This window comes from Myxine glutinosa, chromosome 5 (genome assembly GCF_964187855.1).
Source record: "Myxine glutinosa chromosome 5, kmMyxGlut1.1, whole genome shotgun sequence".
Taxonomy (NCBI): domain Eukaryota; kingdom Metazoa; phylum Chordata; class Myxini; order Myxiniformes; family Myxinidae; genus Myxine; species Myxine glutinosa.
In genome coordinates, this window is record NC_136265.1 from 200,023,148 (window position 1) to 200,084,095 (window position 60,948).

General features: G+C 45.4%; 3 protein-coding genes across 3 annotated transcripts in view; all 3 read left to right on the forward strand.

Annotated features, from left to right (window-relative positions):
- AHSA1 (activator of HSP90 ATPase activity 1) overlaps window positions 1–12,796 on the forward strand; it is a 42,255-nt gene extending 29,459 nt beyond the window's left edge. The window contains exons 5-9 of the mRNA XM_068115084.2: window positions 6,448–6,542; window positions 7,045–7,170; window positions 10,513–10,614; window positions 11,430–11,481; window positions 11,586–12,796. Of these exons, the coding sequence (XP_067971185.1) occupies window positions 6,448–6,542; window positions 7,045–7,170; window positions 10,513–10,614; window positions 11,430–11,481; window positions 11,586–11,758 (548 nt within the window). The 3' untranslated portion in view covers window positions 11,759–12,796. The remainder of the gene's footprint in view (window positions 1–6,447; window positions 6,543–7,044; window positions 7,171–10,512; window positions 10,615–11,429; window positions 11,482–11,585) is intronic.
- A 16,002-nt stretch (window positions 12,797–28,798) lies between these two features.
- On the forward strand, window positions 28,799–30,375 carry LOC144892450 (uncharacterized). The gene is made up of 2 exons (XM_078779354.1): window positions 28,799–28,833; window positions 29,080–30,375. The coding sequence occupies exons 1-2, from the start codon at window positions 28,822–28,824 to the stop codon at window positions 30,133–30,135; spliced, it is 1,068 nt and encodes a 355-aa protein (XP_078635480.1). The 5' UTR covers window positions 28,799–28,821; the 3' UTR covers window positions 30,136–30,375.
- Window positions 30,376–37,115: 6,740 nt separating this feature from the next.
- On the forward strand, window positions 37,116–50,174 carry LOC137426486 (uncharacterized). The gene is made up of 10 exons (XM_068115060.2): window positions 37,116–37,412; window positions 37,519–37,570; window positions 39,112–39,846; window positions 39,984–42,416; window positions 42,666–42,740; window positions 44,381–44,487; window positions 44,593–44,657; window positions 44,778–44,938; window positions 45,040–45,192; window positions 49,583–50,174. Exons 1-10 carry the CDS (start codon window positions 37,296–37,298, stop codon window positions 49,762–49,764), a joined length of 4,080 nt encoding a protein of 1,359 aa, XP_067971161.2. The 5' UTR covers window positions 37,116–37,295; the 3' UTR covers window positions 49,765–50,174.
- The last annotated feature ends 10,774 nt before the right edge of the window (window positions 50,175–60,948 follow it).

Below are 60,948 nucleotides of genomic sequence, written 5' to 3' on the forward strand. Positions count from 1 at the left end.
GCCTATGTTGACCTAAAAATACTTGGTGATTGAATTCAGTGGCCAGATATGCAAGTCGTCTTCAAATTTCAAGTCAATCGGATGAAAATTGAGGATTTTAGAAATTTGGCCTATGTTGACCTTTTGGCCTACCTTGACCTCAAAAATACTTGGTGATTGAATTCAGTGACCAGATATGCAAGTCCTCTTCAAATTTCAAATCAATCGGATGAAAATTGAGGATTTTAGAAATTTGGCAAAGTTGGTGACCTTTGGCCTATGTTGACCTTTTGACCCCAAAAACAATAGGCTTCTCAATTGGGACGACCTATATAACTTGGTGAAGTTTTGTGACGATCGGTTTAGAATTGTTACCTGTAGGCCGGTGACAAACGGACAAACAGACAGACAGAACCACAAACGCAACCGACCAATATAAACTGTTGGCCATAAAGATGGAATTTTTTTTTTTCAACAAATTTTCATAGCATCATTATTTCAATCTAAATTACCATTGGCATTTATGGTGCATATAACCACTTTTCTTTATTATTCTGTCTCTTACGCACATTTATTAATTATCAGTCCTAATCGGTTGGTGTCTTGAGCGTAAAACGACAATGACGACAATAGACAGTAAATTAAGGATCATGACACATTTCTTTTTAATCTCTGTCAGTTTTCCAGATAACATTTTTTGGGGTGATTTCATGGATCAATTTGCATCACAGTAGAGTCCTTGTTGTTACTCAGTCACTAATAGCGGGTATGTCCACCCCTGGCACGAATCAGGGCGTGCAGACGTCGTGGCATGCTGTCCACTAGCTTGTTGACGACGTCAACAGGCATAGCATCCCATTCTTCCCTCAGAGCGTCGGCCAACTCCTGCAAAATTTGAGGAATACCATCTCTGTCGTTGATGGCTCGGCCTAGGGCATCCCATGCATGCTCTATGGGGTTCATATCCGGCGAGCAAGCTGGCCATGGCAACTGCTCCACGCCCTCTGCCTCAAGGAATTCCCTTACTGCAGCGGCCCTGTGCGGTCTAGCGTTGTCGTCCTGCAGTCGGAAATTGTGTCCATACACTCGTCTTGCATGTGGAAGGCAGTGGTACTCCAAGATATCCCGGTACACGACGGCGTTGACGTTTCCGTCCAGAACCACCAGTGGCGTTTTCCCTCCATAATGGATGCCGGCCCGTATCACACTGAGCCGCCACCACCTTGATGCAGTCATCACGAAGGTTCTCCCCGGGTAATCGACGAACTCGTTGTCTCCCTTCTGTACGGTCAAGGATGTAGCGGCTCTCGTCCGTGAAGACAACATGTCGCCAGTGTCCAGGATGAAGCCTTCTGTGCTGCCTAGCCCAGCGAAGACGAGCAACTCTGTGGCGAACAGCCAGGCGTGTACATTTAGTCAACCGTCGTGCTCGGTAACCATGTTGGAGCAATCTCCGATCAACGGTTGACCGGGAAACGTGGATCCCATGATGTCTCCTCCACAAACGACGAAGACGACTCGTCGGCATTTTCCGGTTTCTGCGGCAGAGATTCAACAGTTGGCGATCATTTCGTCTCGTGGTTAATCTTGGACGTCCTGGAGGTTTCCGCAGCCGCACATTCCCCGCCTCACGTTGACGTTTCAGGATCTTACAGACTGTACTCTGCGATATCCCGACGACATCTGCGATATCACTCTGTTTGTAGCCCTCCTGCCGCAGTGCTACCACTCTCGCGTATTGCTGGTTCCGTTGGACCAGGCATAGCCCAGGGAAGGTCTCTACCGATTTTTCTTGCAAACGGTACAAGGAACTCGAAAAAAAACCAGCCTCGTTTAACAGTGTTGAATCAGGGAAAGGGACAGAATATCACATGCATGGGCTTTTATAGTCACTAACAAAAAAAATTATTACGTAATACACCTTTTTTCAATGTTATCATATCACCTGTGTAATGGGGAAACGTTATGTAATCACTCAATTACCCTTTTGTTTACACGTAGACTGTCAAATACCAAAGAAACTGTGGAATCATGTCAAAAATATTATATTCAATCTTTATGGCCAACAGTGTACTTGAAAAATCTTCGATTTTGCAAGTAACAATAATCCTAGTGCCACAGGCCACACTTATGAAACGGCGAGGAAAACAGGTGAGGATTTCCCAATGGTGCAATGAGTGGTGTGCAGCTCGCAAACAGGAAGGGTGCAGGAGGGAAGCAGTATGGACGAGGGATTGTGAGGTGGCGTCCACATCTCCAGACAGCAGTCCTCCCTGTCCCGGTGGCAAAAGAGAGATCAGAGAATGTTGTTCTTTTTTCCAAGCGGTCTCGCTTCACTCTTTTCCGCCCATGTGCAGTCCCAGCCCTCGTGGACTCTATGTTTCCACGACGGGCCCTCTGGCCCATCCTCCATACCCTGGGACCACCTTCGCCTGTGTGGGAGGTCCCGTGATTGGCTGCTTGAGGGAGGTATCATTCTCGGTGCTGTCCTGCCCACAGTGCGGCCCTAATAATAAGTCTATCCCCTCTTCTGGGCCCGACGGCACATCTCACCGCCATGAACACCCAGGCATAAGGCTGCATTCCTTTGGGACTTCCCTTCAGCAGCCACAGTTTGTTTCCAGTGGTCATCATCATGCTGATGCTGGTTTGTAGCTGCTGGTTTGCTGCATCCTGTAGCTGCTGGTTTGCGTCATTGCTGGGAGCGAAGCTGTGCTGCTGATCTGGTACCCCATTCTGGATAGAGCAGGAATTTGTCCATGGTGCGCGAATACTCGCCTACTCTTTGCAAAGGACGCGGTCTTTGTCGTCCATGGACTAATGCCGAGAGACAGGACGCCCGTTTAACGTTGATCCAAGGGACGGCACACGTTTATGCATCACCCTGCCTGTGATGCGAAGGATCCTGGTTGAAAGTTTATATCTGGATCGAGATTTAAACCTAGGCTAGACAGCCTAGAGGTGAGTGTGCGTATCTCTCGGCCATCCTGCCAGCCCATTTCCAGTGGTGAACACCAACATCCCAGTGAAGAGAAGGTCGACGGGTTTTCTTTGTGTGAATCTGTGAATGTTCAATGAATCGTTGATCCCTTTGCCACGATGGCCCAACTCTAACCTGCTACGGGCTGCTCCATGTAAGAGATTTTCTATATCTACCTTTTGAAGTATTCTTCTTCGCTGAATGTCCTCAGCAATTTGTTGGGGCTGCCTGTTGGACATTGCTTCTTGCATTATCTTGGCGGCACCATTTTGTGAGATTCAGGTGCCATTATGAGAAGGCTATCCGCATGTTAACCGGTGCCTACTTTTGGAGCTTATCGTCCGTGGAACATCTATCCTTCAACCAAATCACCCTTTTCAGCTTGGCGTTCCTGTCATTACCTGTGGTATAGTTGTAACAGCTGAATCTGGTTCTCGTCTATGCTTCGTCGATTCGGGAATTCACATCCTGAGGACAACTGAACGACTGCCTGTGTCGACCTCACTATTTGTGCGCACGCTCCGGACTTTGACAAGACCGACGGGGCTTTCCCGCCGACCTTTTACTGATTTAGGACCCACTAGGTTTAATGTGCTTGGTTGAGCTGATTTTCCAAGTCGAGAGTCGTGAGTTAATATACAGATGGATTGCTGTATGTGAAGTTCATACTTATTTAATTTGCGATTATTGTGCAATTCTGTTATTGCTGCAGTTCATTTATAGTATTTTTTTTTTTTTTTTTTGTATACAGAGTCGAGGCTCGTGAAAGAGCTAACATTTATCAAACAAACAAATCAAACAAACAAGCAAACAAAGTATATAAAAAGGAGAGCGGTCGACAAGATGGGGAGGAAGCACCAAATGCTTTTGCAGCTCAATGCAAATTGCTCAATGCAATGCTTTATCCGCAGCTCAATGGAATACTGCTCTCCCCTCTGGGCTGGTGCTCCTGCCTCACACCAAGCTCGTCTTCACGCCGTTGAAACCAAAGCATTCAGAATCATTGGAATCTCCCGCGATGAAGCTAACTCCAAGGGCCTCTCACTCACTCACCGCAGGCAGGTTGGTGGTCTTTCTGTCTTCTACCAACTCCTCTCTGGCCGTGCCCCCCCCCCCCCCCAGCTCTCTCTGGGCTCTGTCCCGCAAATATTCCTACAGGTCGCACAAGATCTGCCTGCAACCCTCTTATGGTCAAACTGCCAAAATCAAGACTCTCTGCTCACCTTCACTCCTTCATTCCTCTTTTCTCCCGCCTCTGGAACAAACTCCCTCACTCTCTTCAATCCCACTCCACCCTCCAGGTCTTTAAAACAGCTGTTCACCACCATCTCTTATCTTCCCCCATCCAAAACCTTGATCTTTTCTACCCCCGCTAATTTCACCCCAATTCCACTTTTTTGAAATACCAACTTCTGTCCTGGAAGTCCTTGGTGTCCTTGTGTTTTATACTTCTCCCTCCCCCCCCCCCCCCCTTTCCCACGCCTCCTCCCCCCAAGCCCTCTCCCTTCCACACATCTCCCTGCTCTCAAATGTTGTGTTTGTGTGCTTCCCCTTCTCTCCCCATCTTGTTTTCCGCTTCCTCTTTTTATATATTTTGTTTGTCTGGTTGATTTGTTTGTGAAGTTAATGTTAGCTCTTTCACGAGCCTCGATTCAGTATACAAAAAAGAAAAGAAAAAAAAAAGCACACAAACACAACATTTGAGAGCAGGGACATCGGGAGATGTGTGGGAGGGAGAGGGCCTGGGGGGATTGTTGTGCTTATGGTAGATATTATAATGGATGTCGCCTCTGGATAACTCAGAGCTGTGTGCTGAGACCACGAATGCCAACTGTGCAATGCTCAACTCGGGCCGGATCCTAACGCCCAAAGTCGCTTTATCGTGTCGGTGAATTGAGAGCGGTGGATGGGGAATCGTGCCTGCGACTATGCAGCGGTTAATTATCTGGTTGGGCGAACTAACGACACGTTCCGTATTCCGTGGGCTACTATTTCCTTCGTGAACCCGGACCAATTTGCCCACCGGGAATGTTATCTCAGACCAACCACAAACAGGATAAATCAAGACGCGTATCAACACTTTCAGGAATTTATTACAGGCATGGACAATGAAGCGTAGGAGTGGAAAATGACAAGAGGAATGGTATGACAACAAGAAGAGAGAAAATGGTGGCGAAATTAAAATAGAAACATTGGGGCAATACCCCTGGTGCTCACCAGGTAGAATAAACAGTATACTGCACCGACTAAGGGTATTTTAAACCAATTTTAATGGTTGCTAGAAGACGGGGCAGCATGTAGAATCATATTACCATTATCATAAGACTTTAAACAAACAAACAAAAAAAATACCTATTTTGGGGGGCAACTCTCCCTCCCCCAACCCCATATACCTCCTAAGACCCCAATTTTTCTAATGCCTTGAACAAATTTTGGTATATCATAGGTGATGAAGGTTGTTGTCAAGTTTCTTCGCAATTGTGTGTGTGTAGTTTCTGAGAAGAAAGCAACTACCTATTTTGGGGGCAACCTTTTGCTCTGTTAACCCAATCTTCCTCCCATAGCGCCTCGTGCTTGGCCGAACTGTGCCAGGCTATGCCATGCGAAGGGCGGGGGGGAGGGAGTGCAGGGGGTCAAAGTGGCTGGCGCCATCCAGAAACCTAGCCCCTGCAGCCCCCATGTCGTCACCTTCCAGTCGACTGCAGTTATTACCATCCTGAAGCGTCTCTTGGGAACTCTGGTGCATGCAATTGCTTTAAAATGTGGCAATGTCCATGAATGTGTGTTAGGGTGGTTCTTAAAAATGTAAGTTAGGAAAGTCATGCTCCTAACACTTAAAAATTGTTTTTTTCTGAAAAAACCCTTTTGGTGAAATTTTAAGCCATTTGGCCTAAATTTACGGGTTGCACACGGTGTTTGTAACTTCACATATTTGGTTCGCATAAATGTTTGGAGTTAATTATTTATTCTGATAAATATTGATAAACGGGGAGGCGGGCAATCCTTGTCTTCTCCATGTACATATTGATCACGTGAATATGATTTACCTCACCTCTGAACAGAATACTAAAGGAATAACTCACTAATATTTACGAGTCCACCCCGTGCTCACAATCGTCACAATATATTAGGGATTATGAATTATTTCTCCTGACGTTACCCTCCTGTCTCCTGCCATTTGTTGCTTTCATCCCAAAAACATTACTGTGGCACTTCGTTTCTTTCTTCTTCTTCTTTTTTTTTTTTTTTTTTTTCTTTTCTGCCATGGCATCTTCCGGGTTACCTGTGCATCAGCATGCCGTGCCGTGAGGTCGACACGTAACAGGGCCATAGCTCTGCTTATTCCTCTGGAAATGCAGAACTTTAGATCCAAATGCATATAACATGCTTTATTATTTGCATGATGCATCGACAGCCCCCTCGGTCACGAATTTGACTTTTCTCCTTTTACCAGAACTTCCTTCCTTCAACTTTCCCTTTCTTCACAGAGTTCACACAGGGCATGATACTTTCATCTCAGAATGCCGTATCCACGGAACACGGAGGATTTCATGCAGATCGGGTTTATCAGCAGACAGACGGGGTAGGTGTGTGTCTGACTCTTTCTGACTTGCTATTTTTGTCTGATTCTGTGTGTCTGAATATGAATGAATGATCGTTTTAAGGCCATTTTCCCCACCAGAGTGGGGGTTAGCCTTGCAGGCCCCATGACGATCATGGTTCCCATTTTGAGGCAATGTTTTTATGGCCGGATGCCCTTCCTGACGCCATCCCTGTGTCCGGATCCCTGTCCTGTCCAGATGCCCTGTGTCTGTGTCTGACTTATTATTTCTGTCTGATTGTGTCTTTGTCTGACTGACTTACTATTTGTGTCTGATTCTGTGTGTCTGCGTCTGACTGACTTTCTATTTGTGTCTGATTGTGTGTGTCTGCCTAGCTGTTCCTCTCTGCCAATCTCTCTCCATGTCTGACTCTGTGTACATGTTCCAAAGTGGTTCATCATGGTTTGAAAGTCCAAATGCTGCAGTTTCTCTCAGTTATTGTGTGGTGACGATGTGTGTGATTCTTTGGGCGTTGTGGTTCAGATTGCTGCTCCCGTGGTGAGCAAGGCAACCACGGTAGGTGTGAAGATCCCAACTTGTGTGGTTACGCTTTCCGAAAAGTTCCAGGCGTGTCCCGAGGATCTGTACCAGGTTTTCACAAGGGAGGAGGTAAGTTCCTTAACTGCCGTTATATTGATCTCCTGATTTGTCGTCTATGCATCTCGTCAACCCTCAATGGCTATTTATTACTCCTGCCAGGGAGTAATGCATTCGATCGTGTCCGTCCATTTGTGTGTGTGTTCGTATGTTCATGTGTTTGTGAACAAGATATCTGGAAAAGTTCTGAATGGATTTGGATGAAAGTTGGTGGGATGATTTCCCTTGGGATAAGGAAGAATTGATTCGTTTTTGGTGAAGCTCAGGATATTATTCCGGATCCAGGAAAAAAATTTGGGAATTTTTTTTGCGAATTTTTTTTTCTGTTTTACTGCATTAAAGCTTTTATTCTTATTCTTAAATTATGTTTTTCTCCTCTAATTCCGAGATATATCAAAATCAATTCTCTGACAGTTAGGGCCTACTTTCTTTTTCATTTATTGTTTTGGGGAGAGGGGATGTTAAACCAAACGTATTATTCCAACTTGACCCACGGCGGGAGTATGCGCTCTACTAAGTGGCGTTCTAGTTTATACATTGTTACGGACTCTGGGTTCGAGGTTTGCCATGAGGAGAGACTCCTTGGGTTCCTCTCAACCTCTGATCCTGAGGCTACCGATTACGGATAACTCTGTGGTCAGACAGGTTGCTGATCAATCACGAACGCCAATTTGTCGACCAAATCTCCCACGGTCCTCTGTCTGACACCGTTTACTGAGGGGTTACGTGGCTTATCTAAACGGGGATCGTGCTCTCTGCATACTTTTTTTTTTCTTTTTTCTTTTTTATAATACAGAACCGAGGCTCGTGTAAGAGCTAACACATTGAACATGAAAACATGCACTGACACACAAAACATGCAATGAAGGGAGCGGGAGACAAGAGGGGGAGAGAGGGAAGCACACAAGCACAACAACAGAAGAGAACAGGGACGTCGGTAGATCTGTGGAAGGGGGAGGGCTGGGGAGGAGGAAGGGGTACACTGTACAAAGCAAATGAACACTTCTAGGAATTTCAGGAAAGAAGTTGGGGATTTAAAGAGGCGGATTTGGGGCGTTTTAACGGGGGAAGAAAAGATCAAGGTTTTGGATGGGGGAAGATAAGAGATGGTGGTGAGCGGCTGTTTTAAAGACCTGGAGGGAGGAGAGGGATTGAAGAGAGTGAGGGAGTTTGTTCCAGAGGTGGGAGAAAAGAGGAATGAAGGAGTGAAGGTGAGCAGAGAGTCTTGATTTTGGCAGTTTCACGAGAAGAGGGTTGCTGGCAGAGATTGTGTGTCCTGCAGGAATATTTGGGGGACAGAGCAGGGGGAGCAAGGCCAGAGAGGATTCTGTAGAAGACCACCTACCTGCTTGCGGTGAGAGAGAGAGAGGCCCTCAGAATCGGCTTCATTACGGGAGATTCCAATGATTCTGAATGCTTTGGATTCTACAGCATCAGACTCGGCAACAGTTGCTAGAGTGAGATGTGCATGGAAGAAATTTCGGAAACTGAGTGGCATGCTGACAAGGAGGGGAGTGTCATTGAAGCTGAAGGGAAAGGTGTATGCTGCACGTGTGAGAAGTGTTATGATTTATGGGAGCGAGACGTGGGTAATGGACGAACGAAGGCTGGAAAGGGTGGAAATGATAATGGTTCGGTGGATGTGCGGAGTGTCGTTGAGAGAGAGGAAGACAAATGATGAATTGCGAAAGATTATGGGAATAGAGCCTGTGATGGATGCTGTGAAGAGGAACAGGTTGAGATGGTTTGGTCATGTGTTGAGGAAGGATGAAAGTGACTGGTTGAGAAGAGTGATGGAAATGAATGTAGAAGGAAGTAGAGGACGGGGAAGACCGAGAAAGACTTGGCTAAAGGTGGTGGAAGAATAAATGTGGGCAAGGGGGTTAACAAGGGGAGATGCAGAAAATAGGGCAAAATGGAGAAGATTGTCATGGGGACCGCAAGGCTAACTCCCGCTCTCGCAGGGAAAATGTCCTTAATATGCCTGTTGTTGTTTGTTGTATCCAAAACCTTGATCTTTTCCTCCCCTGTTGTTTCACCCCCGATCCACTTTTCTGAAATACAGACTTTTTTTCCTGGAAGTCCTAGCTGTGTACGTTTTTTTTTTGTTTTTTTTTTTTTACCTTTCCCTCCCCCCTCCCCTTCCCACGCCTCCTACCCCCAAGCCCTCTACCTCCCACAGATCTCCCGATGTCTCTGCTCTCAAATGTTGTACTTGTGTGCTTCCCCTCCCTTTATTTCCGCTCCCTTTATTTCCCCTCCCTTTATTCTCCCGCTCCCTTTATTTCGTCTTATGTGTGCATTTGTTTTGTTGTTGTTTTTTTTTTGTTGTTTTTTGTCATTAATGTTTGCTCTTACACGAGCCTCGATCTTGTATTTTAAAAAAATAAAAGCGCTTGGCTCGAGAATGAAGATAAAAGGAAAGGGAAAAAGATGGGGGAAAACCCGAACAAATCCCTCACAACACATATTCTCTTTGAAACCCACTTGATACAAGGGAGGACAATCTGGAACATTTAATAAATAAACAACCAACTCTGGAGCCTTATGTTGGATGCCATTGTTGAGACTGATGGTTTGCAGAACTGTCACAATATTACTGACTTGCAAACTCCATTTGGACAATAATTTTGGGATTTTGATGGGGTTTTATCGAGGCAGAGTCGATTGTGCAGTCTGAGGATGCCGAACTAATTTTTGCCACAAGAGGGTCAGTGATGTTACCTGCCCTTCTACACGGCATGCCCAAATTCAGCAAAGTTTTACTCTTTTTGCCTTGAACATTATTTATTTTCAAATTGTAACTTTACGTTCCGTCCTTTTCTTGTCGGGTTATGAAACAGGTTTTTATTTTTACATGTTATGGTGTTGTTGTAACTTTTGGGCTTGCAGGAGAGCCTGCGCTATATCTCCACCTTGTCAATTTATTGCAACCGTTTATCAACTTTTATTCACTCAGAGAGGGCATGTGGAGATTGAACCAGTGGGGCTTGGTCTAGCTCAGCCTAATATAGTCGCTCTATGGTAGCTGCGTCCTTCCTCAGATGTGGATGCTTGTAATAATCTCAGTATGGGACTTTCATTGGATACTTTAATTCCTTCAGGTACTCTCAAAATAGCACCTTCATGACACAGTACTCACACCACCAATCCTTCATATTTATTGTATCAGAATGATTTTTTTTGGGGGGGGGGGGGGGGTGTTTGCAAACCCCTTTGGTTTTGTGCACCAGTTTATAAGGTGGCAGCCGATTAAATCCACTAAGATTTTTGTTTTGCCAGAAAAAACCCTTTTCCCATTATGAAACCGATATTCCGAATCCAGGTTAAGCTTGCAACTGCTGTGTCTCTTAGATGGTGCAGGCCTTCTCCAGGGCACCGGCCGTGGTAAAAGCAGAAAAGGGTGGACAAATGCTCATGCTGAGCGGTCACGTTACTGGGCAATTCATCGAGTTGGTGAGTCTCCATGGCCGTGCTGCAGCCACAGACCTGGTTGATCCTTCAAGAGCAAGGAAATGGGTTTTGAATCGTATTCGGAGTCTGTGAGCCATATTGGCTGTAATTTATCGAGGGAAATGAATGATCGTTTTTAAGGCCATTTTCCCCGCTAGAGCGGGGGTTAGCCTTGCGGGCCCCATGACAATCATGGTTCCCTGTTTGAGATGTTTTTATGGCCGGATGCCCTTCCTGACGCCAACCCTTAGTCGCCTCTTACGATGCGCAGGGATACGGTGTACCTATTCTAAATCGGGGTACACCGGGATTATCGAGGGACCTGTAGGTCTGTATTTAAAGCCCGGTGTTGGCTTAGCGGTTAGGGTGCCGGCCTGGGATCCAAGGATCCTGGGTTCGAATCCTGGTCGATCGCTGAATTAACACCAGGGGGTTGACTCAGCCTGTCATCCCTCTGAGGTCGGCAAATTGAGTACCAGTTCACTAGTAATTCCCCTTGTGTGTTGCAAGAAGCGACTAACAGGGTTGGCGGCAGGAAGGGAATCCGGCCATAAAACATTGCTTCAAAAAGGGCACCAAGGTACCCGAAAAAGGCCAACCCCTGCTCTTCAGGGAAAAATGGCCTCCAAAGTTGGTTCTTTCGGTCTGTATTTAGGCTTTTTGTGACGAGTTTTGAGCAAACGAAAGTGTTTGGCTTCTATAAATAAAATTGCCACTGGTCTTTCGTGTCGCTCTCCTTGCACTGTGCTAACTAGCTCGACAGAAATAAAACTGTCGGTGAAAGCTGTGAATATCCTCTCGCACTCTGTGGTTAATAGGTGGAGAACAGCAGGATTGTGATGAAATGGCGCTGCAGGGACTGGCCTGATGGTGAGTGTGCCGTGCGATGGATCTCGACCTCATTCCGAGTTCAAACCGTCCCCGACGCCACCCTTTGTACCCTAAAACCTCCCCCTCTCCCTTCCCTTGTCCAGCGCACTATGCCATCGTCACCCTGACCTTCCTCGATCGGACTTCGGAGACGGAGCTGCGGCTGGAGTGCCGCGGTGTTCCGGCCAGCGAGGAGGAGGCAACTCGTGACGGATGGCGGCGCTACTACTTCGAAAGCATCCGGCGGACGTTCGGCTTTGGCGCGTCGCTGTTCTGACGACGTAGTGACGATTGTGCACCATTTTGCATACCCATTGGCTGCCTTGCTTTCCCCATGACATCGCGGTGTATCCGAAAACATCTTGAAGACCCTGTGAGAATAGATTAATGAAAAATAGTTTTATTTTTCTTTATTGTAGCCCGAGTGGAGATTAGGACGTGGTGTTTGAAGTCGAGTCGTCCAGCTCGTCCTTGTACGTTGATCTGCTTCGCTTTCGTTGGAGTCTCTCATGTCAGCCATTGGACTAGCTCTCACGGACGATTTGCCCGCTTGGAGAGGCGTTTAAACCCGTGGGCATTAATTTTATTGAGAACTTTCAACAATCGCAAAGAAAAGTATTTCAAAGCCTGAATGTAACATGCCGGCTTTGCACGTCCGCAGCCATTGGATTCTGGGAGCGGTGTACACCCGGACACGTGTGTTGGATCGCGACGGACGGAGAGTGCAGCGGACGCATCGATTTGCTCCAAAGAAAGCAAAATGGTCCTCCGGTTTGCAAGGTTTTAAATCCGTGTGAAGGAGGGTTGCTCGGGGTCTGTGCACGAGTTGTGGATCGTTTTTATTTTGACCGTGTCGTTCCTTGATCTGATTTTGCAGTTTGGGCGCGAGTCGCCTCTCGAGGGAAGGCTGATCGGATGGAGGGTCACGGGAAAGTTTAAACCGACCCGATACCTTTTTTAACATCGCTCACGGGCTGAGGTACTTTTGCCTTTGAACCGCCCTTCTGGTATTTTCGATGTCGATTGTGCGTTGGTAGCTCGAAGAGTCAAAGGGAACTGCTCCCCTTTGCTTCCTGGTTTGGTTATCTATGCATCATCACTTTGTTGCAAGAATTCAATGTTGCTTCCCACTTTTATATATATATAGAGATGTATACGTTTTTTCTTCTTCCTCTTCTTCTTCTTCCCCTTCCTCTTCTTCTTCTTTGTACCATGTTCTTGCAATACACTGAACTTCGACTGTGTTGTCAATTGCAAAAGCTTCGTGTTTTTGTGGTTTCTTTGTCAGGAATAAAGTACAATGTGCATAATCATAGTTCAAAGCCTGGTGTTGGCTAATCGGTTGAGGTATCTGGCTTAACGTCTGAGGGTCTTGAGTTTGAGGCCCGATCGTGCCATTAAATTACACCAGGAGGGTCGACTCGGACTGGCGTCCTTCCGCGGTCGGGAAAAAAGAGAGTACCAGGTTAATGGAAACGGGCACTGCGTCAGTGGCATACCTGTGATATAACCACCTTTAGAGGCCATTTTTCCCTGCAAAGCGGGGGTTGGCCTTTTTCGGGAACCGTGGTTGTTGTTGTTTTTCGGTCCCCTTTTTGAAGCAATGTTTTACGGCCGGATGCCCTTCCTGACGCCAACCCTTTTTACCGCCTTTAACGACAAACAGGGAATTACCAGTGAACTGGTACTCAATTAGCCGACCTCGGAAGGATGAACAGGCTGAGTCAACCCCCCTGGCGTTAATTCAGCGATCGACCGGGATTCGAACCCAGGATCCTAGGATCCTAAGCCGGCACCCTAGCCGCTAGCCCAACACCGCTGTGATAACAGGGAAAAAAATGATGCAACCAGCAGGCACAGGCTACATACAAAACAGCAATTATAGTTTGGAGGTAAGGGTCTTGGCAGACCACCTCTTTAGCATCCACCTCGTTTTAACAAAACCACCTCCTGTTGGTGGTTGGTAAATGAGGTAATAATGGTCTTTGCTTTCACATTTTCGTCCAGTTCAGTCAATAAAATCACTTTTGTTCAAATTTTATGGAAATTAGAAAACCAGTGCATTTTTGGAAAGCTTTTGGCATTAGGAATCTGAAAATCAATGTTTGCATTTGTGCAGATGCTTTCGCTTTCGCAATCGCTTTCGCGTTCTGCGTCGTACAGGCATCCTTCTGTGCAAGGCAAGTTATTCCTTCTGCATGAACATCTCGGTGTAGAACAGTTGGTTTTGCAGTGGCATCTGACCAACTCGATGATGGCTTGTGGGGCAGGAGGAACCTTTGCGGTGATTGGCAGTATTTGGCCACTTTTGTCCTGATCGTAACCAAATTTCAGGGGATCAAAAGGCTGTTGCTGCATAACATTGGCTTGGCACCATATTCTGCTTTGTAACCGCACACGCTGGATGTATTCCTGAAGGACACCGAGTGTAGGAGGTAAGTTGTTGCTTTCAGCAAGGTGTTTACAAAACAGATACCATCTTAGATCAGGGATACTTGCAATGTGAATACCCTTGGTGCACTAGGTTGAGCACACAAATTTGGCAAACACGTCTTTCACCTTCTGTGTTAGTTCACCTTCCTCCGGTAGTTTCATCGGTGCTCTGACCAAGTGCATTTCAGATTTCATATGCTGCTGAAACCATTTTGTTTTGCCTATTCCTGAGAATTTTCCAACATTGTCTGCTCCAGTGAATGCGTGGAACACAGGTATAGCTTGCGCCTTTTCTTTGCCCAAAGCTCTCCAGATTGGCTCTATTTCGACTGCACCTGATACCATCAAAATAGATGTCTTTTTGCATCGCTTGCCACAGTGTGCCACAGGCAGAACGAAGACTCCAGTATGAGGAGTGAAGAATACTAGCTGTGCATCAGAACACCGCTGCGATGCCTCCGCTACCGGGCGGATCATCAATGTGTCAGCCTCCTCGTGATTGTTGTCTTCAAAGTGCATGTTTCTGTTGCTTCTGGTGTGATCTGATGCTGATGTGATGACTAACAGGTGAGCTTTTGTTGTAATCGAGGGTTGCTTTGGCGAGATAGTCCGTCAAATCTGCTTTCGTTTTTTCCTTCCATAGAAACCGTGCCAGTGGGATGTTTTTGATGTTCGTATCATCTGCAACGTGTTACTGTATAAGAGCTTTTCCTTGTCGTCGTCCCTCTCTAGTTTCCTCCTTTAGTGAGTCAGGTTTGTTTGTATCGAAGACCAGGATGACCACTGAACCCTGCTGTCAAGTTCACGAGCCTGTCATTCAAACACTGGGCTAGATATTTGACTGTCCTAATTGTCCTTGATTTCTTTGTCATCTTCTGGACAAGCACCATTCCATCAACAATGACGATCTTTTGATTTGATGACTACGATGGAGATGATGATACAGAACCTCTGTCATCATCCTGCTCTTTGGCAGCTTGAGCTTCTGTCTGTTCCTGGGTTTCATCTGTTCCTGCCAGCTTCTCAAGGCTGTGAATCAGCTTGGACTTGTCAGTGCATGGCAGCATTGAGCTGTCTGGTGCAAATAGTGCTCTCGGAGTCACTGTGAACTCATAATTGCCAACTGCATTCTTCTGATCGATGTCCCTGCTCGACCTGGTGAGAACCATCAGCCGACCATGGAGATCTTTGGTCTCTTTTAGGTCAACTGGCTGGTCACGGAACTTGAAAGTTCCAGAAACATGGCGGACTTCAAGGTGGAAACATAACTGTCACCAAGAGTGAGATTCCGTTCTTCTCAGGTGCAGACCATGCCTGCGAACATCTCAACGAGATGATGATGGTTCATTCTGGCCTAATTGGCCATGTACCTTGGGCAGAGGCGTTTGTATTGTATTCGATCCATTGTGAAAAACAGCTTGCTGAGTGCTTCTCCAGCCTCCAGATGGAGAACGAGATCAGCATTTCTGGATGCTTCAACAAAGAACAAGACTGTTTCAACCCGGTGGAGGTAATTCATCAATGACCTGAACATGGCGTTAAATGATTTCTGAGCTTCCCACTTATTCAGCTGTTGAATGACATCTTCGTTGGTCAAGACTTGAAGCAGGTGAGTGTTAGCAATTCTGATGCATTCTGCTCCATCACTTGTCCCAGTAGCTGTGTTTGTGCAGGCTTCCTGGAATTCATTTGCTGGTTTCGAGCAGATTTATTTTAGTTGTGACATCTCTGTGAAGAACTCTTCTAGAGCAAGTTCATCTGGAAGTGGAGACAAGGCACCGACTTGAGTCAGTGACTGACTACATGACACAAGTGATTTCAAGCCTACCCAGCCTGGGATACTGCTTTGTGATTCACTGTCTGTTGATCTAGACAAAGCAGATGCAATCATCCCACCAAGATTGGTTAGGTTTTTTTTTTTGGTTTTTTTTTGTATACAGGATCGAGGATCGTGAAAGAGCTAAACATTTATCACACAAAAAATCAAACAAATACACAAAGTATATAATAAGGGGAGCGGTAGACAAGATGGGGAGAGAAGGGGAAGCACAAACACAACATGTGAGAGCAGGGACATCGGGAGATCTGTGGGAGGGAGAAGGCTTGGGGGGAGGTGGCGTGGGGATGAAGTATAAAACACCAGGACACTGCAAGGATTTCCAGGAAAGAAGTTGGTATTTCAAAAAAGTGGATCTGGGGTGAAATTAGCGGGGGTAAAAAAGATCAAGGTTTTGGATTGGGGAAGATAAGAGATGGTGGTGAACAGCCGTTTTAAAGACCTGGAGGGAGGAGTGGGATTGAAGAGAGTGAGGGAGTTTGTTCCAGAGGCAGGAGAAAAGAGGAATGAAGGAGTGAAGGTGAGCAGAGAGTCTTGATTTTGGCAGTTTTACCATAAGAGGGTTGCAGGCAGATCTTGTGCGACCTGTAGGAATATTTGGGGGACAGAGCCCAGAGAGCTGGGGGAGCAAGGCCGGAGAGGAGTCGGTAGAAGACCGAAAGACCACCAACCTGCCTGCGGTGAGTGAGTGAAGCCCTCATAATCAGCTTCATCGTGGGAGATTCCAATGATTCTGAAAGCTTTTGTTTCAACAGCGTGAAGCCAAGCTAGGTGTGAGGCAGGAGCACCGGCCCAGAGGGGGGAACAGTATTCCATTGAGCTGCGGATGAAAGCCTTGTATGTGGTGAGGAGCTCACGTGTGCCAAGGAAGGACTTCGCACGACAGAGGATGCCCAGTCGGCAACTGGCTTTGGAGGCCAGCTTCGAAATGTGGTTTTCCCAGGAAAGGTCATGGCACATAGTGAGACCCAAAAGCTTGAGTGACAGAACTTCTTGGAGAGGATTGTTGAGAAATACATGCCTACATGATATGCATGTATTCATCTATCTATAATTCCAGTAATCTCTGTTTGTACGTTTGTACGTTTGTTTGTCTGTGACCGCTGTTTCTCGACAACCACGGGTCCGATATACTTTAAACTTGCCAGGTATATTGCTGGGGACCCGAGGATGTGCCTTTTCAAGGTTTGAAATTAATCGGACAAGTACTTACCGAGCTATGGCGATTTAGCCGTTCGCCGTTCGCTTTGGCGTTGCGAATGGACCAAACCATTGCATGTAAATAGAGGGGGGGGGGGTTCTGTGGTCGTTGCGAATGGACCAAACCATTCATGTAAATAGAGGGGGGGGGGGTTCTGTGGTCGTTACTGCCACGTGGTTTCAAAGTTTTTTTTTGTTGTTGTTGTTTGCACGCATGTTTTTTTGCACCCACGTACGGGCACGCCCTAGGATGTTTACACACACACTCCCCTACACAAATTTTTTTTTTTTTTTTTTTGGCAAGGAACGGGCACCCACGTACGGGCACGTCCTAGCTTATATATAGTACGGGCATGCCCTAGTGTATTGAAATACATGATATTCTGACATGGTCAATGCTGACCTGTCAACTGTCCTGCTCCTCATCTCCTTTTGCAGCTCCTCCTCAGATCTCACCAAAATCCACATTGTAAGGCTGTACAGCTTGGTCGGGACATCCTCTCTTGTGCTGGACACAGTAATTGTGTGTGTGTTTCCTTCTCAGCAAAATTAGCAATGCTGTTGCGTATGAGTTTAGCTGTCTTGTCTATCATCATTGTGTTGTCCATTTCACTTGTAACATCTTGCATCAAGGAAGTGTCGACCATATCTTCTTCGCAGGCTTCAGGACAGTAAAGAACAGATGGTTTTCTTCTGTCTTTCTCCCTCACTGACTTCACACTTGGTAACTCTGCAAGAATTTTGTCCTGTCGCCACTGTCGTGTCAGTGTCAGAGTGTGCTTCTGTGCCTCATGACCACCACCAAGCATAGATATGTAGGTTTTTTTCGATGGCATCCATGGGTAGATGAGCCTCATTTTGTGTTTGATATTCAATGTGATTGATCAGCTCAATCAAGCATGGTACTTGCATTGGTAGGTCTGTCTTTGTAGCCGTGGCCCGGTTGCTGGCATCATCCTTCAGGACATGGAACACATGTCGTGTCCAGCATGGTTTCTGGTATCTTGCATCTAACGCATGAGCATCACTTGGTGAGAGTGTGTTGCTTAGTCTTGTCATCAATACTGGAACTTGGGGAATTTCCACGGCTCGTCTCAGTGCCTTCCCCGCGTTTTCAGTTCGTACGGCGAAGATCCTGAAGAAGGCTGGTCGTCATCTTGGCATAAGAAGAAGTGATCCCTTGTCAACGGTTCTGTCGTAGATCCAGTGAAGGGTGCTGAGGTGCCTGCGGTTGCTTATTGCTCCATTTCAGAGCTTATTTTATGCCCACGTTTTTTCACCAGCGGTCTCGCTCGCTGTATGGATATTTGATTTGTGGAATCAGAATAACAACTTCGATGCCACATGGGTTTCCTTTCAATCAATATTTATTTGGTAAAGTCTTTGAGGTGGCTTTGGATGTCAACATATTTTCCATCCTGTAAGCTGCCTCTTTCTTCCACTACATCGAGTAGTTTCTGGTATGATTCTGTTCTGGGATATTGAACAAGTGTTCCTTTGCTGGCAGTGGACTCGTGACAAAGAATGCACTGCTTCCAGTCTACTGTGTCCAGGGACGACTTGATCGAACTCAACTTGCAGGTTCCTGGGTCTTCACTCATGATGACTCAGGCACTGAAAAGAAAGAGAGCCACCACTATATTAACCAACACCAAGATAATTGTGTACTCGATGTGTTAACATAAATTTTTACAGTATAAAATTAAATATGCAAAACTGCTGCTAAAATACTGCAAAATTATTGAAGCATCAGGATTTACAAACACTGTTGCAACTGCCCCCAGAAGAACGATGCTTGTGCAACACAGAATGTATAAACGATGCAGACTAATGTTGAATATGACACTGAGAGTGATGATGATGTGTCAAACTGAGATAGGAAATACATCAAAAGAAACTTGTCAAATCTTTAGAAGGACACATTGAAATCCTCCACACAAAAATGAAAAATATTTGAACACAGGTAAAGTTCAGCTATCTTTACTAAACACATGTCAATAAACAAGAGGTTGCCTCATTCACAAAAAGCATGAACATCACAAGGGGTGGTGCAACAAAAGTCCCAGCACTACAACACAAAGACATGCACCTGGATACAGTCAAAACAAAAAGACACAGGAATGAACACAACACTCCTAACAGTCAAGGACAGAATGACAGCAGTTCTCAATATCATGTGTGTCCTCCCTGAGCTGTGATGCAGGCTGTACACCTCCGACGCATGCTCTGTACCAGGCATCTGATGCGGTCCTGGGGAAGTCTGTCCCACTCCTCCTGCAAACCTTGAAAGAGCATTTGCCGATTGACAGCCGTTGATCTCCCCGATGCAAGACTTCGACCAAGCTCATCCCATAAATGCTCAATGGGATTGAGGTCAGGGGAATAAGGCATCCAAGGGATCCCTTCAACACCCTGTTCCTGGAGGAAGTTGGTGGTCAGGAGAGCAGCATGGGGTCGAGCGTTGTCCTGCTGGAAAACTGCGATGTCAGGATGAGCCTGGAGAAATGGCAGCAGATGAGGTCTCAAAACTTCATTGACATAACGCTGACTAGTGAGATTGCCTTCGATGACGACCAGAGGTACCCTGAAACGGATAGAAATGCCAGTCCGTACCATCACACTGGGTCCTCCCCAAAAATTGATCTGGCGAATACAGCATGATGCATCCCTTTCTCCACCTTTGCGCCATACCCGTTGACGCCCATCAGCAGCATGGAGGCAAAATCTGGACTCATCGCTGAACAAGACTGCACTCCACTGTTGCTGTGTCCAGGGGCGATGCTGCAGACACCATTTTAGTCTGTTCCGCCGATGCACTGTGTTCAACACTGGACCTCTGCAAGGACATCTTGCCACCAGGCCCAAACTTCTCAATCGCCTCCACACAGTAGAGACACTGATGCGGTTGTTGTGGTGACCTTTTGTTACTGCAGCTGTTTGTGTCGCAGGGTGGAAACGATCACGAATATGCTGCAGCACAATCCAGTGGACTTGGTTTTGGGTGGTTACCCGTGGTCTTCCTCTTCGTGGACCATCATTCACAGTTCCAGCTTCACCGTAACGCCTGGCCAATTTGGAAATTGCAGGCTGTGAGCAACCAAGCCGTTGGGCAATTCTTCGCTGACTTACACCCCAGCCTCAAGCATCCCAATTGACCTTAAACGTTGTTCAGATGTCAGGCGTGGCATCTGAATGTTCTTGTTGTTTTCCCTGTCAGAAGCCTCTAGAGTCTAGAGTAACTATAGACAGCAGTAAATGAATGTCTAACCACGAGAACTGAAGGATTTCATTATGAGGGTCATTATTTAAAGGGAAATATCACGATACAGAACCACTCAAGCATGTCATTGTTGATCAACCAGGTGATTGAAGTGAAGCTCCCGTTACATAATCAGCCATTACAATTGAAGAAACGTGTTTGTAAAGCTGCACATTTCAAAAAATGAAAGTGATAAGTTTATTTTGATGTTCAGTTTATATGTATGCTGTTGTCACTACCAACAATTTGAGTGTGCATTTCTTCATGAAAATACAAACATAATTTCACAAACTTCTTTTCTTGGTTTTTGGTGTTAATAATCACTAATTTGACATAATCTTTGGATTCTTTGGGCCTGGAAACATAGGATTAGCATTTAGAATGAAGTTTCTATGTCGATTACAAGCCGAGATATTCGGAAATTCTTATTTTATGGTGGCCATTTTGAAAATCCAAAATGGCGGCTACGCAGGCATCTGCACAAATGTGAACATTGATTTTCAGATTCCTCATGCCATAAGCTTCTCAAACATGCACTGGTTTGCTATGGACACAAAGGCTGGTGTCATACGACACTCGGTGACACTGGAATTTTGCTAAAACGCTATATTATCTTATCCCAGGTTATTATGAAATCAATGTATCGATGAGAGGTACATCAACCGCTGCCAGCAAAGCATCAGTCAGATACTATGTAGTGTGGGCAGGAATGCAACCCAGATGAGATAGCAACAAGGTAAGTGTGCTACCTGTGCACCAAACCAAGCTCCTCTCGATACCGAGGTTGAACTTGAAAAAACACCTTTGGGTTGCATCAAGTCATTAAACTATACATAATTCGACGTCGTGACGTCAGCAAGTATGCCTCCACCCACATTATTACATCATACATACTGTATGTACAAACTTGGATTTAAATCCCTTCAGCTGTTCTCGAGTATCACATTTTTACTTCACATGACTTTTGACGTCAACATCGAATCAGTTCATCTTTTCATCGTAATATATAAACTAGCAAATTAGCAGAGTTCCCGCCCTAATGTCGATCTTGATCCAAGCGGGAAACACATTTTTCTGCCATCGGATATTTTCTGTTGACACAACTACTTTGACTTGGATGTCTTGCTGATTTCCTTTGGTGATAGTATCACTCTTGCTGATTTCTGTTCAACTTAGGTATCCTTGGTTTTTGAGGCATCTCAATTTTCCAGAAAGAAAGAAGAAAAAAAACGTCACCTGAGCTAACAATACCCACCTCAACCTCACCCCACTCCACCATCCCCTCACAATCCCCCATCAAACATCACCCGAGCTAACAATACCCACCTCACCCTCACCCCACTCCACCATCCCCCTCACAATCCCCCATCAAACATCACCCGAGCTAACAATACCCACCTCAACCTCACCCCACTCCACCATCCCCTCACAATCCCCCATCAAACATCACCCGAGCTAACAATACCCACCTCACCCTCACCCCACTGCACCATCCCCCCCACAATCCCCCATCAAACATCACCCGAGCTAACAATACCCACCTGAACCTCACCCCACTCCACCATCCCCTCACAATCCCCCATCAAACATCACCCGAGCTAACAATACCCACCTCAACCTCACCCCACTCCACCATCCCCTCACAATCCCCCATCAAACATCACCCGAGCTAACAATAACCACCTCAACCTCACCCCACTCCACCATCCCCCCCACAATCCCCCATCAAACATCACCGTAGCTAACAATACCCACCTCAACCTCACCCCACTCCACCATCCCCTCACAATCCCCCATCAAACATCACCCGAGCTAACAATACCCACCTCAACCTCACCCCACTCCACAATCCCCCATAAAACATCACCCTAGCTAAAAATACCCACCTCAACCTCACCCCACTCCACCATCCCCTCACGATCCCCCATCAACCATCACCTGAGCTAAAAATACCCACCTCAACCTCACCCCACTCTACCGTCCCCTCACAATCAACCATCACCCTCGCTAAAAATACCCACCTCAACCTCACCCCACTCCACCATCCCCTCACAATCAACCACCACATATCAACCATCACCCTAGCTAACAATACCCATGACTGACCACACACCCCTCCCCAACTCCAACCCCTCACAATCCCCCATCAACCATCACCCTAGCTAACAATACCCACCTCAACGTCACCCCACTCCACCATCCCCTCACGATCCCCCATCAAACATCACCCTCGCTAACAATACCCACCTCAACCTCACCCCCACTCCACCATCCCCTCACGATAGCCCATCAAACATCACCCGAGCTAACAATACCCACCTCAACCTCACCCCACTCCATCATCCCCTCACAATCAACCGTCACCCTAGATAACAATACCCACCTCAACCTCACCCCACTCCACCATCCCTTCACAATCAACCATCACCCTAGCTAACAATACCCATGACCGACCACACACCCCTCCCCACTCCACCAACCCCTCACAATCCCCCATCAACCATCACCCAAGCTAACAATATCCACCTCAACCTCACTCCACTCCACCATCCCTTCACAATCCCCCATCAACCATCACCCTTGCTAACAATACCCATGACCGACCACACACCCCTCCCCACTCCACCATCTCCTCACAATCCCCCATCAACCATCACCCTTGCTAACAATACCCATGACCGACCACACACCCCTCCCCACTCCACCAACCCCTCACAATCCCCCATCAACCATCACCCTAGCTAACAATACCCACCTCAACCTCACCCCACTCCACCATCCCCTCACGATCCCCCATCAAACATCACCCTCGCTAACAATACCCACCTCAACCTCACCCCACTCCACCATCCCCTCACAATCCCCCATCAACCATCACCCGACATAAAAATACCCACCTCAACCTCACCCCACTCCACCATCCCCTCGCAATCCCCCATCAACCCTCACCCTGGCTAAAAATACCCACCTCACCCCACTCCACCATCCCCTCACAATCTCCCATCAACCGTCACCCTAGCTAACAATACCCACCTCAACCTCACCCCACTCCACCATCCCCTCACAATCAACCGTCACCCTAGATAACAATACCCACCTCACCCCACTCCACCATCCCTTCACAATCCCCCATCCCCTCACAATACCCCATCAACCATCACCCTAGCTAACAATACCCATGACCGACCACACACCCCTCCCCACTCCACCATCCCCTCACAATCAACCATCACCCTAGCTAACAATACCCACACCCCTCCCCCCTCACCTCTTTCATCATCGCCAAGAGGTATCGGAATCCGAGCTCGCAATGCGCCGTTTCGTTATGTACCGTCGCCGTCAGGATCACGGTGAGTTCACAATATGACGTCACTGGCAAACTCGAAAATCGAGTCTCCGGTTTTTTCGGCACTTTGTGATTGGTAAATTTTAAAAAATTCCCTTCAAATTAGACCGTGATTAATGATTGCTAATGGATTATTTATTTATTTATTTTTCCCAAATTCTTTTTTGTGTCTGGGTTCCCCTTTAAGGGTCTTTTGAGTCTTCAGGGTCTTTTCATTCTTCAGGATTTTTGGGGGACTTTAAAGATCTTTGAGGTATTTGGGGTCTTTTCAGTTTTCAGGGTATTTTCAGTCTTTTGGTCTTTGGGATCTTCAAGGGTCATTGAGGTATTTTGGGTCTTCAGAGTATTTTGGTTCTTTGTGGTCCATTGGGTCTTTAAGGGTCTTCAGGGTCTTTTCGGTCTTTTGGATCTTCAAGGATCTTTTGGGTCTTTAAGGGTCTTTGGAGAATTTTGGGTCTTCAGGGTCTTTTGGTTCTCTTGGGTCTTCTGGGTCTTTAAGGGTTTTAGGATATTTTCAGTCTTTGGGGTATTTTTGGTCTTTGGGGTCCATTTTGATGTTCGAGGTATTTTCAGTCTTTTTGGGTCCTCGGGTCTTCTCGGTCGATCTTTTGGGTCCTCAAGAGGTTGGGGGTGGTCTTTTGGGTCTTCTGGGTACTTTAGGTTAAGTATTTCAGGTTACAATTATGGGTGGCGTCAATTCAGCTGACCAGCCAATGGGTGAAGTGCGGACATACATACATACATACATACATACATACATACATACATACATACATACATACATACATACACTACTGGTCAAAAGTTTTTGAACACCTCAATTTTTCCAGTTTTTATTGAAATTTAAGCAATTTATTGTCCAGTGAATAACCTGAAATGGTACAAAGGTAAGCAGTAAACTGCTCGAGGTTAAAAAAAGGTTTAGGTTCGCAAAAACGGGGGAATAATGTAAATTGCACAGTTATATTGTAAAAAAAGGCCTTTTTCAGGGAACAAGTAATGGGTTAACAACTTACAGCTGTTCTGCAGCAATGTAAGTAAATTAAGCCTTGAAAGTTGATGCAAACAATTCCTACAGGTGTCCCAACCTCTGCTGATTACTTGATTACAAACCCCCTGTCTGTATAAAAGCAGTATCCAGGCCTGGGGATTTCAGATCTCATCGGTAACCGTTTTTCGGCTCCGTGATTTAAGTTTAAGGGAACCGATGGGAAACAAAATTCCGGTTCCGTGCCCAAACCTATTGGGAAACGATATTTTTTCCTTTAGAATTTGTAAAGCAAAACATTTGTAATACAAACTTTAAAATGTAGTCTCCAAAAATAAATCCTGTCATTTACATGTATGCAATGTAATTAACGCATGTTCATTATTGAGGTTGATGTTTATTATCAGAGAAGAGCAAATTCTGTGAATTGGATTGGCTTATCCTGTTTTAAAATTAATAAACTAATATTAGTAAATTTTCGTTCATTTTTAAAATGTCAATGATATTGTATTTATTTATTATTTATGGACTATTGTTGTAAACTGTTATCAATCTTTATGTTTTAATATTGAAATTTTTTGCGTTTAGCAAAGTAATATAGGCCTACCCAGTACTGATATAGGCCTAAGTATTTGTTAAATAAATTCTGGATTGGAACAAATGTACTGCAGTCGGTTCGGTTGTCGGTGTCTCCCTTTACCTTGTGAACATAGGTCACGCCGTTCACGTAGTTTACAATCGCCGTCAGTGGTGGACACTTGTGCCCCGGCGCGATGCCTCCTTCCGTATGTCTGTGTAATGAGTAGCACATACTTTGCAGCGAAGCAATGTGACCAAGCCTTCCCCATCCCATTCCACTTCAAAATCGTCGCTGAATGACCATTTTCGTAATGTTTTAAAGGCGACTTTTTCGCTTAGCAACGGATGCCATTTTGAAAAGGAAGTCTGTGATTTAGACCGATGCGCATGTCCGTCAAAGCGGAAGTCATATCGCGAACCTGAATGTGGGAAACTACATGCTATCTGCTTTGCCGGCCTAATTTTGTTGGAAATAAAACTCAACTTCTAAAATAGTTATCTGAAAATCACACGTGAACGTAAATACTACATCTTTTTGCCTTGCACTGCCTTTCTGCGATGGGAAACGTAGTTTCGGTTCCGTGTTTTTGCTATCACGTTACCGACACGCTACCGGTAACGATCGTTTCCATGAAATCCGCAGGCCTGAGTATTGGAACAGACTGTTATTACACCCTCTGAAGCATTATTTGGACAATATTGCACTGCAGGAAGTAGTGTATTGGAAACTGGAGGAAACTCTGACAGGAAGAGGTCTGGCAGACCCAAAGCCACAACAGAATCAGAAGACAAGTTTCTGAGAGTCAACAGCTTGCGTGATAGGTGGCTCACAGGACAACAGCTTCAAGCACAGTTTAACACTGGTCGAAGTAAGCAAGTCTCAGTTTCAACTGTGAAGAGAAGACTTCGAGCTGCAGGTTTGACAGGTCGAGTGGCAGTAAGAAAGCCATTGCTAAGATGGCAAAATAAGAAAAAGAGGCTTGCATGGGCCATGAAGCACCGCCAGTGGATTACTGAAGACTGGAAGAAGGTCTTATGGACCGATGAATCAAAATTTGAAATCATTGGTTCATCACGCAGAGTTTTTGTACGCCGTCGAGTAGGTGAAAGGATGGTTCCTCAGTGTGTGACACCAACTGTCAAACATGGAGGAGGAAGCGTGATGGTCTGGGGCTCTTCTGCTGGATCCAGAGTCGGCGACTTACAGAGTGACTGGCACCCTGAACCAAAAGGGCTACCACAGCATTTTGCAGCGCCATGCAATACCCTCTGGTATACACCCAGTTGGTCAGGGGTTCATCCTACAGCAAGATAATGACCCTGAACACACCTCCAGGCTATGTCAAAACTACCTTCGAGGAAAAGAACAAGACGGTAGGCTTCAAATCATGGAATGGCCAGCACAGTCTCCAGACTTAAACCCCATCGAGCTGGTTTGGGATGAACTGGACAGAAGGATGAAAGCAAAGCAACCTACAAGTGCAACACATTTGTGGGAACTTCTGCAACAGTGTTGGGAAGAACTTCCCAAACAATATTTGATTTCCATTGCAGAAAGAATGCCACGAGTGTGTTCGTTTATATCTGCAAAAGGTGGCTACTTTGCCGAGTCAAAAATTGAAATTAAATTTTGTGAAACAAAATGATTCTATGATTTCTTTTTTATCTCCAATTGTTTATTCGTTCTGTGCTTAATTTCAGAGTACATTGAGACATTAAACTGCATAAATTTCAATAAAAACTGGAAAATTTGTGGTGTTCTAAAACTTTTGACCGGTCGTGTATATATATACATAATCACAAACACTTGCTGCATTATACAAGATTATACCAAGTTTGGTCAAAATCCCATCACTGGTTCAACTTTTGACCCCATAATGGTAGCAGTTCATCTTTTCATCATTCTACATACATGTACCAAGTTTACTTGGATCCCTTCAGCCATTCTTAAGTTATCTCGACTGGACCTCCGTTCGACCCAAACGAGAACCTATGACGGAGGAACGCACCGACGGAATGAGGGATGCACGGACGGATGGACACACCGACGTTACGACGCACTGACGGACGGAGGGACTGACGGGCATAAGGACGCACTGACGGACGGAGGGATGCCCCAACAGACAGACGAACACACGGACGGATGGACGCACCGACAGACGGACAGACACACGGATGGACGCACCGACGGACGGAGGAGCGCTCCGACAGATGGACGGACACACGGACGGATGGACTGGACCTCCATTCGACCCAAACGAGAAACTATGACGGAGGAACGCACCGATGGAATGAGGGATGCACGGACGGATGGACACACCGACGTTACGACGCACTGACGGACAGAAGGACGGATGGACACACCGACGACGCACTGACGGACAGAAGGACGGACGGGCATAAGGATGCACCGACGGACGGAGGGACGCCCCAACAGACAGACGGACGGATGGACGCACCGACAGACACACGGACGGATGGACGCACCGACGGACGGACACATAGACGGGTGGACACACTGACGGACGGGCATAAGGACGCAACGACGGACGGAGGGACGCTCTGACAGATGGACGGACACACGGACGGACGGATGGACGACCCAAAAACAAAACTTCGGCGAGTGAGTTGCATCACGCAAATGGTGATACCCATGTATTGCAGGCACGTGAATCCTACTATTATCCTACTATTAATTTACAATTGGTAACTGGTTTTGACACCAATACAATTTTTTATTACAAACCCGAAGCATCAAAAAGCTGCAAATATCGAACAAACAGTTTCATCAAGCGGAGCAACTCGCCGCCATTGGAGTATTTAAATTGCATCAGATGTGGCAATAAATGGGAATCGTCGCTCCCAGATTACCGGCTCCATGACAGATGATGTAAATTGGCATTTTTGCCGCTTCCATCCCTCGTACCCCCATTTAGAATCTAATGCGGGTTCGGACAACTTTCTGGTCACTGAATACTTTTAAATACGAGAGAAATACGCGTTTCATGAACAAATCAGATGGTGCGGGATCGTTTATACTTGGAAGAGCGGATTTTCATTCCCAAAGATTCCAACATTAATCACCAAACCCTGAGTTCGCAATTAGTCTGTACGTACTTCGTATTCATCGACTACCACTATTACCTCCTCCTACTCTACTACTATGACTACTAAAGTACTATTCAGTACTATTATTACAACTACTACTACTACTACTCCTACTACTACAATACTATTAATACAACTACTACTATTACGACTACTACCACTACTACTACTACTACACCTACTACTACAGTACTATTAATACAACTACTACTATTACGACTACTACCACTACTATTACAGTACTATTACTACGACTACTATTACTACTACATTAGGGCGGGCCATACTTTTTTTTTTTTTGAAATCAATCGAGAGGGGTGTTCATATTACGTATTTTGGTGTGTAGAACACAAATCTGAGGTTTTTTAAAATTCTGATAACCCTAACCTACATCAATTTGCAGTTGATTATTATTAAATTTTTGATTATATTGCTATTCTTCTGGAAAAAAGAGAAGTTTTTTATTTTGAAGTTTGGGCTTTTATTTTGGTAACTTCCTGTTGGGACGGCAGTTGTAGCCATCTTGTTGCTGAAAGCTCGATGTTGAGGAGGTTGGCAATCCTTATCCATCCGTCTTCTCTTCTCTTCTTATGGCATTGCCTGTAAGTACGTTTTTGATAAGGACCCTGAGGAACAAATAGATAATAATTTTAGATGTAAATTACCTTGTTTTATATTATATTTGTTAATTGATTTGTGTACTTACCTATTGCCAGCCCTGAGTTACATGTGAAGGAAAATAGTGACCTGTGAAGTGAATATTTTGATGGTTTTCTGTAATACCTGTGTAATACCTTAATATCTGTCTGTAGTGGATACTTACCTGCGTATTATTGTTTTTATTTCAGTGTGAACTACTAAAAATGGCTCAAGTCAGAACAAGGATGAAATCAAGTTCTCATTTAAGTAATCTTGTTGGCACTGGGCAGGAGCTGTTGGTGTCTGAACTGCCAACTGTGAGGGATATCCTGAGGTATGGCATCTACTTGAGGGAGCAAAGTGAAGATGACAGGAGGAACTACCCAGTGGACCAGCTCGTGTCTGACATCTACCCTGGTCTGATTTGTCAGTGGAGCAAAGCTAATGCTCTTTTCAAGCCTCCTGTTATCAATGAAAAGGTGACCATCATGTCCAAGCTCAAGGAGGTCTGGAATCAGGCAGTGAGGTTTTCTCTTGGGAAGGGCAAACTTGATGCCAAAGAGAGGTTCATTGTCAAGTTAGACAAGTTATTTGATATTTTGACTTGCAAGTGTCAGATTACCAGTTGTGAGGGGGGAGGCTGTGAGGCGGGTGAGGGCTGTGTGATCCAAGCCCACATTAACTGTTCCTGCAGCAGAGAGAAAATGATTCCTGTGAAAGATCTTGCCTACATTAAGGGACAGAAAGAGAAGGTTGGAAGTAAAGGACCCCACCAAATGGGGAGCCCTGATCTGCCAGAGCACAAGAGACAGGTGAGGACATTGGAAAGGCAGGAAAATAAAAAGAATGCAGAGAAAAGGAGAAGGAGCAAGGAGGAAAATGCTGCAGCAGCAGAGAAGGCAGCCAGGAAGGATGTTGAGAGATTTTTGTCAGATGGTGATGAGGATCTGGAATTGGAGAGAAGTGGTGCTGAAGATGAGTTTGTCACTGAAGTTGAGCTCTTCCCTGAAACTGACACTGAGCCTGCAGCTTCAGCAAAGGTCCAGAAAAACTATGATGAGATTCCAAACATTGCCCTTGCTAGTGTAAGGTATGGCATAGGGCTGAGGCCAACTGCAGCGATAGCAACTGCAGCTCTGATTGATGCAGGAATCATCACAGAAGACAATACAAGTAAAGTGATTGATAAGAACAAGGTCAATAGAGCACAGGAGAAGTTGATGACAGAGCTGGGGGAAGAGTTTGATGAGAAGTGCAGGGAGTAGGGGGGGGATCTCCTGCATCCTCTTTGATGAGCGGATTGACCTGACCAATGTGATGATGGAAGCTGAGGGCAATGACCAATCTTTTCCTGCAAAGATCAAGGAAGAACACGATACTGTTGTTAGTGAGCCTGGTAGCTACTATCTGTTCCACTTTACCCCAGAGAAAGCAACTAAAGAGGAGTCACATGTGGAGCAGATTGCTAAGGTCCTGTTTGCCTGGCTGAAAGAGAGGGGTTTTGATAAGACCTTGTGGGCCATTGGAGGAGACTCAACAAATGTCAACACTGGTGTGAAAGCTGGAGTAATGCGGAAGCTGGAGCTGCACCTGGGGAGAAAGCTGGTCTGGTTCGTGTGCAACCTGCACACTGGTGAACTTCCCCTGCACCATCTCATTGTTCACCTTGATGGCCCTACTCTGTCAGACAACACATTTTCCGGGCCAATAGGAAAGCTCCTTGCTTCTGCTACAGACTTGGATATCAATCCAAACTTCACCCGGATCTTTGTTGGCCCTCCACTGATCAAGCTGTCTGACAAGGCCATTGAAGATCTCTCAACTGATCAACACTATGGCTATAAAATTGTCTGTGCAATCAGGGATGGAGTGCTTCCTGCAAGGCTGGCTCTAGTGGAGATTGGACCAGTAAACCACAGCCGCTGGCTCACCACAGCGAACAGACTTCTCAGGCTCTGGGTGTCAAAGCATGGACTGACAGGAAAGAACCAGAAGAATCTGCAATTCATTGTGGAATTCATCATTGGAGTGTATTATCCATGTTGGTTCAACGTGAAAGTCAAGCACTCCTGGATCGAAGGGCCTAGGCACATCTTGTTTCAGCTGGACTGCCTCAAGTCCCAGAGGAAGGAGGTGCTGGACCTTGTGATGCCGACTGTGAGAAGATCTGCTTGGTATGCCCACAGTGAAGCCATCCTCCAAACACTGCTGTGCTCTGAGGATCAGAAGGAGAGGACTGAGGGGGTGGAGAGAATCCTGGCCATCAGGGGAGAGGGGGACCCAGACACTCAGCTGGGGGACTCCTCTGTCAGGACCAGAAAGACACCTGACATCAACTGTGATGCTTCAGCATTGGTAACTTGATCAGCTGGTCAGAAGGTGTGTCAGAGCCACCTCTCACCTGCTCCCTAAGCACCTCGGAGGTGAAGAACTTCATCAACACCCCCATGGAGGTGCTCAACTGGCTTTGCCACACACAAAGCATTGAGAGGGTTGTTAAAATGGTGACTGAGGCTTCTGCTAAGTACTTCTCACAGGAAAAGAGGGATGGAGGCATCAGGGCTCAGGAGACCAGCAGGAGGCTGATGTCCAAGAATGAGTCAAAGCAGGACTTGTGCAACCTGGTAAAGTTCAAGAAGTAAGGAGATTGATCTTTGTAATTGTAACCAGTGATATACATACAGTTCACCTGTTAATAAATATGTACATTTGATTTGGCTGTGTCAATATGAATGATTTCCCTTATATCTTTTAATATCTTATAAAGGGGTTCGAAAGGGTAAAATTGGCAATTTAGAAATACAAATTGATGTAGGTTAGAGTTATCCTATCCAAAAAATAAACTCATATTTGAATTCCCCATAAAAAAACACATAATATAGACACCCCTCATGTTAGGATTTCCTTCAGATTGATTTTGGCACCTGAGTATGACCCGCCCTACTACTACATTACTATTACTACAACTACTAGTCGTACTACTACTCCTATTGCGACTACTACAGTACTATTACTACAACTACTACTATTACTACTACAGTACTATTACTACAACTACTACTATTCCTATTACGACTACTACCACTACTATTACTACAACTACTACTACTCCTATTGCAACTACTACAGTACAATTACTACAACTACTACTATCACTACTACAGTACTATTACTACAACTACTACTATTACTACTTCTCCTATACTACTATTACGATTACCGCGACGACTCCTAGTACTGCTACTACTACGATTACCTCTACGACTCCTAGTACTGCTACTACTACGATTACCGCTACGACTCCTAGTACTGCTACTACTACGATTACCGCTACGACTCCTAGTACTGCTACTACTACGATTACCTCTACGACTCCTAGTACTGCTACTACTACGATTACCGCTACGACTCCTAGTACTGCTACTACTACGATTACCGCTACGACTCCTAGTACTGCTACTACTACGATTACCTCTACGACTCCTAGTACTGCTACTACTACGATTACCGCTACGACTCCTAGTACTGCTACTACTACGATTACCGCTACGACTCCTAGTACTGCTACTATTACGATTACCGCTACGACTCCTAGTACTGCTACTACTACGATTACCGCTACGACTCCTAGTACTGCTACCACTACGATTACCTCTACGACTCCTAGTATTGCTACTATTACGATTACCTCTACGACTCCTAGTACTGCTACTACTACGATTACCCCTACGACTCCTAGTACTGCTACTACTACGATTACCGCTACGACTCTGAGTACTGCTACTACTACGATTACCGCTACGACTCCTAGTACTGCTACTATTACGATTACCTCTACGACTCCTAGTACTGCTACTACTACGATTACCTCTACGACTCCTAGTACTGCTACTACTACGATTACCGCTACGACTCCTAGTACTGCTACTACTACGATTACCGCTACGACTCCTAGTACTGCTACTACTACGATTACCTCTACGACTCCTAGTACTGCTACTACTACGATTACCGCTACGACTCCTAGTACTGCTACTATTACGATTACCGCTACGACTCCTAGTACTGCTACTACTACGATTACCTCTACGACTCCTAGTACTGCTACTACTACGATTACCGCTACGACTCCTAGTACTGCTACTACTACGATTACCGCTACGACTCCTAGTACTGCTACTACTACGATTACCGCTACGACTCCTAGTACTGCTACTACTACGATTACCGCTACGACTCCTAGTACTGCTACCACTACGATTACCTCTACGACTCCTAGTATTGCTACTATTACGATTACCTCTACGACTCCTAGTACTGCTACTACTACGATTACCGCTACGACTCCTAGTATTGCTACTACTACGATTACCGCTACGACTCTGAGTACTGCTACTACTACGATTACCTCTACGACTCCTAGTACTGCTACTACTACGATTACCTCTACGACTCCTAGTACTGCTACTACTACGATTACCTCTACGACTCCTAGTACTGCTACTACTACGATTACCGCTACGACTCCTAGTACTGCTACTACTACGATTACCGCTACGACTCCTAGTACTGCTACTACTACGATTACCTCTACGACTCCTAGTACTGCTACTACTACGATTACCGCTACGACTCCTAGTACTGCTACTACTACGATTACCGCTACGACTCCTAGTACTGCTACTACTACGATTACCTCTACGACTCCTAGTACTGCTACTACTACGATTACCGCTCCGACTCCTAGTACTGCTACTACTACGATTCCCTCTACGACTCCTAGTACTGCTACTACTACGATTACCTCTACGACTCCTAGTACTGCTACTACTACGATTACCGCTACGACTCCTAGTACTGCTACTACTACGATTACCGCTACGACTCCTAGTACTGCTACTACTACGATTACCGCTACGACTCCTAGTACTGCTACTACTACGATTACCGCTACGACTCCTAGTACTGCTACTACTACGATTACCTCTACGACTCCTAGTACTGCTACTACTACGATTACCTCTACGACTCCTAGTACTGCTACTACTACGATTACCTCTACGACTCCTAGTACTGCTACTATTACGATTACCTCTACGACTCCTAGTACTGCTACTACTACGATTACCTCTACGACTCCTAGTACTGCTACTACTACGATTACCTCTACGACTCCTAGTACTGCTACTATTACGATTACCTCTACGACTCCTAGTACTGCTACTACTACGATTACCGCTACGACTCCTAGTACTGCTACTACTACGATTACCTCTACGACTCCTAGTACTGCTACTACTACGATTACCGCTACGACTCCTAGTACTGCTACTACTACGATTACCTCTACGACTCCTAGTACTGCTACTATTACGATTACCTCTACGACTCCTAGTACTGCTACTACTACGATTACCTCTACGACTCCTAGTACTGCTACTACTACGATTACCTCTACGACTCCTAGTACTGCTACTATTACGATTACCTCTACGACTCCTAGTACTGCTACTACTACGATTACCGCTACGACTCCTAGTACTGCTACTACTACGATTACCGCTACGACTCCTAGTACTGCTACTATTACGATTACCTCTACGACTCCTAGTACTGCTACTACTACGATTACCGCTACGACTCCTAGTACTGCTACTACTACGATTACCGCTACGACTCCTAGTACTGCTACTACTACGATTACCTCTACGACTCCTAGTACTGCTACTACTACGATTACCGCTACGACTCCTAGTACTGCTACTACTACGATTACCTCTACGACTCCTAGTACTGCTACTACTACGATTACCTCTACGACTCCTAGTACTGCTACTACTACGATTACCGCTACGACTCCTAGTACTGCTACTACTACGATTACCGCTACGACTCCTAGTACTGCTACTACTACGATTACCGCTACGACTCCTAGTACTGCTACTACTACGATTACCTCTACGACTCCTAGTACTGCTACTACTACGATTACCCCTACGACTCCTAGTACTGCTACTACTACGATTACTTATCGTGCTGACCACGGACTGTAGCTGATTTTGGCGGGAATTTGTAAATTCTTCAAGATGCCTGCGATAACTCGCCTGCTCTTCACGAAGGACACCGTGGGATCTTTAACATCCACCAACGCCCGCAGGATGACAGTTTATAGCTTGGTCGGGATTCGAACCCAAGTTAGGCGATCCTACCAGACCACGTGGTTTACGTTAAAATCAACAAGGCTCATATAATGATGCAGTGACGATGGTTTGAAAATATTTTCCCTCTTTTAACTGGATGGTATTCATAGAATGCTTACCCTGCGCAGTCAACTTGTTGCGAGCCAACTCTTCTGTCTTTGAACTTTTTTTTTTTCATACAATATGGCTACCAGACCACGTGACCGATGACATCATACATTTACATTCTCTAATATAATTGTTGCACAGATCACGTTCAATACATTTCAAACTGATCAGTGATCAGACTAAGCGTTGTCCCTGTCGAATTATGACGTCATAATTATGGCACCAATGACGTCATCGTTAACAACACCTATTCCCCATATGGAGTTCTTTACAATGAGCCATGTTTCAATTTTTTCCAAGCAGCGGTTTTGGAGATATGGAGGTGCAACCTTTTTTCGGTTTTTCCAAGATGGCGCCTGTACCACGTGATCTATGACGTCATGATTATCATTAAAATATTATACTGGAGGAGGCGTTCCTATGGTGAAATTTCGTGTCAATTGGACCAACGGTTGCCGAGAAAATGAATTTTTAAAATGCAGACACGTACGGCACACGGGTCACGTACGCACATGAATGCTTAACCCTGCTTTTCGCTTCGCGAGCGCAGGGTAATAACACCGACCTGAGACTTCCTGGTATAGGAGAGATCATGGTTTTGGATTGGGAATGATCTGAGATGGTGATGAACGTCTGTCCTTGACCTGGATGGAAGAATGGGGTTGAAGAGGATGTGGAAGTTGATTCCACGGGTGGGAAAAAGAGGAACGAACGAGTGTCGGTGAGCAGTGATCGTGGAAATCTTCACGTTCATCTTAAGGTGGATTCTTCATCCTCATGTTGACCCTGATGGATGATCATCCTGATTGCTGTGTCCGGTACTCCTTGTAAAACATGGAAGCTGGAGCCCGAGTGTCTCGACGTTCAGCTGATACACAACCGAGAGACAATTCTACCTTGATTGCAGGTGATACTTTGCATGGCGTTATAAAGTGACATTGTCATGTCATACCTGCATTCCCAAGCAAGACTTCTATCCTCCGCGTTCGAAAAAAAATTCGAATCCATGAGAATTACTCCAAGAGCTCGGGTAGCGTGGATCCTGGTTTGCTTTGGTGTTGTGCCTGTTACCAAAAACAGTGAAAGTTTCGCCTGGACCTCCTGGAATGCCTGGACCTCCTGGAGCACTTGGACCTCGTGGAATGCCTGGACCTCTTGGAACACTTGGACCTCTTGGAACGCCTGTACCTCCTGGAACACTTGGACCTCATGGAACGCCTGGACCTCCTGGAACACTTGGACCTCATGGAACGCCTGGACCTCCTGGAACACTTGGACCTCATGGAACGCCTGTACCTCCTGGAACACTTGGACCTCATGGAACGCCTGGACCTCCTGGAACACTTGGACCTCATGGAACGCCTGGACCTCCTGGAACTCCTTGAACTCCAAAACAAATTTAAGAAATTCCCGAGGTGAGCCCTGATCGTTTCGACCATTTGACCGTTAATGACGTCACACTTATCACGTTTGAAACGTTCACACGATATATATATATATATATATATATATATATATGTGTGGGTAATACAGACGCGACGTTGTGTCATGAGGTCTTTTTTTGGGGACCACAAGGAGTATTGGCTTGTGGATATGTTTATTGAGATTGCAGAAGTTTATTGAGATTATGCGACGTCATGACGTCATGGCGTTGGTCGTTTCCTCGTCATGGCTCGATTTGCCAGTGGAATGCAAGGATCACCCCGATATCGACCTGCCATGGGGATTTTAGATCGCAACCTGAGTACATGTATTTGATTACTTCGGTGAAATCAATGAAGGATTACCATGCTTTTACCTCGGGGGGGGGCGAGGGGGGGCTCGAGGTGCTAATTAGCGTCGGAGCCGCCACGTGTTCACCTGCCGCGCTAATTGGAGCGATCATTGGCCTCGTGCGCCGCATCACCCGGTTTCACACCCCCGTCCCTCCTCCCCCCACACCTTTATGTACCCGTCCCGCTCCATCTACCTCCATTACTCGTCTGCTCGGTTCAAGTTTGGTTTTGTGTTCTGAGGCTGCCTTGGGTTTAGTGGTTGAATCGTTTCCGCTGGTTGTGTGCGACTGTTCGAGTCGAGTACGGTTCCCGAACGTGTGGTGTGGTGTGGGGCTCCATGTGATGGGTCTCATCGTCCGTTTCGTGGTTCTCCTCCTCATTTCGCTCCTTCTGATCTCGTCTATCGACGGACGATGCTCCCTGAGACCCGAACAAGTCGGGGCCATTCGACAGACTCCCGTAAGTGGGTTCGTTACTAAATGGCGCCTGTTTTGCCAATTTTCAGGTCGTTTTACACCTGGAGTGTTGTTTTGATCGTTCCTCCATGTTCTCCCACCTCTCCCAGGAACAATTTGCCAAAGTCAAAGCGAGACTTGATTTGCTGCTTCTGAGTCATGGTGAGGAATTGTATCCTGGATGTGAATGAGGAATGGTGTGTAGTAGTGTATGTAGATTTAATTATTTATTACGGGTTGGAGACTGTGTACGTTATAGATGTACACGAGGGGAGGGAGGGGGTCCAATTGACCCATCGTACCTGTATATATACACCTGTGCTGTATCGACACGTTAATCCAATCTGAGTTTATTTGAAATTTACCGTTTGAGGTTCTTATCACATTTTCAACGAAGCTTTATTTTGAGGATTTATGGACAAGTGAAACTAATATTTTGGTGAAAAGGTCAAAGGTCAACATTATATAAAATCGTCCCTTTATATCAAATTGACCTGAAATTTTGAGAATTTGCATATTCGTTCATTCAATCAACAATTATGCGATCCAGATCTTCACCAAAATTGAATCGATTCTTGTCACACACAACCTGTCCGAGTTTCGTCCAAATCCGTCCACAACTTTTTGAGATATCCTGCTATGTATCGATTTTGGCCAAATTGCTCAATGGTGAACAATCGCTGAAAAAAATAAAATAATTCTCATATCCGAATCCATATTCAGATCTTCACCAAAATCGAATCCTTGTCGGACGACCAAACCGGGCCACCAAGTTTCGTCAACTTCCCGAGATATTTTGTTCACAAATGGACAGACAGGGTTGAAGACATAACCTCCATCCACCTTTGGTGGCGGAGGTAACAAAGCCTGTAACCTGGGCCATTTATTTTTATTTATTTATTTCCAATGTGCCAATTCGGTGATTATTCTTACTCTGCAAACGGCGCGCTCGACTCCAATCGGCCTTTTTCTGGCTTTAGTTTTGGTCACCGACATTGAGAATGCAAGTTCACATGGGCAAGTCATTGCGAACATTACTAGGACTTGTGGAACTACTTTGAGCAGACAGATTGCGAATCTACCCAAAAACCCACTCACGATCCCCTTGGTGGTCATGACCCACCTTTTGAGAAGCGCTGCTCGAGACTATACACACACACCACAAACACACACCACAAATATGTACCATGAACCTCCTCCACCACACCGATTTCAGATCAACAACTACTCTATGCTGTGATGGTGGGGGTTTTCCCCCATCTTCTGTGAACCTAGTGGCCCAAGACTGCTAGCCGACATGACACCTGGCCTAACATCCATTTGAGGGCTGAACACTGATGCGGAACCCCAATCTGACTGTTTGTAATTGCGTTGGGAAGTGAACCCAGACGCAGCGCGAAAGTAGGTGTGCTACTATTGCACCATTTATTTTATTTCTTCCTCTAAGTTCACGTTTGATTGCATCATGCGGGTCTGCTCTTGGCTTAACTGTTGAGGTGCCTGGCTTAAAATATGTGGGTCTTAAGTTGGAGCTCCTGTCGTGCCATTAAATAGTACTAGGTGGGTCGAGTCAGCCTGTCGTTCTGAGGTCTGCAAAATGGGGGGCACCATCAGAAGCACATCGGTGCTCCCAGCAATGATGCAACGAGCAGCCACAGACTGCATATGAAATGACGATTGCATCGTGTGATTTGTCTCCTCAGGGGTTGACCCAATGAGGATTCCCTCAGCTCCCTGCCAGAAGCTCATTGCGGGTTCTCGGGGAAGTTTTGGCCCTGGGTGTGAGCTTCCAGGTCGGGAAGCGTTATTGAGAAGATGGACCAACTGGACCATTGTGGCACCACGGGGACACTGCTTGCTGCTGCGTGCTTGCTTGGGATGTCAGCCATGTTCTCCCCGCAGCAATGTGTTTATGTTGGTTACTTATGCGCCTGAGGGTCGTCCGGTACTGCTGGAGACCTGTGAGCACGGCTGCTCGAGTCTTCTCCTGGTTATCCCACATAATCGCATACATGTGACCTTCATACCTGAAGTTGGTGGTGCTCTCAGACCTGCTCTTGACCACGTGCGGATTAGCTACCTCGGAATGCCGTCCAGGCACCACGGAAACTTTGTAAGGAGGCGCAGGATTTCTGCCTGGCTTGCCCAGGGCTGTGAATCGCGGCAAGTGTTCCTTTCTGGGGATTCTGTTCCTTCAAATGTGCATGATGTGGATTTTGGCGATGGTTATCCTCTGTTCCGTGTCTACATGCCCGGATTGCCAACCTTGATTTCTCCTAAGAGTCATCTTGAACCTTATCTGAGATTCTGGGTTCCTTATTCCGGACCAGCAAAGCCTCACCGCACATTAGCTGTGCGCTGGCGTCCTGCACCCACTGACCTAATGCAAAGACCATCCGGGCCTGCTGCACCCATTTCGACAGCCAATGATCGATGCGGTGAGTGATTTGGTGCAGACTGAAAATGTTTTTCTGATTTTTGTTTTTTAATTATTAAATGGTTCGTCACGTGTGCTTTAGGTGGATTGAAATGTGGAGGTTATTTTGACAATTTTTATCGTAACTTCTCTTTCCAGGTAATTGGACCTCCACAGGTGACAAATCTGTGGCACTTGATACTTGTCAGTTTGAGCTGGTTGGAAACTCGGGAACATTTTATTCTCCAGGCTTTCCGGCAGATTACCCGAGTCTGGTGCGCTGCCAGTGGACTGTGCGAGCCCCCGACACCTCGATGGTTCTAGTCAAAGTTTGCGGCTTCTCGCACGGCGGTGGCTGTTGTGATCGGAGTGACAAAGTGGTCTTTAAGGAACATCCACACCAGGAAGTGAGTGCCATGGTTCTGTCATGTTGGGGGAGGAACATTTTTTATTACAGTCCAAAAGCGTCTGCCGTGACGGTGACTCTCACGAGTGGAGACTGGCGGGGCTGGTCAGACCAAGGTTCGCGGAACTTTTGGGTTGAATACTTTGTGCTGGAGCAGAATGATGTTTTTGACCTGAGGCACCTCAGCTGCAGTGATCCAGTGCAGGCCCTGAAACCTGTTGAGCAGACTTTCAAGTCTTTTGGTGAAAATTCAATCAAAGCTGAGGCCATGACAGAACAGATGGTAACTAAAGTTTATGCACAATACCAGTTGGCCACGGTGGACAGGTGGTCACAAGAGAATGTGACGGAGATTGCTTTTGATCGGCAGTTGTCCTCGGTGGATAAATGGTTGTCAGAGAATGTGACGGAGCTTGCTTTTGATGAACAATTGTCCACTGTAGACAGTTGGTCACAAGAGAATATGACGGAGCTTGATGTTGATGAGCGGCAGTTGTCCTCGGTGGATAAATGGTGGCCAGAGAATGTGACGGAGCTTGCTTTTGATGAGCGGCAGTTGTCCTCGGTGGATAAATGGTTGCCAGAGAATGTGACGGAGCTTGCTTTTGATGAACAGTTGTCCACGGTAGACAGTTGGTCACAAGAGAATATGACGGAGCTTGATGTTGATGAGCGGCAGTTGTCCTCGGTGGATAAATGGTTGCCAGAGAATGTGACGGAGCTTGCTTTTGATGAACAGTTGTCCACGGTAGACAGTTGGTCCCAAGAGAATATGACGGAGCTTGATGTTGATGAGCGGCGGTTGCCAGAGAATGTGACGGAGCTTGCTTTTGATGAACAGTTGTCCACGGTAGACAGTTGGTCCCAAGAGAATATGACGGAGCTTGATGTTGATGAGCGGCAGTTGTCCTCGGTGGATAAATGGTTGCCAGAGAATGTGACGGAGCTTGCTTTTGATGAGCGGCAGTTGTCCTCAGTGGATAAATGGTTGCCAGAGAATGTGACGGAGCTTGCTTTTGATGAACAGTTGTCCACGGTAGACAGTTGGTCACAGAATATGACGGAGCTTGATGTTGATGAGCGGCAGTTGTCCTCGGTGGATAAATGGTTGCCAGAGAATGTGAAGGAGCTTGCTTTTGATGAGCGGCAGTTGTCCTCTGTGGATAAATGGTTGCCAGAGAACATGACGGGGCCTTCTTTTGATCAGCAGTTGTCCTCGGTGGGCAATAGTCGGTTGCCAGAGAATGTGAAAACGCTTGCTTCTGATAAACGGCAGTTCCCGGTGAATCGGTCGACAGGGAATGTGACAGGGATGGCTTTTGACTTTTTTACTTCTGGCACCACAGACTATGATGTCATTGAAGTCCAAAGGCATTTGGATTACGATTGGTCTACCATTAGCCATGTAACCAATTCTGTGGAATCTGAAGTTCTATCAAGGTATTCCATGTCGACCACAATGCTGGAGGATGCACTTGACCCCAACATTGGTTGGGAAAGGACTGCTGGAATATCCGCATTCAAACCCCGGCGAGATGGTCGGCACTCAGATGTTGCATCAAGCGCAGCGGACAGATTTGGCCCTGGTGTTTCGATTCTCGCTGAAGTCAAGTTTCCAGCTGGTGAAATGTCGTCCATACCCACGACTATGCAGGGTAGTTTTGTGGTAATGAAGGTTTCGCATATCGAGATTGAAAAGACAACTCGAAGCAAATCAAGAGTTATTTCTGCACCCGGGGGCCTTGCCAATTCTGCTTTGCTTTCGACATTGGAACCTTCGAAACGTGCGGTGTTTGAAGGTCTGACTGTTAGCAGCGATGTGCGTCATGATCGTGTAGGTGTGAGCTGTCCGGGTGGTAGTGTAAACGCGCAAGGTGTTGAGACACCGCAACTGAAAAGGTGTGGAGGTTCCTTGGTGTCTACAGGCCACACACTTTTAGTTTCTCCGCTTCGTAAACCAGATGAGGGTTTAGATTTTCTTTCATCAAATGAGATTTCTGCTGTTTCAGCGGGTGTTTATTCGCTTTCTGAAAGCACACAGATCATGACAAGCATACCTGCATCCCAGACCGCCTCGGACGTCATGTTCAACCATCCAGACAAATCTTCAAACCTTGCTCCACGGACAGATGAACCCACGCGCCAATCTGCACGCAAGCCCATTCCTGAGAGAGGTCTCCGAGCTGGTGAGTCTTGAAGTTATTTGCTTATTTTCTGCCTTAAAAAAAATCGTTTGAACTTGTTCTTTGAAAAGCCACAAATATAACGTATGGATAAACAAGTTGAGGAAAAGGATGGGTTTGGTGCGCTTTAGAAATTCACCGGGAAGTCGAAGGCGACCCTATTTGTCCTTTTGATATGATTGAATTGATGCCAAATGCATGTCTTTATTTGAACTTCATTGATTTCTTCCCTCCCTCCATGCAATGTTTGAGGTCCTCGGTTTGTTTGGGGCCGCACATATGGTTCCAAAGGAAACGTGGTTCATCCTGGACCCTACAAACCCAAAGGTAATTTCATGTATTTTTAAACCGTGTAGCCCAAAGGGCAAAGCCGTCTCGAAGTGTTTGGCTGTCCGCATGTATGTCCCTCACAAATGTACACCAATAAGAGCTGGGGATCTGGTCACATGACAGGGGTGATGTGATTACGTCTGTGATGCCATTACGGCGTACGATGGCTGACTCCACACATCACCATTTTGATTTCTATGTTGGCGAACCTGTCATGTATCGCAATCTGCATGCTCTACCTTTACATTTTTCATTCGGTGTGAAACACAAACTGATTGTTAAAAGATTGCCATCAAATATCGAAAGCATCAGCGTTACATGTCTTCCAACGACACTATATATAGGCCTTAAGCTTCATGCCTCACCTTCAGGGTGCTTCGGACAAATTGGCCCAGGTTTATTAACATAGTAACATCGTCTTCATAATAAGGTTAATATTAAATAATAATAATATAGTAAATATAATTGTAAGATAGCAATCCCTTTGCCGTGACTGCAAAGTTTCTGGATTGAAGCGGTGTATAGTTGCTTCATTGACTCGAAACGTGTAGAACAAACCACTGTCTTGATGCAATCTCCGTTTCCATGGGGCCAAACAGCTTAGAGACTTGGAGTACTTCAAAATAATTTAATACTTGCATTATTTGCTGATTGGTATCCCCACCCAGGTCGTACTATCCTCCAACTAAAGAAACAAGCGCAGCTGCGCTGATTTTATACTTCTGGGTTTTTTCTGGTTTATTTATTTTTAATCTACATTGCTTCAATGTCCGGGTTGACTTTATAAAATCTATTGAAATTGCGGCTGTCAAAGTATTCTGACTATCTTGGAATGGAAGTGTTTTCCATCTGAGTTCATCGGTCGTAATGGACAGGATCACATTAATTTGTCATTCTGTTAAATTCCAAACTTTAAAGAGGTCTTCTACAAAATAGATATGAAAAATATGGAATTTTTGATTTTTATTGTGCTCACCTTGTGAAGTTATGTTGATGGGACATGGATGATGTCTGGTTTGCAGCAACGTCCTCTATCACTGGCAGTAAAATGTAGGATGGACCACCTTTGGCCTGTGATTAAAATATGGGGTACCTATTTTGCATCTGCCTGGAAAGGCCATGTACAAACAAAGATGGCACATCACTCCGTTGCAATGGCTGCCATCATAAAGATGCAGATTAGGTTTTCTGTCAGGTTGGCCCTTGAGGTTGTAGGGAAATCTCCCTTAGATTTGTTCAACACAAATGGGAATTGCTAGACTGTCTTGAGGATTACCAACGTTTGACCACACGGCAAAGGTAGTTTCATAAAACTGAAGTATACTAGATACTTAAATCCCAAATTTCTCCTCTTCCTCTTCCTTTGAGGAATAAGCAATATGCATATGACTATCATGTTATGGTTCTGTTTGTACATGTGACATGCTTTATCCTGAATCCCACATCTTTTCTCTACTTGACTGGTGATGTGGAACACCTGTTTGGATGCTACACAAAGCAATGGAGCAAATTCTGGGAGCTAGAGATCAAATACGGAATGCTGGGATTGTTGTCCTTGATTTAAACCTTGGAATGGTCACCTGTCGTATTTTGTACCCTGTCGAGCAATCCATGAACCGATGGTTCCGTTTTTTCAGAGTACAAGTGGTTCGAGGTTGCCTTGTCCTCAGCAGTGCGAGGAAAGCGAGAAGCGCAGCATTTCAATGAATTGGTTGAGGCACTCCACCACCATCTTGTTTTTTTGGTAGGATGGTTTTGATTCCAAATTTATTTGTTGGATGTTGTGTTCTCGTGAGCCTTTTATCCTTGAATGAGTGGGAAAAAAAAAAAAAAAAAATCCTTTTCACAGATGAACATGTCTTCTGGAGATTATCAAGATGATTTTGTCGGGATCGTTCCTAGAGATATGAACTGGTTTGTATGACTATTTGGCGTTTCACAACTTGTCTTGCTCTCTTGAATGTTTTCGTCCCGTTTGTAGAATGAAGTTTGTTTTCTGTAGAAGTTTTTGTTCCATAAAGCAATGCTCTGCAGGGTGGTGACGCACTCAAAGTTATTGGTGAAGTTCCATGTTTTCCTGGAAAGTGATGCCAGTGTTACCAATGCGGATCTCCTACGGTTCTTGGAGGGACATGCAAGCAAGATGATCCGCACTCAAAACTCGTCCTTGGAGATCCTTGACATAGAAGTGACAGGTATCCTGTAATTTAATTATCCAGGTGTTGGCTTCCTGGTTGTAGTTTATTTCTCCAAGTTTGTACTCAAGCTGATTTCTTACCCCTATGTTGTCCTGCAGATGTAAACGAGTGTGAAACGAAAGAACATCTGTGTGATTACCATGCCGCTTGTCACAACACCCAAGGATCTTACCTGTGCCAGTGTGATGATGGCTACACCAGCCTCGATTCCAATTGGATAGGAACTCAGTGTATGGGTGTTATATATGATGGTAAGAAAAATATTGTTGTTTATGATTGTTACCCCGTGCATGTGAAACAAAAAGTGGGGCTAAACAGTAGGTTCACTTGTTCTTTTGTCTACAAACGGCAGTTTATGATTACGAACAATTTAATATTATTTTTAACATTAATCGGAAAATTTATCTGTAGTTTATCAGTGCTTTGGTTCTGAATGAATCACTATCGAACGTACCTATAATTGTGTGTGTGTATATTGTTATGGATCTCGGGGGTCGGCGCTCCCCTTATCAAGGAGGGGGGTTAATCCCCTTGTCCATTTAGCTGGCCGTCCCGAGTCCTGGGAAGCGAAACGTCCTTCCTGGCGTGGCGTTAGGTAGGGTTTGCTAGGCCTAGGGGTTCGCTGCTACCTAAGTACTAATGCCCGCCGGAAACGGGAATAACTCCCGCTCGAACCACAGATATGATGGATAAGGCCGAGCGGTTAGCAATCCGCGATCCGAGCTATTAACCAAGAGACTAAACCCGATTCTAGCAGTCCCGAATCTTGCCACAGGTACTCGATTGAGAGAAAGGACGGAGGCCATCGGATTAGGGAAAACCAAGAAAGAACAAGGTAATTTATTTACAAACCAAAAAGAAGAGGAAAGGGAAGAATGTACAAGGACACAGCGCAGTCTTAACTACACAGTCTTAACTTATTACCCCCAGACAAACATACGCACTCACACAGGGATTGTAGCTGGTAGGGTGGAAGGTCCAGGTGGATGGTCCAGGCGATGGGGTCCAGGCTCTGGTCCCACAGGCTAAGCCCGGCAGGTAGCTCCGCGCATAGTTGGAACGCGACCGTACCTTACATATGGCGGGGGGGGGGGGGGGGGGGGGGGGGGGGATGCTGGTGTCCTTCAGCGTACGTAATAATTGTATGGCTGTGCCAAACGCACCCTGTCCAAGGTTCTCTTACAGCGAGAGTCCTTTCGCAATGTGCGCTCCTGGATCAGTCCCGTTACAGGGGGTTCTTCTGCGCAGTACCATAGAAAGCAGTCCTTCAATAAAGCGCCTTTCCCAATAGTCCCTTTTCATGAGCGCCACTGAATAAGTCCTTTACGATCAGACGTCTCCGCGCAGTCCTGTGAAAGGGCTTTGCACTCGCGCTCTTATAACACGCGCCAAGATCACTCGGTGCGCTCCAAAACCACGCCCGCCAGCGATCTCACCTCAGCCCTGGTTGGTTGGTGAGGGCTTACCGGCCACGCCTTTGACGGCTGGTTGACAGGCCACACCTTGTTCTTGGCGACTCGCCCCCTTCTTCCTCGAGCCTGACCGCATGGTTAATGGTGGCACTTGAGCGAGCTTCACCAGCAAGGCAGCGAACGCTGCTGGCAAGGTGCGTAATGGCGTTGCTTGGAGAGAGAGATCGCAAAATGGACGAAAGGGCCTACTCCATATTTGATTGATGCAACGCAGATTCAACGATTGGAAACATGGCCTTAACTAAAACGCATAATAATGAAATAACTGAGTTCCTATGGTGGCCTACGTGTTGCTGTGGACTAACTATGGGTGAAACCTTTAATGTCATATTTACAACAAGTGTGGGTTCTAAAACCGCAACGGTGTGTGTGTGTGTGTATATATATATATATATATATATATATATATATATATATATATATATATATATATATATATATATATATATATATATATATATAAAAAAAACTGTAAGAAATAGTAGAAACTCCAAAGTACGAGCAGGGCGTCATTTGTATTGAATAAATAATCGTTAGATTAAATAAGACGCGGACGTAGCTTCAGGACGTCGATCTTTAATTGTCGACAAGCTTTCGACCAACAAAGGTCTTCTCCTGAGTCTACAAAAACAGCAGGCATGTATATCAGTCAAGTATGTATGGTGATATGTGTGTGAGATGTGTGATGTGTGTAGAAAATGCATTATTTCATTCATTCATTCATTCTACCTTTATATGTCATTTATATAAATATATTATATGAATATAAATGGGATATGAATATATGCTTGTGTTTATGTATGTATATCTCTATATTTGTATATGCACGTGCACCCTAACTGTAACGCAAACGGTCACTTCCGTTGAACTTGGGGCTGGTGAGTGAACTTTGGCGTGGCTCTTCCTTCTGTATGCATTTTCTACACACATCACACATCTCACACACATCACCATACATACTTGACTGATATACATGCCTGCTGTTTTTGTAGACTCAGAAGAGAACCTTTGTTGGTCGAAAGCTTGTCGACAATTAAAGATCGACGTCCTGAAGCTACGTCCGCGTCTTATTTAATCTAACGATTATATATATATATATATATATACACACACACACACACACACACACACACACACGGCATTTAATATGGAATATTTTTTTTTTTTTCTTGACTTGTTTAGTTTCTGAACTCGGTATATCAATCTGGTGAGTTTCTTTTACGCTTCGGTGATTTCTTTGTTAAAAGAACCATGTCACTGTCTGTCATAGCAAGAAGCCAATAACAGGATTATATCACAGGTGGCATGACAAAATGTACGGACAGGTACATTTGACAATTGGCTTCACAATGGGGTATATAAAGGTTGTTGCGTTCTGTATTAGTGGAAAACAACGGCTGCACGTCTACAAAGTTATTGCCGCTTCCCCTGGAGATGGTCCGTCAACTCGACCATGCTGTTTGTCATTTAGTTGTGGCTTTACGAAATTCCGGCATGAAACAGCATTCTATTGCTCAGCAGTATGGCATCACTCAAGGTCAGGTGTCAAAGATCCTGAAACGAAATGCTCAGAGGGGTGTCCCTACTCCAATACCGAGGTCAGGACGTCCCTGCAGAACCACAAGAAGGGATGATCGCCAGCTGCACCGTTTAGTCCACAATGGCCGTACCAAGTCAGCTAATCGGCTTAGGGCTGAGTGGCAGCAACTGACAAATGTGCCTGTATCCAGAAGACTAGTCAACCAACGACTGGTTCAAGCAGGCTATCGTGCCACGCGTCCCCTGAGAAAGCCACGTCTGACCAGAACACCGCCAGTGCCGATTGCAGTGGGCCAGGGAGCACCGTCAATGGCAGCCAGGACACTGGAATCACGTGATCTTCAGTGACGAGTCTATGTCTGGTCTATCGTCAATATGGCCACGTCTGAGTGTGCAGACAAGTGCATGAAGCCTACAACGAAGATTGTATAGTGCCAAGAGTCCAAGCTGGAGGTGGTGGGGTGACCGTTTGGGCTGCTTTTCATGCAGGGGGCAAAACTGACCTGGTTTTTCTGAATGGAAACCTGAACCAGTTCAAGCACAGGGCCATTCTGGAAGAAAAATTGCTTTCATTTGTTTGTGCAGCCTTTCGAGGAAACTGTCTTCCAAGATGACAATGCACGGCCTCATCGTGCTCGCATGATCCAACACTTTCTTGCTGACCGTGGTGTAGAGCATATGGAGTGGCCTGCCATGTCCCCGGATATGAATCCGATAGAGAACTTGTGGGCAGAATTAACGTGTCAAATCTACAACTTGGACCAGCAGCCTGCCTCTGTGTGTGAATTGCAGCAGGCTGTCACTGCATGGCAAGCGATTCCTGTCCAAACCTTGGCAAATCTCGTGAACAGCATGCCTCAACGTGTACGTGCTCTCCTGAATGCTCGTGGGGGTTACACGAAGTACTGAACTGTAATTTTACTGTCCGTAATCCCAGTCGTAATTTAACTTTTGTTTTTGTTTAAAAAATTTTTTGGCTAATGTGCAAAATTAAGATACTTCTGGAAAACGCACAGAAGTTTAACACAGTACTGTCTGTGAATTGAGTTCGATATCAGTTTACATCACTTTCAAGGATCAATTTATTTGTTTCGAAATGTCAAATGTGGTTTTTTTCTTTTAATGGTCGCATTAACGAAATCTAGAATAATTTCAACATAATTCCAATGAACTTTTGGTTCTAAGACATCTTGAAAAGTAAGTTCACCCCCACAAAAAAAAATATTCCATATTAAATGCCAAGTCTGATGTGTGTATATATATATATATATATATATATATATATATATATATATAGATATTTAAAATAACTGCTTGTGGCAGTCAAACAAAATGAAAAATAATTCCAAACAGGAAACTTGCATGGGCAAACTAGCATGAAGAAGTGTAACTTGGTGTAAAAGATGCCAACGGTGGAAAAACTTTTATGCGACTTTTAAAATCTTTTTAAATTTTTTTTTATTCCAATTAACCTGAGCTTTGAATCCAATTGATCAATTTTCATCTTGATGAAATGGACAATTTGTATCCATGGCAACACTTTTTTGGGGGAGGGTGGATTTTACAAGTATGCTTGGCATGGTGTCGTATTATTTTTGCCAAATTACTTTCGTCTTTCATATCTCTGCAGATGTAGCGGTGGCAACACCATCTATCGCATTAATGGCAGTTATCCTTGGTGCTGTGGCCTGCGGCCTGTTCCTCATTGTAATGCTTACGCTAATCACGGCCACTATGGTGCAGAGAAGATGGCAGAAGTACTGTGAACTCAGTCCTGGGTACCGCCATCTATCCACGACTGAACTGCTCTGATCTTTCTCGGGTCACCGGCTCTCCTCCTCTGCCATCCTTGTGGCGGTCTCCGGCATCACCCAAATCTCGATCCAGCGAGGAAAGGTCCCAAGAAGCAGAATCTTGTGGCTGTGGATGGCATCCAAGCAGCGCTGCTGCTCCAAGAATGCATGTTTGTGAAAGATGAATTTGCGTTCATCACTCCCCCTTGGTTTGTTCACTTTTTCTTCCATCTTTAACATGGTACCCTGACTTTAACCTGTACTTTTTCTAATTGCACGAAATTCCATCCTATGAGATTTGAGTACATTGAACCTGTGCCTCACCCTCGTGATATCTATATCTATATTTTGAATGAAAGTTATTGCAGTTTGATTTTCAGAATGGTGACTGCTACAGCAATTCTGAACAATAAACATTTGGTTACAATGCTGCTTTGTTAGAATTATTATTGAGTCAGGGCCATAATTAAATAACATTTGTTCATTGAAGTGGGGGCAATTTGACCAAGGTTATCTTAAGGTATAGAAATGCTGATGGTATAGAATAATTATCCCCTTTCCTGATGAGGTTGGGAGTTTGTTCCATAACAAAGATCTTGCGTTTGTGCTCACCTGGCGATGGCAAGACCAGGCAATTTTAGTGTTAACTAAAATGTTAACACGATAAGCAATGAGCTGATATTTAGACGCTCACCCGAGGCAGAACACACATTGAATCGCCCTGCCGGTGAGACACCAGAATTGCAGTTTGTAACTGGGTCGCCATGCAAACTCAGGGGAGATGCCTCAGACCAGTGTACTTTCAGATTCTACAACGTTTAACCTGCTGAGTTCAGTTGACATGGCCTATCCATGTTACCTTCTAACTACAATGCCAGTGCTTTGCTAATCTTAGTAGTGTTGTGCTAAAATGTTTGACTATCGAAAAATTGTATAAATGTCTTACCTTTTGACCACAAATACAATCGGCTTCAGTGACCGAAATATGCAAATTGTTTCAGGTCAATTGGATGAAAATTGAGTTTTGTTTTTGACCAAATTTGTATTCTCAATTTAAATTTGATAAGCTCAAATTTTAACTTACTAGGTAGGGCATGCCCGTACTATATATATATCTAAAATTATATCCCCCCCCTCTATTTACATGAAATGGTTTGGTCCATTCGCAAAGCCAAAGCGAACGGCTTGCGAGTACGGTGACAATCCCCCCCCTCTATTTACATGAAATGGTTTGGTCCAAAGCGAACGGCTTGCGGAGTTTGGTAAAGAAATCGCCATAGCGTGCACAAACGCGCAGGAAAGCGAAAGAATCGCAAATTAGTTTTAATTAGTTTTAAAACATAGTTTAACGCCAACATAGCGGCAACATAGTTTGCCAACGTGAAATAAATGAATACGCTCTCAAATGTGCCGTCCGAGGCAGAGTCTGTTCGCCACGTTCGGCACACGTGATAACTCGCTGCTCTCTGATTGGTTGAATCGTTTTTTGGACATAGCTCGGTAACTACTTCTCCGATTAATATGAAACCTTGAAAAGGCACATCCTCGGGTCCCCAGCAATATACCTGGCAAGTTTCAAGTATATCGGACCCGTGGTTGTTGAGAAACAGCGGTCACAGACAAACAAACACACAGAGATTACTGGAATTATAGATAGATAATAATAAACCCAGCACCCACCCTTTCCCCTCACCTCACTTTTTGGCCCTAAGTGTTCATGGACCAGTTGCCGAGGCCTGAAAATGGCAAGAAGTTGTAATGCCTGATCTTCTACCTCTATCCTTTTGCACTTCACAAGGTCATATCCACTTCACAAGGTCATAGAGGCAATGAATGGGAACTGCCAAAAGAAACAAGCTGTACAAGTTACATTTTCTATCCTCTGATAGGCCAGATCTAAATTCGGACCTGAAGTAAAATCGAATCAACTTGCTCACATATTTTGTCAACTTTTTGAAATGAAGACCTGAGTGGAAGAAGTAGGCTTATTTCAGTCATATTATTGGGCAAAGTGAGTTAGAACCAGGAACAGGATTGTACTTGTACTGGTCGGTGAGGTCATGTCTTTTCGAAGCTGTCCATGCGCTCACGCTTTCGAAGCTAAGTAATTTTTCCACAATTGTTTTTGTCGTGACTATCTTTCGGTGTGTGTACCTACAGCGTGTCTTTAGGAAAATTTTCGGTGTTAATTTTTCGTACATGTATACACAATCGTCCGTTAATGTGTGTCGAGTATTCTGAGGCCTAGTACAAGTACTGATAGGCTTAGGCTACCGTCTCTGACCTTGTGGTTTTGTTTTCTCTCAGCGGTTCGTCGAATGCGCTGCAATTATTTTCATTCTGTTTCATCCCAGTCGTTCACCCCATACTTCCTTGTTTAATATCTACTCAAAAAAAAAACCCCCAAAAAAATATTTCCTTCTCAATAAATATTTCCTTATTCGTTTATTTGTTCGTTCGTTCGTTCTTCGTTCACGTTGTTCGTGATCACGCGATCACGTGGTTAGAAATGTTTAATCTCTCCCCTGAACAACTGTTTTCTGTCATATATTAAAACACCTTTTTCTTCTTCTCCTCCAAAAGGATGCTTTCGTCTTGCTCACCAAATCTATTCATTCCAAAAAATAATAATAATACCATCTCTTACAGTTTCTCTTTTCTACATTCCCTAAACTCTCCAGAACTCCACCCCTCCTTCAGCGTCCTCAAACGTATTTTTGACTCGAAGGTCTCAAACTCATTTTACAAAAAATGTTCGTTTCCCATGAATCATACACTTTTCAAAATCCAATCTCACCCCTCCCCTCCAAATCTTCCCCATCCCCCCTTCCCTCCAAAACCTCCCCATCACCCCCCCCCCCTCCAAATCTACCCCCTTATCCCTCACCTCCAAATCTTCCCCATCACCCATCTTTCAAATATTCCCCCTTGCCCCTCCCCTCCAAATCTTCCCCATCACCCCTCCCCTCCAAAACTTCCCCATCACCCCTCCCCTCCAAATCTACCCCCTTATCCCTCCCCTCCAAATCTTCCCCATCACCCATCTTTCAAATATTCCCCCTTGCCCCTTCCCTCCAAAACTTCCCCATCACCCCTCTCCTCCAAAACTTCCCCATCACCCCTCCCCTCCAAATTTACCCCCTTGCCCCTCCCCTCAATCTTCCCCATCACCCATCCCTTTCAAATCTCTCCCCTTGCCCCTTCCCTCCCTCCTAAACTCCCCCCACACCCCTCCGAGACTCTCCCTCGCTCCTCCCCTCCTAGACTCCCCTCTCACCCCTCCTCCTCAAAGCATCCTCCCTGCTTCTTCCCCCTTCCAACTTTCACCTTCATCTCCCCCAACCTTCTGCCTCGCTCTTCCCCCTCCTCAAATAACATCTCTGTGCCTCACCCAATCTCCATTAAACCTTTTGTCCACCCCATTCTTCCCTTTCTCCAAGCTATTCTGAAATCTCTGACACCTTCAACAGCTCTCCCGACCTCTTCCAGCTCTTCCACATCTTACCCTACCCCTCCCCCCCACTGTTCTGTATCCGATGCTCCCCCTTCCTCTTCATTAACGGTATGGACCTCAAACATCTGGGGCCTTCGCTCAAACTTGACTGATCTCTCCATACAGGTTGCTTCTGACAAACCAGACGTGATCTGCTTAACAGAAACTTTCCTCCTTCATGATGTCTCTGATTCCTTGGTATCTCTCCCAGGTTACTCCCTCCTCCGGTATGATAGACCTGAGCCTCGTCCTGGAGGTGGGGTTGCTATCTTTATAAAAAGCTCTCTTCCTCACTCGCCCTCCACTGCTTTCTCTCCACCTCACCCCCAGGAATATCTTTGGCTACGGCTTCCCCTTCGCTCCCACCTTTTGTTCATGTGTGTTGTACCGTCCACCAAACAGTGATGACTCCATCTACATCTTGCTGTCTGATAATATGGACCAACTTCTATCTACCCATCCCAACTCTCTCTTCCTCATATGTGGTGATTTCAATTGTCACCAGCCATGGCTCTTCAGCAAAGGACTTCTGCGACTCACTGGGACTGACGCAATCTGTCAATTTCCCAACCCGGATCTCAGTCAACGGAGCATCTTCTCTTCTGGACTTGGTTATGACTAACTTCCCTGAAAATGTCTGCTGCTCTTCTTCTGCTCCAATCGGCTCATCTGATCATGTGCTTGTTAAAGTGGACATCTCTCTGACCATTCTCAGAGCCTCCTCAGCGTTGACGAGTCTGGCATTTCACTCAGGCCAACTGGCACGGTCTTCAAGCAGCCGTCAATCACCTGGACTGGTCTCCCATCTCTACCGCCTCTGACATCAACTCATCCTGGGAATTCTTTCAAAGTAAATTGCTCTCATGCACAGATTTATCCCATCTCGTCTTCAGTTGTCATACCCTTCCTCCCGTCCATGGTACACGGAATCTTGTGGTGAGGGTGTTGCCCAGAAACGACTTGCTTTCGTCTCCTGGAAAGCAAATCCAACGGAAGGAAATCTCATTTCCTTTCACAAAGCCCGAAACAAGTGTGTCCACCCTCAGGAGAGCCAGGAAACAATATCTCACCGAACTCTCTTATCTGTCTCCCTCTTCCAAATCCTGGTGGCGTCTGGTCAAATCTGTTTCTGGTGTTTGTTCCCCCTCCATCCCCTCCCTCACCTCAAACGGCTGCACGGCTGACTCCGCACATGAAAAAGCTGAATGCCTCAACTCTGTTTGCCTCTAAATCTTGTCCCAAACCCATCCCTCTCTGTACCCACCGTACCCAGTCATACCCAGCTGCTCCTGGACTCTGTCCTTTCCTCCTGACAGGTGGAAAAGTTTCTGTCAACCCTCGACTCTGATTCTGCAACTGGTCCTGACGGCATCAGCCCACGGGTCCTAAAATCATGTTCTTCCGCTCTTTCACTCCCTCTTTCTGTTCTCTTCACCCTCTTTTGCTCAAGATCATCTGTCGTCTGCTTGGAAATCAGCCAACATCACCGCTTTGCAGAAAAAAGGTGCAAAAACAGATCCGAGCAACTACAGACCAATCAGCCTTCTCCCAATTATCAGCAAAGTCATGGATTCCATCATTGCTTCAGATATGAAATCTTTCCTCTTCTCCAATGGCTTGATCTCTGACCATCAATTTGGTTTCAGACCTGGTCACTCTACTCTGGACATGCTGCTTCTGCTTTCTCAACAATGGATGGAGGTCCTCAACGCCAAACAGGAAATTAGAGCTGTCTCCCTTGACATTTCACGTGCCTTCGATACGGTCTGGCACCCCGCTCTGCTCACCAAACTCTCCTCCTTTGGTATCCATGGAAAGCTCCACGCATGGCTGGCGGACTTCCTCTCTGGTCGTAGTCAACGTGTGGCCCTGAATGGGTTTCTCTCATCTCCTCCTCCTGTTCAGGCTGGAGTTCCCCAAGGCAGTGTTCTGGGCCCTGTGCTTTTTCTGGTCTTCATCAATGATCTCTCTGACTTGAAAATCCTCTATCTCTTTGCTGACGACTCTACTCTGTCGCTCCATTCCTCATCCCTCAGATCGGCAGTCTGCAGCCTCCTCACTCTCTGCAGACCTGGACAAAATCAGACTGGGCAAACAAATGGAACATGTCTCAATCCTGACAAATCTCACACTCTTACGATGTCTCTCCGAAAAGACAGACTGGACAACCCTCCCATCCACTTTCTGAATAATCCTCTCCAAGAAGTTCTGTCGCTCAATCTTTTGGGTCTCACTATCTGCCATGATCTTTCCTGGGAAAACCACATTTCAAATCTGGCCTCCAAAGCCAGTCGCCGACTGGGCATCCTCCGGCGTGCGAAGTCCTTCCTTGGTACACCTGAGCTCCTCACCACTTACAAGGCTTTCATCCTCAGCTCTATGGAATACTGCTCTCCCCTCTGGTCTGGTGCTCCTGCCTCACACCTAGCTCGTCTTCACGCTGTTGAAACCAAAGCGTTCAGAATCATTGGAATCTCCCGCGATGAAGCTAACTCCAAGGGCCTTTCACTAACTCACCGCAGGCAGGTTGGTGGTGTTTCCGTCTTCTACCGACTCCTCTCTGGCCTTGCCGCCCCCCCCCCCCCCCCCCCAGCTGTCTCTGGGCTCTGTCCCCGAAATATTCCTACAGGTCGCACAAGATCTGCCTGCAACCCTCTTATGGTTAAACTGCCAAAATGAAGACTTTCTGCTCACCTTCAATCCGCTTTTCTCCCACCTTTGGAACAAACTCCCTCACTCTTCAATCCCACTCCGCCCTCCAGGTCTTTAAAACAGCTGTTCACCACCATCTCTTATCTTCCCCCATCCAAAACCTTTCTACCCCCGCTAATTTCACCCCAAATCCACCTTCTTGAAATACCAACTTCTGTCCTGGAAGTCCTTGGTGTCTGTTTTATACTTCTCCCACCCCCCCCCCCCCTTCCCACGCCTCCTCCCCCCAAGCCCTCTCCCTCCCACACATCTCCCTGCTCTCAAATGTTTGTGTGTTCCCTTCTCTCCCCATCTTGTCTTCCACTCCCTCTTTTTATATATTTTGTGTCTGGTTGATTTGTTTGTGAAATAAATGTTAGCTCTTTCACAAGGCTCGATTCAGTATTCAAAAAAAACCAACCTCCATCTAGAGTAGTCTATGGTAAAAAAATCCATGTCCTGTATAATTTTGCATAATGTTCGGTGTGATTTAAGTACTTCCAGTGGGGCCTTCAATCGCTAGTTTTTTTTTTTTTTCCTCAATCCTATTAAAAAAAAAAAAAAAAAATCGTATCTTGTTAAAATCTAAATTGTCACTCACCCGGTCCACTAAGGTTTGCCTGAATCTAACTTTGCGATTATATTGTTAAAAAAAAAAGCATAACCTCTGTCTACCTTTGGTGGTGGAGTTGATTAGTTTCTATTTTCAAATATAATTGGTGCACTGGTAGTATATACAGTTGTGGCCAAAAATATTGGCACCCTTGCACTTTTTTCAAATCACTCACAATTTCCTCTAAAATAAGTTGAAATTGACAAGTATTTGGTCTCCACAATTCTTTATTTCACTGTTGATATAACAGAACCTTTGTTTTTGATTCAGAACATATCATTTTAAATCAGAAAATTAAAAGAAATGGCATTGACAATTATTGACACCCTAAACTTAATATTTGGTAGCAGGGCCTTTGGACAAAATAACTGCAGTCAAGCACTTCCTTTAGCCATGAATGAGCTTCCTCTACCTCTCTACTGGTAGTTTGTCCCACTCTTCTTGTGCAAACTGCTTTGAAGGGTGCCTTCTCCCAACTGCTCTTTTCAGATCTCCCCACAGGTGTTCAATGGGATTTATATCACTCATTGCTGGCCACTTCAGAACAGTCCAGCGTTTTGTCTTGAACCATTTCTGGGTTCCTTTTGAAGTGTGTTTGGGGTCATTGTCCTGCTGCAAGACCCATGACTTTCGATGGAGACTGAGCTTTCTGACACGGTTGAACAGTGCGCTCCAAAATGCCTCGGTAATCTCCTGATTTAATGAAGTCATGCACACATTCAAGGCACCCAGTGCCAGAGGCAGCACAGCAACCCCAAAACATCACTGAACCTCCTCCATGTTTGACTGTAGGGAAGGTGTTCTTTTCTTTGAAGGCTTCATTTTGTTTTCTGTAAATATAGAGATGATGTGCTTTACCAAAAAGCTCTAATTTGGTCTCATCTGTCCACAGGACATTCTCACAGAAGGATTTTGGCTTGTTCAGGTGTGTTTTGGTAAAACCATCAGGCTTTCTTATGTCTCTCAGCAGTGGGATCCTCCTGGGTCTCTGCCCATAGAACCCCCTTTTATTAGTCCCCTGCCGGTGTACACCGGAGGGGACTTGGTTTGCACTCCGTCCCTCCGTCATTCCGTCACGCAAAGAACAGGTTTCTGGACTTTTTTTTCTAAACTCTTAATGCTAATGATTTCAAACTTGGCACATGGTTTCCTCATGATAAGTTACAGGTCAAGTTCGAACTTCACGACGTTTCGATCATTTTTGACAAAATTATGGCACTTTGAACTTTGGTAATTTCCCCAACAGTTTTCTGGATGACAGACTGCCGGGAGGGGACATGTATTGCAGCGCAATGCTAAGAATGCTTGTTTTGTCTGGCTCTTGACCCACTGAGTCACCTTATCAAAATAATGAAAAAGAAAAATGAAAGGAAAAAAATTGAAAGAAAAAATAATTCAGATAAATTATTTGCCCCTTTTTATTGAGTTGGTGAAGGATGGTGTGAGTTGAAACTGTCATACCTTGTGTCTGAAGGTCAGCTTGAATCTGTTTGGAAGTTGGTCGAGGTGTTTTCTCCAGCAAACAAACAATCCTTCGCTGCAATCTTCGATCAAATTTTCTCTTGCGGCCACATCCAATGAGGTTGGCTCCAGTGCCATGGGCCTTAAACTTCCTGATAACATTGCGTACGGTGGACACAGGAACCTCAAGGTTTCTGGAGATGGACTTGTGGCTTTGAGGTTGTCCATGCTTGCCTACAATCTTGTATCTGACCTCAGACAATACTCTGGTTTTCTTTCTTTCCTCCATGCTCATTTCGGTACACACTGACAAAACAGCAGAATGACTCCTTTTCTCTAATCAAACTGGTTGAATGAGTGACTTTTGTATTGCTGGCACCTGCAACTCACCATAGGTGAGTTCAATTCCAAAGTAAAGGAGAATCACCTGCTTCAAATCTAATTATTTCTAAACTTCTAAAAGGTGCCAATATTACTGTCCTGGCCATTTTAGGATTTGTGTGTAGAATAAGCTAAGATTTAGTAATTTTTTCAGCTTTTTTTTGTTTTGTTCCACTGCAAACCAAAGAAATACAAATGTGGATACCAAAATATATTTTAATTTCTACAATTTCCTGGGAGAAATGATACATTATTTGAAAAAAAGTGCAAAGGTGCCAATATTTTTGGCCACGACTGTATGTACACCAATCCAGACGAGGAAACGAGGACCTGACCTCCTTGAGAGGTTCCATCAGCCAATGGTTCCTGCACTTTGTCACCTTCTGGTCTTCATCAATGATCTCTCTGACTCTCTTGAAAATCCTCTCTATCTCTTTGCTGATGACTCTACTCTCTGTCGCTCCATTCTTCATCCCTCGGATCGGCACCACCTGAGCTCCTCACCACATACAAGGCTTTCATCCGCAGCTCAATGGAATACTGCTCTCCCCTCTGGGCTGGTGCTCCTGCCTCACACCTAGCTCGTCTTCACGCTGTTGAAACCAAAGCATTCAGAATCATTGGAATCTCCCGCGATGAAGCTAACTCCAAGGGCCTCTCACTCACTCACCGCAGGCAGGTTGGTGGTCTTTCCATCTTCTACCGACTCCTCTCTGGCCTTGCCCCCCCAGCTCTCTCTGGGCTCTGTCCTGCAAATATTCCTACAGGTCGCACAAGATCTGCCTGCAACCCTCTTATGGTCAAACTGCCAAAATCAAGACTCTCTGCTCACCTTCAGTCCTTCATTCCTCTCTTCTCCCGCCTCTGGAACAAACTCCCTCACTCTCTTCAATCCCACTCCACCCTCCAGGTCTTTAAAACTGCTGTTCACCACCATCTCTTATCTTCCCCCATCCAAAACCTTGATCTTTTCTACCCCTGCTAATTTCACCCCAATTCCACTTTTTTGAAATACCAACTTCTGTCCTGGAAATCCTTGGTGTCCTTGTGTTTTATACTTCTCCCTCCACCCCCCCCCCCCCTTCCCCCTTCCCACGCCTCCTCCCCCCAAGCCCTCTCCCTTCTACACATCTCCCTGCTCTCAAATGTTGTGTTTGTGTTCTTCCCCCTCTCTCCCCATCTTGTTTTCCGCCCCCTCTTTTTGTGTGTTTTGTTTGTCTGGTTGATTTGTTTGTGAAGTAAATGTTAGCTCTTTCACGAGCCTCGATTCAGTATACAACAACAAAAAAAAAAAAAAAGCCTGAGAAACAATGTATACATATATGCTCTCGAAAGTAATGCTCTAGAAAAGTTAATATAAAGGGGCGTCTTCCATCTGGCAAATAAAATACATTTACTTCTTCATGCAGCTGTGTGAATCAAATTGGTGCCCCATTATATTAACTTTTCTAGAGCATTCCTTGGTTCCTCCTCAGAACACAAGGGTAGTCCAGCATGCACATGAGATTTTTTGAATGCCCCTTATTTTGTATTGTTTGGTATTTTCTACAAGCTCTGGAATGTCCCTTCTTTTCTATACTTTGCCACATGGCGCATACCCTTATATAAAGGGGCTTTTTCTATGCGCCTGACATTTTACCCAAGAATATACACAAAGCTTCATGTCATGAGCTCTTGTTCGAGTTCTTGGATGGGCTGTCTTCCTCTTCTTCTTGTGTATAGCACAAGGCTGTGGGTAACATCATTGGCTGAGAGCACAGCCATGCAGTGCCCCCTGAAGGTTACTACTATGAATCTGCACGTCTAGCTAACTGTTGAAGCGACTGCCTTGGGGTTTACCCTTTTACACCTCGCTCACTTGGGACAAGGGGAATGCGTGGTTACGGAAGGAATTTATAATTTGTTCATGGTGCTGGAGATAGCTCGTGTACTCTTCATGAAGGACACAGTGGGATCTTTAACATCCACCAATTCATACCAGCAGATGTGACGCCCAGTTTAACGTCCATCCGAGAGATGGCACACACCGTTGTTGAATCACCCAGCCTGTGAAACACCGGGATGACAGTTTACAGCTGGATCGGGATTCAAACCCAGGCTAGACTAGTAGCGGCAAGTGTGTGTACTACTGTGTACTAAACTAGCGGCAAGTGTGTGTACATTTAGGGTTCGGCCATGTATCTCAATAGACTGTGCACTGGTAATCTGGTATCATAACAGATGGTTAAGCTTATGTTGGGGGTTTTTTTTAAGTACCGTGTTCCACCTTGAGGAAAGAGAGAGAGAGAGAGAGAGAGAGAGAAAAGAGGAAGGGAGTGAACCGAAAGCAGTTTTGGAAAGGGGTAACCATACAAAGAATGTGGAAATGCCTTTTGTTTTGTTTGTTTCCCTTATTAATATTCAGGTCCATCATTCAAACAAGTTGACCTATTTGTAATTCCCATCTGAGGACTTAGCTCTTGATGTTGGAACCCAATTCCTAATCGCATTCGCTCTGTTGATTGGGTAGTTATCTGTTGAAGTGTCCTTGTCTTCCAGAGAAAGACAAGCACATAGTGGAGAAG

Excerpts from the sequence above, each read along its gene's own strand:
- LOC137426486 (XM_068115060.2), top strand. The coding sequence starts at position 37,296 with ATGGGTCTCATCGTCCGTTTCGTGGTTCTCCTCCTCATTTCGCTCCTT. Across the intron at positions 42,741-44,380 it reads TGGACCCTACAAACCCAAAG|AGTACAAGTGGTTCGAGGTT; the intron begins GTAATTTCATGT and ends CCGTTTTTTCAG. Across the intron at positions 44,939-45,039 it reads CCTTGACATAGAAGTGACAG|ATGTAAACGAGTGTGAAACG; the intron begins GTATCCTGTAAT and ends GTTGTCCTGCAG.